We start from the raw sequence: 72,089 nt of genomic DNA, 5'->3' as shown, positions 1-72,089 counted from the left end.
AATACCCAAGTTGTACTTAGTTTTCATATTTGTTTTCCAAAGGAATAATTGTTTGATGATTTTGTTTGGATCAATGTAGGGAAGGAATAGGGGGAGGGAGGGAGGACCTTTCAAAGTTTAGGTTCTCTAGGTATTTGGTAGGAAATGTCTGTGGTACATAACATAAAGATTTGTGCAATTACTTAGTTTTGAGTGTTTATTTCTATTTTAATTTGAAGCATCATGTGAACTGTTTGTAAGATCTCAAGATTCTTTTAGTTTTTTGTCTTGGTCATTGTCCCTTGTGTATCTCTATCTTCTTATCTTTCTTATATTCTACGTACGTACACCTTTCTGTTTATTGTATATGCAATTTTCCATACATTCTTTTATTATTAACCTTTTTTCCTTTTCAAGTTTGAGTAAGATATTCTTCTTCAACACTTTCAACCTCCTTGTTTTTACAAGGTTAAGGGCTACATTGATACATATGGGTAACTTTTTAAAGCTTTAATGCTTTAGAATATTTTTGGTATTGTTTCTTTTTTGATGTGAATGTCAAATAACTTCTATTTAGACGGGTTTAGAAAGGTTGAATATTCACGATTTTACATGTAATAGAATAAATATTATTTCTGATCAAGTTTGAATAGAAAATATGATATGTAACTTAACATATAAAAAAAATTTAATGAAATATTTTACTATACACCATCATAACTCTTGAACAAAATACATTGAATAATTTATTAGATTATATAACATATTCTAAGATTGGCTCTGATGCTACGATAAGAAACCAACTCAACCAAAAAATTAAGCTGATGATTAAGAACTCGGGTGATACCATGATAATGGCCATCATTATGCTAACAACTTATCTGCATGATGTATTGCATGAAATTTATGTTGGAGTATTACTATTTAGTTCCATTATTACTCAATCAATTAACATTTTTCTTGTTCTTCTTTTTTCCTTGTAGGGTTTCAAGAAGGTGGTTGCAGATAGATGGGAATTTGCAAATGAGTATTTTAGAAAAGGTGAGAAACACTTACTATGTGAAATACATAGAAGAAAAACACCACAACACCATCATCAAATTCAGTACCAAGATCAAGTATTACTTCCACCTCAATATCTTCCCTCACCATCAGATGATCACAATCCTTCATGGATAAACATTGATCATCAGCAGTCGCCTCTACCGTCACCGAAACCGAATGTGGGACCCACTAATGACATCTTAACAGCCTTATCAGAAGATAATCAGAGGTTAAGGAAGAGAAATTTCATGCTTTTATCAGAGCTTAACCACATGAAAACCCTTTACAATGACATTATCTATTTCATTCAGAATCATGTTAAACCAGCAACTCCTAATGGTAATAATGATCAAAATCGCCCTCCTAACTTTAATCCAATAGCTGTTACTCCTCCTAAGCTTATTGAATTGGATGATCAAGATCATCCCGAAACCGCCGCCATGAATGGTGGTGATGTGAGCAAGAGAGAGCCTATTAAGCTGTTTGGAGTTCCTCTTCAGAGTAAGAAAAGATTGCACTTAGCTGAAGGAAACCTTTGATGAACAAGTTCATTAATTTTTAATAATAATAATTAACTATGTTAAGTAGTGTTTATTAGTTTAGATGGTTAGATTTTAACTAGTAGAGTTTCATATTTAAATTTTATGAGATGTGAAGTTTTGATTACATAAATAGCACTTGAGTACATTTCATGACTTGGTGCATGAAAATTTGTAATGTACTAGTATTGAATATGAGTTGGGATTATATGACTCAAATTTGCATCTCTTTCGTCTCTATTCAATTCTACTTCATCAATTTCACTTAATTTATCTCTATACTTATCTTTTTGAACATGATTACACTTTTCGTATTTTTATATTAGCTATATTAAGCAAACTGAAGTGAGAACTTATTTGATGTACGTAGTGTAACAAATTCTAACGAACCATAGAGACAATGGACTTAAGGTGAACACAAATGAGCCAATTTTACAATGAAACGCGCTCCGTACATAAATTAAATAGCACATATAATGAATATTATGAGAATATGAGCTCTTTGTTCGAGGTCATTTTACTGAGAGACGGTCTTTCACAATAATGTCTCAAAAATGAAACATAAAATAGCACAAAAAATTTAAATTGATTGTATATCTAGAGTTATAATTATTAGCTATAACATTCTCGTTAATTTTTGTGTTCATATATATAATATTGGGTTCTCATTAAAATTTATTGAATCGATTTATTTCGAGTACTTGATGTATATTTCCAGGCACGTTGTATACTCCACTATCTTTATAAGAATCTATCTTTTTGGGATAAACTGTGTGCGTGTATTTTACCTTGTCCTCTCTTTGGAAGGGACAAGGGTATGATCTCCTCGTCTATCCTCCTCTTCTAAACTGTAACTTATATGGGATATTTAGTTGATGACTTTGACTCTGAATCTATACATAAAATTGGAAGTATAAAGTTGGGTGAATTGAAGTTTGGATAGATTAGGCAAATTTCACTCATTTTTGAACAATAATAATAAGGATTAGTGGCATGCATGTGGGTGAAAAACATAGAAAGTAATTCACTAATAATGTGTAGGAAGAATAATATGTGACAAAGAAGGTACTTTTTGAATGTTCTATGACTTTAATCAATGACAATGGTATGGTATGAGTACAACTATATGAATATGATCTTGTTGTTGGTCCAAAAATATTCGAGTGCATCTTCTTAATTCAATTGGGATTTGAAAAAATGTTGTGCATGGCAATAATGAGAAGTCTCATAACTTTGATATATAGACATAGTGTATATGCCATGATTCCCTCCTCAAAAGCAGGGTCCACTTATAAACATCTTTTTAATGGCCCAGTATCTGCTAAAGTTTATCAATGGGGTGAAAGCTGAAAATACCAAAAGCATCATTATTCTTCTTTGATTTTCAATTTTTGAGTGTCAATATTGTCTTTAAAAAGCTTCCTTTCATTTTACTCTTATTACTTCATCAATGTAGAGCAAATGGTTTGAGTATCGCTGTTATAATTAATAGATATCATATATGTTATATCCGTTATTTGTTTTTCTTTTATTATTATTTAAGGTGAGATTTATGAGTTGATTTAATAGCTGAAGATTTGATATTCCTTTCTATTTTTGTAATTATAGTTCGATTTTCTTTATCTCCAAAATAACAATTCTCCCTCCCCCTCAAGCCTGTAGGGGTTTCACCTTACACTAAACGCAAAAACAATCTTTTTTGATAACCTTGAAAATTGATTATAAATTATCACCTTTGTGAACCTAATTCCTTTTTGATTTCGATATTGGAATTCTTTTGAAATCTGATCATGTTTTTCAATAGAATCTATAGCATATTCTGATACTTTAATTATGATTTTCACTTTTTAGTTAAATTGGTTCCTTGACATGGTATTAGAGCAACTTAACAATAAAGTCACTGATTCGAATCTCATTAACTACTCTCGTGGGAGGGGTTTGATAGAGTATATACGTATATAACATATTCTGATACTTCAACCATAAGCGTAAGGTTTTGTTGAGATAATTTCTTGATATTTTAAAAAATTTTAGTTAATCTTTGATTATGTGTTTCACATACATAATCAAAGTTTTCTCACATAGATAAAGTTTTTACCAAAAGAAAGTGTTATAAAAGCTTCCATTGATTTTACTCATCTTTAAAGTATGGAGTAATCCAAAACAAAGCTCATTGATTATAATCCATATATCATGGCAAAGATAAAGTTGCTTTGCCATAAACTTTAAAAAAAGGGGTTCTTTTATTGCTTTCTTTTGGTATTGATTTGAAGTTTCTTTGTTGTTTGGCTGACTATCAAAAGTGCATCATGAGATGCAAACGTACCCCAAAATCTAATTGTGAATCATTTGCTTTTTGTAAAATTCTATCTGAAACGACTCCATGCAACAACTTTATTATTACCTTTATTGCTATGCAATTCTAATTCTCTACCAATGTATTTAAATATGCAAGTAGAATTAAAGTATATTCTACGCACTTAGTAACCTTTTAGTTCATTATACTTATTATATTTAACTTTTTAAATAATATTAATAATCTTAATTAGCACGTATTGGAGGAAGTATTTAATTATACTTCTTTGTCACCTTGATCAGATTGCTCTTCAAGTGATGATACAAGGATTATGAATAGTGGGTGGGTGAGTATATTAGTGGGGTATTATAGGTGGAGACATGACCTTTAGGGGGCGGGTAATTATAGGTTTAAGTATGAGAAAGAGAAATAAATTATCGATTTTACTGGGTTATAGGTGAGGTCATATACAAAAATATATTAGAAAATTCAGTAAAATAAACTTAAAATAATAAGTGAGGCAAAATCAAAAATCAACAGAAAGAGTAATTCATATTTTAAATGTCCTAATATATTTATTTTTACACTTGCCTTTACTATTAAAAATAAACATTCTTTTTTTTTATGTCATTAGAGTGACAATCAACTCTAATACAACATTCAAAATTTGACTATTTTACTTTGTGAGTTGACGATTTTCTTCTATTGACCCTTAAGTATTTGCTTAGCTTAATACGTGATGGTCACATGTATGTTATTTTTTTTATTTTTCATATTTTATACCGATAAGCAGTATATTCTATGAAAAGTATTGGAAAATAGAGTATAAAATATGGAACAAATGATATAAATTGCTTCCAACCACTACTCATTGTTGTTTCCCTTGAACTAGAAGATCAACATCTACATTCTTCCTTTAAGGATATGGAACAAATGATATAAACTACTCCCCCGATTCATGAACTTCAGATGAGAAAAATCCTATGAATTATGAATGATGTAATTAAAGGATCGCAAAACTTTTTATTTCGATTCATTTTTTGAACTGTGTTACATTGTTATTTTAGGTAATAACACAGTCTCATCATTTTTTTTTTTTATTATCATTCACTCATCTTCTCTTATTTTTCCATACTTTTAATCATATGTACACAATTCAATTACACTCACCATATTCTTTATATGCGTGTAATATTATGTTGTAGCTATCTATTAGGAACAAATAATAATATAAGTACTTAATTAACATTCTAATTCAAAATGATTGCAACAAACAATTGTGTGGAAGGAGCTAGATTAAGATCATATATATACTTTGCAATGAATCAAAAAGGAACTCAAGTATTAAGATCATGGATTTCTTAGGGCTTTCAAACAAGTTATAATAGTTTACCAAAGTTCTTCCACTAGATTGCAATATTTGTGCCTCTAGATAACTTTCAATGATTGAAGTTACACTTTAGGGCACTAGATGGATGGAAAATCATTTCATCTCATATGCCCTTCTTAATTCTTCCTTTATTGCTTGTGGAATCCAATTCTTATATTTATCATTACATTAAATTTTGTGTAAAAAGACTATATATTCTTTTCTTTTAATTCAGAAATAGATTAGAGAATCCTCACATGTTAAAAGAAAAGAAAATATAATTTTATATTCTTTTTTTTAATTATCTGTAGATAATTAATTTTTATGATAATTTTTGGAAAATTTTAAGAAAAAGACGAAAAAAAGTACTCTCTCCTATTCACTTTACTTGTCTTATTTGGTTTTTCAATATTATTCATCAATCACTCTTATTATGTGATTTATTCTTGATCTATAAGTTATAATATAGTCATGTGGGATCTTGTGTAATTCGTATTATTGTAAATTTTATTAATATCAACTTTTTATAATTTTTACTAGAGTACAATTAGAGATATTTAATGTTGAAAACATGCATTGGCAAATGTGCCAAAATCAAATGGACAAGTAAAGAGAATAGAAGGGTGTATATGATAAGGTTTTTTATAACATAACTACTATTTTTTATTACTTCTTTGAAAATGTTTTTATACACATTTTAAAGGAGTATTACTAAATAATTTTGTAAGATATATTAATGTGAAAATTACTACAAAAATATAAGACACTTAATTAATAATAGTATTATTTGTTCACTATTTTAACCTTATAGTTGGCTCTTAAGAAATCAAAACTTTTTCCCTTATTTGATTTGATATGCGTGGAGATGTAGAAATGATTATATTTGGTGAAAAATTTAACAATAAGGTTTCCAATCATGAGTTTGAGATAGCTAGGGTTTCCCATAAACTTGGTGACATTTAAAAAATAAAAAAATTAATGAAAGCAATTATGCAAAGGATGAGCTCAAAAATGTCTTTTTCAAGGAAGAAGCAATAACTTAATCAAGTACTAAAAACATGGGATAAATAAAGCTTCAATGAAGCTATCATTAGCTAGAATAATAAATCTCTTTAACAATAATTTAATTTATAATTAACGATAAGCATATATTTTGCAATGAGTTTAAGCAGTTAAAGAATTGTCATAATTATCACAACATCTACTTTCATAAGTGATTAACTCATCCATCAATTATTTTTGAGTTAGGTTGACCCGTTTTATGTTTGGGTCAATTCAACTAATTACGTTTTTAAAATTAATATCATATTTATAAAGTTTTATTCAATATATATTTTTATAGAAATGAGCTTTTGATGTATTACTCAAAATACAAAAATTAACTAAAAATATAATTTTTAAAACTAAAATGACGAGTGGAAGTCAAAAGAGTTGACAAGATTAAGAAATAAGTTCAAAACAGTCGGATCAAGTTACAATCGTGTTTGACCTAATTTTTTTTCTAGTATTTTAATTGCAAATTATTTTTGGTTAAATTAAAATTACAATTATAACCTACTAATTTTCAATCAGATTTCAAATTAATTTTAAGTTGGATAAAAAAGTTATTAAATTTCGGCAAAAGAGATTTTTTTCATAGCTACAAAGTTTTTTTTTTTCAATATTAATATAAAATAGCCACCAAAATTATTTCACTAAATATAGATTGCAATAATATTTAGGAAAAATTGTTTTTAAAAAGCCAACATTTTTAACCATCTGCAAATAAAGGGTCAACATTTCATTTAATCAATAAAAAGACAACCTTTGTCTCATTTTTTCAATTAAAGAGATAGTTTACTGGTAACCGGTTAGAATTTATTTCGCATACCTACCCATACATATTTGTCTCTGTCATCACCACTTTATTTCAAAATTCACAAACATCTTCCAACTCCCTTGCAAACCCACGAAAATATTGTTGCATCTTTCAACTTAATTTCGCATCTTCAACCCACGAAAAAACCAGTTGCTGCATCTTTAACCCCCGGGCAAACCAGTTGCTACATCTTCAACTCAAAAAATCGGTCCCTTTAATTCTTCTCCAATGGCGACACAAATGCAATTTTAGGGCAAAGTTGATTTCCTCTAATTTATCACAACCTAAGTAAGTTTCTAACTCTAAAATTCTGCAATTGATGTCTTATTATTGATAATTGTTGATTTGCTTAGTAATTGTTGGAATTTGCTTTGTAATTGTTAGAATTTACTCTCTTATGGTGGAATTTGTTTAAACACATTAGAAATTAGGATTTTTGTGTAATTGTGAACATAATAAATGAAAAGGTGTCTATTAGAATTTAGTATGGGGGTAAATTTAAGGAAGCTAAAGGTAGTATTAGTTATGTTGGAGATTTTGGTAGAATAATGGAGGTAGATCCAGATGATTTGTCCATGGATTACTTGATGAGTTTAGCTAATAAGTGCAATGGAGATAGATGTATACAGGGGCTTTTTTTAAGAACTTTATTTCTGTTTTTTTTAAGGAACTCGAGTTAACCGGTCACAGCAGGGTTGCTTTACCTGCTATCTTTTTAATTGTAAAAATGAGACAAAGGTTGTCTTTTTATTGAATAACTGAAACGTTGACCCTTTATTTACAGATGGCCAAAATGTTGGCTTTTTAGAAATAATTTTTCTTAATATTTATCATTATTGTATACTTCGTTTAATGATTGAGCATGCACTTTTGGGCATCAAATACTAGAAGGGATTAATTCCTTCTCGTATCCTGCTCTAAATTCCTTCAAGTTTTATCATGTGAAATAAGATTCGAAATATTAATTTTTCTTTACTATTTTTTTTCTCTCTTTCTTTCCTTTCAATCTTTTTTATTCTTTCAATTTGAACAAAAAAAGAAATCAAGAAAAATAAATAATAATAATAATAATAATAATAATAATAATAATAATAATAATAATAATAATTCCATTAATATACCATTAATTGAAAAAAGTAATGATTGTAAGGTTTAGTGAAAAGAGGAAATATTTATAATAAGGGAAATATACCATTAATATATAACAATCAAAGAAATTTAAGGAGTTCAAAACATAAATAAATAATGCAATCTCCATTTCTTAATGAAATTTTCATAAGGAATATTCACAGGAATTAAAAAAATAGAATCTTTTGATGGTGGAGATGATATTTTATTAACTAATAAATTCGATAGATAAAAAGTAGGAACCATAAATATTTAAAAAATGTTAAAAGAAAATTAGTAGAAAAAATATGAGGACAACAAGTAATAGAAAAATATTTTTATAAAGTCAGTGGAAACATATAGAGACCATAAGGAATATAAAAATGCTGAAATGAAATTAGTGAAAGATATGTGGAGACCAAAAAAACATTATTAAAATGTTGAAATGAGGTTCAACAAGATTATTTTTGTACAAAATTTGTAATATAAATGGAAATATTCTTTATAAAAACAAGAAATAGAACACCTTATGGAAAGTGAGAACTTCTTTAAGAAACGAAAGTCGGAGCAAGTATTTCTTAATAGAAAATATTAAACAAGTTAGGTTATTTTTGTTTAAAAATATATATATCTCAAACTAAACAAATTCCGAAAAACTTTTTAGAATTTAATCTGAAAAAAATGTAAAGAACAAATTAAATAAGGAGTGATTCAGTATTTAACTTTATTTTTTTATATATTTGTTGAATTTTTGATAAGGAAAGATAGGGAGTTGATTAGATGCATGAAAGATGGTGGAGAAAATCGAAAAAGAGAAGTGTAGAAAAGTGGTAATACTTGCCGTCAGGATCATTTCTGTCTTTGGTATGTCGCCTTCTATTATTCTTACTTTTTCCTTTGGCTTTTCTACTCGTAGTCATGGGGCTTTTACTAATACTTCTACAATAAAAGGCAAAATGTTAAAAAACTATCTAACATAAACCCAATTTTACAAATAACTACCTTAAATAAAAAATTTTGCAAAAAACTACCTTAGATAATACAATATTTTGCAAAAGACTACCTTGTAACGGAATTAGGCGTTTGACCGGTACATTTGACGTTGACCAGCACGTGCCAGTCACGTGTTACCTTTATTAACCTAATTCTCCTTCTTTTCAATTCGCAGCACTCAATCAATTCCATTCAATCCTCTTTTCTCCCATTTGCGATAAACCCTAAGTTTTTCTTCTGCTTCTTTCTTTCATTCACCTTGCTTTCGAATTCCTAATTCTCTCAAAGATCATCGTTTTCTTCCAATTAATCAGTTATGTCTGCTTGTTCTTCAAGCGAAAATTCTTCAATTGAAAAATGTGGGTGTGGAGTTCCCTTTGCAAGGAGGGTTTCATGGACCAAGGAAAATCCTGGAAGAAGGTTTAATACTTGCGTTTTTTATGATCCTGATACAAAATCGAGGGGTTGCAAAAAGTTTAAATGGGCTGATGAACCTGAAATGGCTGTTTGGCAAAGAAAACTCACTAACAAACTTGTGGAGGAAAAGCGACAATTGGCAACCGAAATCAAGATTTTGACATCAAGGATTTCTTGCTTGGAACATGAAAAGGAACAAGCATTTTCAGAAATTAAAATGATTAAGAAGAAATGGATGAATGAGAGGGAGCATGTAAATCAGATTAAAAGCTTTGTATTAGGGTTTTTGTTTTGTTTTGTGTTGGTGTTTCTTGTAAAAATCAAGGGTACTAATTGAAGTTTAGGACCTAGTTAAGCCTAATTGTAACATTGATTTGGATATTGTAACATGATGATGATGATGAATGAATGAATTAAATTTTTAGTCAAGGCTGTGCTGTGCTGTGTTTTCTGTTGGTGTGTTATGTTCTGTGCTGTGCCAATTGTTGTTGCTTGTCTTGATTTGGATATTAGCTTAATTGTTGGTGTTTTCTGTGCTCAGCCTGAAATGGATATGGCCAATACACTTTAGTTCAATTACTGATTATGGCCAATACATAATCAGGATGATCTTAGTGCTGTGTTGTGCTTGTTTTGTTTTCATGATATGGGCAATACATTTTGTGCTGTGCTGTGTTTTCTGGATATGGCCAATACATGCTGCACAGCATGAAATGGATGATTTTAGTTCAATTACTGATTAGTCAAGGCTCACTTTTGCTCCACATGATCAGTTCATTACTGCATACTGATTCAATTTGATGATCCAAACACATTGCTGCATACTCAACTTAAATTATTGAACTGATCAGTTCAACTTCAAACACATAATTCAACTGATCAGTTAAATTCTTTTGCTCCACATGATCAGTTCAATTACTGATTCACACACATAGTTCAAGATAGTACATTCTGAGTTCAAGATTCACACACATTCTGATTTTCTGCATACTCATCTTCAAATTGTGAACTGATTCAAAGCACAACAAGTACTGATCATTTCAATTACTGATTCAAATTACTGATTTGATTCAAACACATAGTGCAAATAATTCAAATTACAGCAACATTACATTCTGAAGTAGATAGTTCAACATTACATACTGATCAGTTCAACAGGGTACAGCAACAAAACAATTAATTAAGTTCAATAGTACATACTGATCTGTTCAACAGGGTACAGCAACAAAACAATTAATTAAGTTCAACATTACAGGGTACATCAACTTAATTCAACATAGTACAAGTCTATATTTGACTATTTTGATCCATTATACATGAAGCAGATGCAGCATTTTGCGTTTGTTGTTGACCACTGGAGCTAGGCACGTCATTGGTTGTAGATTGTTGAGTAGAAGAAGATCCCATTTTAGGCCTTCATCCTCATATTCATCTTCATTAACACATGTATAATCATCATCACTACTACTATCCTCAACCTCATCAGCATTACCATCTACATTTGCTAAAACCAACTCAGAACTTTCAATCAACACATCATCTACCCTTACATTACCCACCTCAGTTGACAACTCACACTGCTTCTTTTTCGAATCAGTGGCTTTTTTACGGATTGTCAATTTCTTCATCTTAGCTAATTTTTACGGATTGATATAGCTAATTTTAAGAACCCTAATACAGTATTCAGATACAACAGCAATCAAATTACAAATTAAAAGATATGAAACAACAAATTCCAATACAAAAAACGCTGCAAGAGGGAAGCAAATCTGAAAACGAAAAAATTTAAAATTATAACTAAGATGCAACAAAGAAGTACAAAACCATAATTAATTAGTAGTACATACCAGATTTGCTTAGAAATTCCAATGAAATGAAGTTACGAGGTGGATGGGAGCGAAATGAGAAGGTAGAGCAATGGAAGAATGGCTGGAAGAGAAAGCAGGATTGAGTGCTGCGAATTGAAAAGAAGGAGAATTAGGTTAATAAAGGTAACACGTGACTGACACGTGCTGGTCAACGTCAAATGTACCGGTCAAACGCCTAATTCCGTTACAAGGTAGTCTTTTGCAAAATATTGTATTATGTAAGGTAGTTTTTTGCAAAATTTTTTATTTAAGGTAGTTATTTGCAAAATTGGGTTTATGTTAGGTAGTTTTTTAACATTTTGCCACAACAAAATACTAATTTAGTTTGATTAATACATAATGTTTACAGTTGATCAGGTCAATAGAGATAATTTCAGTCTCGTCGTAAAATCATCTCATTTAAAAATCTATGTATTTCTTTAACTAATTTGAGTAACACTGTAAGTTTGACCTTAGGTGGTTAAAAAAATTTACAATTTTTTAAATTGATATTAATAATCCAAATTTCACCCTTTAGTTGATTATTTTTTAATAATCCAATCTTTGTCCTTAGTTTGCTATCAGCATAATCATTTATTTTATTATAATTCAACCTTAGTTTGCTATCAGCATATCCTATTAGTGTGCTAACAGCAAAGTAAGGATAAAAGTTAATTTATTAAAAATAATTTAAAATTGAAATTATTTACAGCAAATGAGTGAAAGGGTGAATTCTTAATGTCAAATTTTATAATTTTTTTATGATCATCATTTCATCGTGTAATTCATGTTTGTACATTGTTTTATTTAATGAACTTTATGATTTTCAAGAGTTTGATATCTTCATATAGTAGTGTAATTGGGTGGTTTTACTGTTCTTAACTTATCAATTAAGAAGTTTAACGATTATCATAGATTAAGTATGGAGCCTCCTAGTCCAGAAAAGTAGAATTATGATATATCTTTCACACAACATATTTTCATTCTCTTCAAACATATTTCTTGAACGATAAATAAATATAAATTTTTTTTATAAGTATTTTTTCAGTTTAATATGGAAACTATTAATCAAAATTAGAACGGAAACTTTAAAAAGCTTATAACATGACAAAGTTCTCATTTAAGACGATTTTATTGTGAGACAATTTCAAATTAGGCTAAATAACTTAACTAAACTAATCAAATCGTCCACTATTGCACTTTAACAGCTCAATTTTAGTTGTATTAACCGTCTTTCTCAAGTAAGGACATGAAATCGAATCTCACTATCCCTCCTTCCCTCAGCATACCCTGGATTTCAAAAAATTTAATATGTTATTTTGAATGTTAAAATTGACTCTTTGAATATTCAAACTCTTACTTTTTGAATTTGGATTACTTGTATGGATCCATCTCATCATAAGACGGTCTCATATAAAAATCGCTTATGCCGTCGCATGCCGTCTTATAGTGATAAAATTTCATACAAAGAGCCAAAATAGAAAAATAAGTGCTCTAATATTTAAAGTGGATATTTTAACATTCAAATTTGAATATAAAACTATTGGAAGTGATAATTTTAAATGCAAAAATATAAATTTAAATTAATTTAGTTAGACCATTTATCTTAATTTAGAACTATTTCATGATAAAATAGTTTTAAATGAAATTTTGTGTAAAAAGAACACAAATTCTTGAATGAGAATGTTTCCTCTTGAGTCTATCTTTATCGGGTTTTGTCCTTATTTAATTAAAGTAATTATTTATAATTTTAAAATAATAAATTAAAGAAATAAATTAATTATATGGGCCAATTTTATAGTAAGAAGGTCTTATACATGACGAGTTAGTGAAGTGACAAGCCCAAAATAATTACGTCCTGTTTAAGAAAAAAATAAAATTTGAAATCTTTAAGTCAAAAAATTTAAAAAATGAACCAAATAATCCAACTTTCAAACTTATTCCAAAAGTAAGCGTGAAATTCTCAAACCTGAGGTTTGAGGCTGTTCGCAGTTAGTAACTGCGAACAGGTCAAAAAAGACAAAATAGTTGTTCGCAGTTAGTAACTGCGAACAGCTATTTTGACCTGTTTTTGTGGAGCATGCTGTTCGCAGTTACTAACTGCGAACAAGTCAAAACATGTCAAATAGCTGTTCGCAGTTACTAACTGCAAACAGCTATTTTGTCTTTTTTGACCTGTTCGCAGATACTAATTGCGAACATTCCCAAACTTCAGATTTGAGAATTTCATGCTTACTTTTGAATAAGTTTGAAAATTGAATTATTTGATTTATTTTTTTGATATTTTAACTTAAAATTTTCAAATTTTCGAAAAAAAACCCCGATGAGCTCGGTCCGTCAGAGCACGTGAACCAAATTTAACGCAAACATATATTCGGCCCACTCAGATAACGGAAGCCCAACATTTCGTGGCCAATTTATTCACGTTTCTACTGGGTTCAATGGGCGGGTATGTGCCACTACTCACTAGTATATAGATTTTCAACGGCCATGCTTTGTATGAGATTGTCACATCATTGAATATATATAATCAGCTAATTTCTCTAATTGAATCATTTAATATTGTTAGTGATTATTTTAAGATTATAAGTGATCATTTTAAGACATCACTTTTAAAGTTATAATTGGTTATTCTAAGATTATAAGTTATTATTTTAAATTATAAGTGATCACTTTGAGAATATAAATATACATTAGATCAACCTAGTAAAGATAATCTCGTTGTGAAACTGTGCCATTTGAGAATTTATCATTTTCAATAACAATATTCTTAAATGAGACGTCTTATGTTGAAGTCATCTTTATTGAGTTGACTCAATGTACATTTACTATTTTAAAGTGATTACTTAAAGTTAGAATCTTAAAGTGATTATTTATGATTTTAAAGTGATCACTTATAATCTTAAAGTGATCATTTATAATCTTTAAGGGATCAATTTGAAAAATAAACTTATTATATGGGCACATCTCATTATCAGACAGTTTCATACAAGACGAGCTGTTAATTTAATCTCGAACTTATGTACCAATATCTCTCAACATCTTCACCAATCAACCCTAACTGGCCTTTGACACTAGGAATTCATGGATCCACGATTTTGTTAATCCTTAATTTTAAAACTAGTAGATCCTAAGAAATAAGATTAAGATCCATTTAAAAGCTATTTTACACCTTACACTTACTAGACTTGATTCATAACAATTCAAGAGCAAAATTTTCATTATGGAGCTGGATTTACAGATTTGCTTAAAATAATATAAATAGATTATAAATATATTCAAAGTAAACAAATTTGAATTTAATTAGACCTAAATTCTATCCAAAATATCCAAACCATCACCATCCTTAATTTACATAGCATAATAACAAAACAACTTAATAATGGCATATACTATCTTTATATGGCCAAATGCAAATCATGGTCCAAACGTCCAACTCCCAATTTCCCATTGTTTCTTTAGCATTTGACATATTAATTACCAACAATCAACTACTTCTTCTATTTGTTGGTTACGTTTGAAATATTTTATATGAAGAGAAAACAATTTTAAACATGCTTTTTTTTTTATAATAGATATAAAGAAGTTTAAAAATATTTATATGAAATCTTGTTAGATTTGTCTCAAATTAAAGAATTTTAATATATATTTTTTTATTAATTTATATAAAGTGTATCTATATATATTAATTAATAATCAAATTATACTTGATAATTGTGAAAAAGAAATCAAATGTGACCAATGTTATAAAATAACGATTATTTAATTTCTATCTAAAAATACTTCCTCCTTTTCATAATAGATGTAACAACAATTAGAAATATTACATTATTAATATCAAACATTTATAATTTTTTACCGTATATAATTAGAGATATTAAAGATTGAATTATTACATTTAATTGCATGAAAAATGAAACGTTACAAATATCTTGAAAAAAAAAAAAAAAAACTTATGAATATATTTAAAAACATTTAAATTTCAAAGGACATAATGGTGGGCCAAGAATGGGAGATATATAGGGAAATTTTGATGAAGAGTTGATGTTTATGAATTATGATGATAGCAAACAATGCTCAAACTTTAGGGGGCAAGCTTTCAATGGATGTAACACTTTCCATAAGCTTGGTTATCTTTATGATTACATGTAGAATATGCTTAATTGGTTGCTAAGCATCTTTTTAAGCGTCATTAATTATGTAAACATCCATTATACTAAGTTACTTAATTAATCAACAATCACCAGATGAAACTAACCAATTATAATCACTCTTGGGGTGTGATACTTTTTTTTGATGAATTAATATGTCAGAAGACAATCAATATGACCTCTAAAAAGAAGATTTATCGAGAAAATATAGATCAGAAGATAGTAGAAGAATTAAAAAAAATACCAAAACATAATAAAGATAGGGCGAGAAAGTTATAGGGTGAAGTATTTTTGTTATCAGTTGGTCTTAGATGAGACGGCCTTTAATGAGATCGTCAATTTGGCCCGGCTTAATTTGCGCGTGTAACAATTTAGGCATTTTTGTTATTTTCTGGCATTTTTCAATTTTGATCTTTAAGGTATCAATTTTGACCTTAAAGGTATCAATTTTTTAAATTGTGAGACTGTCTCATCCAAATATTCAGTGTTCTACTATTTATTGATTTCCAAAATTCATTACAAACCTAGCTATATTTTATCAATATTAATTTTTTATAATTTTAATAATGTAAATTTTAAAATATTACTGAACTATATATAATAGAAGCACGAAAATGTTACAAGTACTTTGACTAAGAAAATGTACGTACATCATTAAAAAAAAAAAAAAAAAACCACTCTTAATTTTCAACCTAATTATCTTCATTGGTTACTATATATGGATGATAATAGATCTAATTAGATAAGTTTTTGCAAGTAATACTCATCCCACTAAGTAAGAGATCTAATAATTAAGTGAGAATCAACAAAGAACTTTTCTTTTTATCGATACATAAATGGTATTATACCAAGATAAGCTTAATTTTGGGAGTCATAATGAAATGAATACCAAGCCTGTGACATTTGTCCATTGACTAATATAGATTAGGTTTTCTTTTTAAAATTATTTTAACATGTATAAATATAGCATATTTTTTTAGCACCTCCTCCACTAACAAAGTTCAAGTAGATAAAATTAATTAAATTATAGTCTTTTTGTATTCATAAATTTGTCGATATTTTATTTTGGTTTATTTTTATATTTTGTAATATTTTTATTTTTAGTAATGTCTACTGATCATTTTCTTTTGTTCTTATCCATAAATTTTCACTTTTAATTATATTTATACAATTTGATTATCTCTTATTATTTTCTTAATGATCGTATAATAGCATACCGTTGCAAACTCAAGAATATATATATATTTTTTGATACTTTGACATTTCTAAGTTTGGTGATGATAATAAAAAAAAGTGTGAAAAGTATTTAAGAATATGTAATTGTTCCTTTTTATGATAACAAATGCCACCTCTTTCGTTTTGCCGACTTATTATTTAATTAATTTAGTAGATATTGTCAAATGTCAATGTGTAGGAACAAAGATAAAGGCCTATAATTGCATTTTGCTAACTTTTTAAATTTATATTTCTTCATTAAGAAAAATGTGATTTTGTGCTTTAATTAACATGAAACCTAAAATGTTTGTAGGGAATATTAAGATTTCTTGGATTAAAAAATGTGGCTAGTGGGTAGAACAAGCTAAGTAGAACATCATACAAGATGCTCAGCTTGGAGCATCTTGATTGGAGATGTTGTTCATTGATGTGTCAATATATTTGTTTAATATGAAATTGATTTTTTTTGGGTACAAATGGTAATAATCAAATTTAAATATTGCTTGCAAAATTTTTACGGTCTATTAATTAATTTTTGGTGTGTAATGTTGAGAACGATAATAAAAACGTATTGAAATTCGGCTAAAAAATTATTAACCAAGTTAGATCAAGTTATGCTTGTCCAACTCTAACAATTATTTGCTTTACAAAATTCTTCACGTTCGCTATACTTGCAAATGAGAGCCTCAACACCATGGAAATGACATAAAAATTTTAACATTAATGTTCATTCTCATCGTCCTCGGTGGATCTTATACAATTTTGTAAGATGGTTTATTGCCAAAAAATTTTAAAAATTTGGCGAACAAAAAAGTATTTTACAAATTAAATCAATCAAGTTCTTTCACTGAAAATACAAATATACAGGTTATGATAAATTCAATAAGACGGAGAAGTAGCTTATTATTCTATTATTACTAGTGGTACTTTTGTTTATCAACCATATTGCAACCACACCTTATTGAACATTAATGCTAAAGTGTAAGTAAATTTATGGCAAAGCCATTACACATGCGTCTAATGGTTCATGGTGGATTGTCATTTATTGTGGAAGTAGTGTCAACCCTACACTCTAAAGTTGACATCAAATGTTGCCACTAGTCACCCTAATTAATTATGTTAAGAAAAAAAATCATGGTTTGTTCTTTTTAAATCAAATGAAATACACTTGTAAACTCTTGATTTAAATAATCATTTTGAGTAAAAATGAAGAGTTGAATTTAATATAATGTACTAAAATCGAAAAAATAACGGAGAAAGATGTTTATTATAATTCACCTTATCATGTAAAGGATATTAATTTTATTACACTATTATTGTTTTGAAGAAAATAAATCAAAAATTAGTGATGTTTGAACTCAAATTTAATCCATGATGACTAAGATCCGAAAAGATGAAAAATGATTTTTTTTATATTGTAGATGTAGATCTAATTTTGACATATATACACTAAGAATGTCTTGTGTGTAGAATACTGAATTATTGATAATTGTGTTACGCGTAATATTGAGTTTTTATTGTCTTATCGATAGTTAGGTAAATAACGCAACTTTTTGAAAGGTTAGTGGTGCATTACTAGTGTCTTAATCAAACTAATTTTGATTACATGATCCTAGAAGATCAGGCCTCATTTTCAAGACATGAAGCATGGTCCTTGTGTATGAGTATTGTATTTGTACTATTGTGGGGCCAACATGACTCTCTTATTTCATTTTAGGTAGCCAATTTATGTGACCAACACTTAGTAGTATACGGTATACCACTATACTTGACAGTTAATTAAGATGAAATTCTTCACTATTTAAATTAATACTCCATTAGATATTGTAAAAAAAAAAAAAAAAAAAAATCTATGAGATGATCTTACATGTAACAGTGATAAAAAGATCATTTTATAAAAGAAAAAAAAGTAAATTCCTTGTTTGATTTACTTACAAATAAATTTTTATAATCTATAAATTATTCTTTGGGTTTATTTCTTGTGATAAACTCCTATATATTATATATATTCACATCAATTTTTCTAATGTTAAAATAAACAATTTAAAGAATCGAATTTTGTTCCAGCAATTCCAAGCAAACATCACTTTTTTCTAGGTGAATTTTTATTAACCTTTTTATATCCCTCAATCTACATAGTAATAAAAAATAATAATTTAAAATTAGATATTAAAATCATTTTGAATTGTGTAATCTACTTCATGTCTTCAAGGTCATGTTATACATAATTGCTTACAGTACGTGTATAGATTACGATAGTTAGTCAATTTATAAAAAATAATTAATTTCTTAATTTGATACAAAATGCTGCCACGCTACTAACTGAATATCATAGCATATCAGCTTTAGAAAGATTTGATTCATATATTATTTTGCTCTATTGTTACATTATTTATTGACTATTTTAATTTGTATTTAAATTTTTATCATTAAGTTAAATATAATTAAGTGAGATGTTAATTATATGAGTTGTCGTCTTTCTTTCCTCCTTAAATCCTGACCATAATTTTCTATGAGCGGGATACACTGAATATGATGATGATGGTGAAGAAGTTAAATATAATTAAGTATAATGTTATTTAATTCATTTCAATATAAATTTTAATGATTTTGAATTTTTTAAATTTTTAATCATGCACCATTAAAAATATTTGTAATTAAATTGGTGTATTGACAATCACACAGAAACAAATCAAACAATATTGAATTAGAGGAATAATTATATTAATTTTTGTTTCAATAATTAACACCTTTAATATCATGAAATACCCGAAGCCATGCATCAAATATTAAGTTTACGAAGATGATGGAACATTCTTAATACTCCCATTTTATATTGTTAATTACGTGTGCTTTTTACATTATTCGAGTCGAATCATATGTTTGATTAAAAATTAATTTATGAAAAGCAGTATATATTAAAACGAATTTAACAAAATTTTACATGAATATATTTTAATACATTTTACTCATATACATTCATAAAAAATATATTTAAATTTCTTTTATGTATTTAATATTTCAAACATAATCAAGAAAATGATAACAGAGTATATTCCAATAGATTTGTTTTAATTGGTGATCATAAGAAAAGCAAAGAGTAATCTTGTACACTTTTGATCCTTAGATTAAAAGAATTAGGTGTCTTAATATAAAGCACTAATATGTTAGGTATGATTTTATCCTAATCATATAAGAAGTTGCTTATGGCAACTAATATTATCTTTTGTCTTAATCCCTCTCATCTCATCTCATCTTCTAGAGTAGAATAATTTGATATAAGTTTTTTGGATTACGTGTTAATTAAACATTTCAATTTTATTTTTTGTTTAAATTTTAAAGGTAACTGTATTTAAATATTTTATTATAACGATAATCCCCTATTAGTAATAGCGCAAAAGAAAAATTAATATTTTATATTTTATAGTAGATATCGAATTTCTACCAAAAATGATAAAAAAAAAAATTATAATTATTAGTGAAATCTTAATTTTGATCGGATTATGTCATATTTAATAATCAGTCAGACACACTCTATAATTTTGCTATTGGGTCATGTTTATTTATACCAAGTTAGATATAAATTAATGTCGATCAAGTTGCAATATTATGTAAATTTAATGTGAGAGTTGTTGAGAGAAAATGTTAACTAATCTAAAAGTGAGTATTTCAAGTAAGAGAGAGCATCTCTAATATATTTTGTTGGACTATGTATTTTTAGCAGTGTCAAAGGTAAAATCAACAAAAACCGTATTAAATGAGAATTTGTTGAACTAGCCAACGACCAATAACAACTTAGTTATGGCTGTTAATCTGCTTCAAATGGTTTGTTGGCAATTAGTAACGTTCATCCGCATTTTTCGCTGATTGTTCTTTCACTTGAAAATGAAACGAAGTACTAGATTTATTTCAAAGGTAAATTCTACTCCTAATTGTATTACTAATAGTATTTCTCGTAAGTCGTAATAGTTTTAGTTTTTCTTATTTTGTGTTTGCTCACCAACTGTTTGTGGAATTGCCACAATGAAAAAACACAATAAATGATATGTTTTTTTAATGAATTTGCTTTTGTTAGCTTAGGAGATGTTGGTCAGAAGATAATAAGGTGATGGAATCATAATCTTAAATTTTGGTTAAGTTGGTCGTTTGACTTAGTATTAAAGTTGAATCGATACAAGATGTCGGATTCAATTCTCACCTATTTGGCTACGCTTTATTTTAAGTGAGAAGTTTTCAATTGAGTTGATTTATTGATGAGTTTAACTTGATCGTGAAAATAGACTTTTGGATTAATGTTATGCTGAAAAATATGATGAAAGGGACCTACTTTATTTTTCCCTTCATCAGAATATTGGATTTTAAATATATGTTTTACTCAAGTTGGGTGCACCTAATTCTGCTACACAAGCACTTTCAAATTTCTACAACCCTAATCTTGGTTTTTTGTTTTTGCCACTTTATTATTCTTCTTCCAAAGATCCGTTTCTTGTTGCATAAAAATTCATGCTTATTTTTCATAGATGAGGGCCCCTGTATCTGGACCTGTAATCTTCATATTTTCATTCACGTTTGGTACTTCTATGTGTCAGATAAAATATACCCTTATTCAATTTGGTATACAGTATATAGTTTCCACTTTAGTTTGGCTTGTTTTGAAAATAACCTTTTTTTTTCTTCTCCTTTATCTAACTCATTATCTATTAAGTTTTTTTAGGTAAAGGTGATTGCTTTTATTACTCATTCTTCCTCCTTCACAATCAAATAGTTACATTTTATTTCCAAAAAATACTTGTATCAAAATGAAAGTATAGAAATTTGAATGAGGCAAAAATTTATAGAATGACCATAACTCTTGGAAGCTTAAGCAATCAGCTTTTATGTTGAAATATGAAGCTTATACTAGATTAGGATTTTTAGATTATTTAGAATCTTATTCCGGTTTTTGGATTAGCACATCTAAGATAGCAATTCATTGGACTAAAACATTAGAATGTTGGACTTTTCAAAGACTTATCTTTCTTGAACTACTCCTAATTGTTTTGTGTTAATTATTAACTATATCTGTGTTTTTGCATTTTTGTTAAATATTGGTCAAAATATGTGAAAATGAGATTTTATTTTCAATTTAAAAATATAAAATTTAGCAAAATAATCAAGGTAATATTGGTATATCAAATTTAGTGTCTTTCTTAGTTATTACATTGAAGAGACATTATTAAACAAACCATTTATTCTGATTGGATAGATTGTTGGGAAGGTCCACTTTTGGGTTTTTGGTGGGCATTATCAACAAACCAATGAAAACCCATATCTTGAAAGGGTGAGGTTTGAAGATTCTCTTCCCATTTACCCCATATATATACTTCTAAATTTTTAAAGAAAGTGGGGAAGTTTTGTAAGAAGAAAGAGTAAGACCTTTGATCAACTTCTTTCTTTGCTTATAATTGGGTTTCCACAATTGTGTTCATACCTTGAATTAGATTAAATAGATTAACCCATCATTAGTAAGTCTCCTCCCCGCTTTCTTAATTTCCTAAATGCTTTTTTTCTTGGTAACAAGCCTCTCCTTCTTGTTCTTTTTAAACTCCCTATCTTTAAAACCACTTCCTCTTTGGGCTAGTGATGTGAAACTCTTACCTCTTTGCTTCTTTAAAGAATTGTCTTTCTCTTTTAAAGCACTAAAAAAAGGGATCTTTGGTTTATTTTGTGCATTCCCTTCTATGAGTTCTATCATGTCAATAAAACAGGGGATTTCTACCTTAAAATTTGAGAATGCCCAAGAAAATGAGCCATTATCAGTCTTAGATTTGCCTGAATTGGCATTGGATTGTATTCTAGAAAAGCTTTCTCCTTCTGGGTTGTGTAGTTTGGCAGCTGTATGTAGTTCATTAAGAGAAAGATGCATAAGTGATTATCTTTGGGAAAGACATATGAAACAAAAATGGGGTAAAATTTTGAGTCCTGCAGCTTATAGAGAGTGGCAATGGTTTATTGCTTCTAGGCACAATTCTAGTACTTTGAAAGTGGATGAATCAAAAGGGTTCATCAAATTTATTTGTTCTGTATGGCCTTTTACTTGGTTTGAATCAAATAAAAGAGTAAATAATAAGGATTCAATTACCCCTTTAGTTGATTCTGTTATGTCTTTGTATTTGGCTCTTGAAAGTGGCAAATTTTCCTTCCCTGCTCAGGTTTACAACCGTGAGGTATTGATTTTAATCAATTGTCATTCTGGTTGATTATTCATTTCATTGGGTGGAATTCAGTTATGTTATTGGGTTGTTTATTGATACTATTTTCTTGCAGAATGGTCATGTTGGCTTTAAGTTGTCTTGTTATGATGCTGAAATTAGCTATGATCCCCAAACTGACACCTTCCGGGCAAGGTAAAATACACACGTCAAGATTTGAACTTTAAGAGCTTTTCTCAACCTTTCTCTCATTTTCACTTGAGTCTGTTTGGCAATGGCTATTAGCTAAAGCAGTACCAGTTGGTTTAGTTGTTGATTGTTGTTATTTGACTGTTTATTGAAGAAAAAGTAGATCAAAAGTCAAAAATCAATTTAGCCTTTTGGTTTTAGCGTCAAAGTCGGCATTTTAGATGACTTATCATTTAGAAATATTTTTTTGCTTGTTTAACAACAAACTCAAAAGTTAAAAGCCAAAAGACAAGAAAAAACCAATCAAAAATCATTTGCCAAATACACCTCTTAGGTAAGCATGCCCCATCGTTTATACTTTGACTCGGTGCATACACTTAACTATATTCATTTCGAACAAATAAAAAGAGTCGAAAATTTTCCTTCAATAGCCGAGTCTGACACTGAAATCGCTTCTAATAAAACTGTTACTTTTGTTACATATATTCATTTAAGTTCATTTTCTTATGAAGTATGAACATGTAAAATAAAGGAATATCATGCATTACATAAATGGTTTATAGGTATCCTCCTCATGGGAGAAGGGCAGTTGCAATGGAGACTGGTATTCAATGGGAAAGGCTAAGGGCAGCTCCAATAGATACTCCCCCACATGATCTTCATACATCTGATTGCTTAAATGATCTCCACCCTGGAGATCACATAGAGATTCAGTGGAGAAGAAATAAAGAATTTCCTTATGGTATGTTTCACAATTCATATTTTTGTATTCTTATTTTATTGTAGCCGTGTGATCAATATTTGTTAAAATTTGTGCAGCTGTATACTAGATAAAATAGGTATTATATATCTAGATCTTTTCTTGGTTGGTTGAGAATTGGTTTGCATTGGTAAATAAACCTTGTACAGTTATATAAATGGTAGTTGAATAGTAGAAACCTTTACGAGCACATAAGGATGAATCCATAATATTAAACCTTGTACAGTTATATAAATGGTAGTTGACTAGTAGAAACCTTTACTAGCACTTAAGGATGAATCCATAATATTAGTATAGTGTGGATGAACACTTATCTTAACTAGAATGAAAAGCTACATAAAAATAGGTCAATACCCTTGCAAAACTAATTATTTTGCATATACACTTATTTTATAATTTTCAATAATATTTTTATTTTTTTTGACGTTCTTAAAAATGTGATAGTTTTTATATTTTGGATCAATTATGACAAAACCGTATTCGTAATAATATGAAGTTAGATATATAAATTAAGACAAATCAACGTGAAAGATTATTTGAATCTTACTAGCATTATACACTTCCAAATCATCCAAATAGTAATAGAGTTGTTCTTTGTTACTCATGGGTATGGTGTCATGATTGGCATTAGTGAGTAATTGTATGTGGCTGGAATATTGGGTACTTGCATTTCTATTGGTAATTGATTTTATCATTTGGGGAAAAAGCTAATTAACTTTCTTTTAATAAACAATGAAAAGAATATGCCTTTTCTTACTAGATAGTGGATACTAATAGCAGAATATAATTTAGGTCCAATTGTTATTTTCAAATTCATATATTGGAGTATATTAATTGGTTAATTATAAATATTCCTACATATCTCTGTCTTGAGAAAAGAGGCTTATTTAGACCTTTTTGCTATGTTCAATGTGATTCCAATAGTATATAATTATAATACTTTTAAATAACCGTTACCCTAATGATTTTTTTCATGATAATTCTTGTTTAAGTTTTAATTATAATGCAAATTCAAAAAAAATGTAAGTAACTTTGTCCTTGTAAGAAAGACACTATTTTTATAATACTGAAATAAGAATCATATATAAATGTTCAAAATAGACTCGATGACACAATATTTATCCGATTTTGTAATTAAATTCGATTTCACCCAACTTAAAATAGATATACAAGTATGTAAAAATCAATGTAGACATAAGACTTATTTTGAACCAATCCACCACATCTAATCTAAAATCAACCAATAACCTGAATAAACACCCCTAATCACATACAATTTGACGACCCATATTACATTACAAAGCGTGCAATCACATACACCAACATGGAATAGATTTATCTTTGACATCTTATATCAGAACAAATGGTATAATTTTAATTTTTTTTTGAATTCAGTACTATATTTTAATTTGTACTTCCTATTTAGCTTAACAAAATATTCGGCATATTAATTGGCAGGATGGTGGTATGGTGTAGTTGGCCACCTGGAGTCATGTGATGGGAATGAGAATTACTGCCGATGTCATAGCAATGGTGAGTGAATCAATGCCTTTAGTCACTGATCATCTACTTTAAGCATACTTCAAGAAACGTGAACTATAATATTTGCATACTATTATATCCCTTTTGCCCCTTCCCTTACCTCAACAATTGTATGGACTTTTGGTTGCTAACAACCATTTCATGAAGTATCCTACTTTTTAGTCTATTATGATGAAGGGTGATTCTTTGATGGGCTACTCTCTAACAAAACTATGTTGTGACTCGAACTCTTGGATTAGAGAATTATGAGTTAATTTAGTTTTTGATGCAGTCTTTTGTCTTTTATAATAAAGGTTAAATTTTCATCAGCTACGTAATGGTCAACCACCCCTTCTTCTGCCCTCAACTTACCTTGGATTTTAAAAATTTAAAGAAAAACCTCAAGTGACCTACAATACAAGGGTAATGTGAGGATTTCATTAGAGGAGAGTGATAGGAAAATAAAAAATGCATCAATTTATAATCAATGTATAGTTGAAAATCTCTAAAGCAGTTGCAATTTCTCAAACGTTTTTGAAAACTATTTTATGATCAAAGTGAATAGTTTTGTAGTTATTATTAGATCAGATCAATTTTGATTTCTTGTGTGTACATAAATAGCTTGACAACTTGATTTTTGACTTTTAATGATCTTGATTAATTAGGTCAAATTTGAAAACCTTTAATTATTACGGCCTCTGATGCAATAGTAGTATAAAAAACCAAGCGGATCAGTGATGCGGGTGATATTCTATATCATCATCATCAACCCAATATCCTGCTAAAAATAGATTTCAGATGATATTCTACAGATAAATTAAAAGATGCTCTTAGTGGGGAGTATATGGGTGTCAAATGCAATGAGTTGCACCATCAAAACTTTTGCTTAATTTTGTAATGATGATCATCAAAGTAAATGGGTCATCTTTATTTGTTTCCGAGTCATTTTGGTACCCTTGACATATCCTTGTCTATGTGTCCCAATTTTCTCCAACACTGGTCTCACATCTTGTTTCAAGAGAATATTTAATGCCAGGCAGACTGAAAAGAACTTGTGTCCTCTACCTTAAGGTTCTGTTTGTTTGAGCATCAGATCCCCACTTTGGGGTAGATTTTTAGATATCCCATTTCCTTTAACTTTGACAACAATGCTTGTCTAATGATTTCTTATCAAGTTGTAATGTCACCCATTTGTCTCCTTTTGTTTTTATCTCCTTTGCACTCCTTTCAACTACCATATTTTTCATGATTAGAATTTTTCCCTCTTATTACAGGATAGACTGAGCGAAAAAAAAAACTAAATTTAACACATTTCCTGAAAAGTGATACTTGCTCTCTAACTGAGACAGTACCTGATTCTCATGTTTGAACCATTTTTATCACACCTCAATTTCAAAGCTTAGCCTGATTTTTTCTCTTGATTGACATAAGAAATTTTACGCCTTTATTATGTGAATTAACATTAATTCGATTAATTTGAAAACCTTTACAACTTAGCTATATGAATACAATATGATATGCAATCTTAGATTTGTCTTTACTATACTTGATTCGGAGGGCTATAACTAGACTATATGTATAAAAATTTGCTAACAAGTGCCTTAGCGATAGCAAAGAAGTTTGGTTTTGATTGATTCTTAATAACAAACATCATTTGCAACTTCACATAAAAAAAATGCACATATTAAAGACTTTTTTCATTGATATCAGACACAGTTGTACTCGAGTTTAATCAGTATACTCCTGGATCGCGGTGGAGAAGAACAATCATCAGTAGAAAGGATCACAGAGAAGAAGGAAACGAGAGTGACGGGTTCTATGGAGGTATTAGAAAGCTACACAAAAGTGAGGAGATTGCAACTTGGAAGAGTTTATGGCCTAGAGATATTTTGGAGTAGAGATAAACACCATTGAACCAGATACTGTACTATATTTTGTATAAGCAGTGAGAATGAGCAGAAAAAAAGGCTTTTTTTTAGCCTCTTCTGCTTTTTTTCACCAAATTTAATGTACAATAGTGAAAATTAGAAATCTTTTGTAGTGATTTGAACCTTATAATTACAATAGTGATTCAATCACAAATCTTACTTCTTTTTTACCGACTTGCTCTATCAAAATCTAATGTGTCAGACCCTTCAGATCATGTCTAGGTGAAAGCGCAAATGAAGTCTATATAATAGTGTTGAGATGGTCTATACTACTCAAATTTTGCATTTTCTGGACACAAGTAGAGATTTACATTTGATTTATTATACGTTCAAAGATTATATTTCTCAAACTCTTATACATCGTTTTAGTGTTGTATTGTGCAAAGGATCTATACAATTAGACATATGACACATAGAATGAGTAGAAACATCAAAATAAACGATGAATCATTACTAAGCAAAACTATCTTTTTTTTGCCAATTCATAACAAAAAGATGTAAGAACATACATGTGTTTTTCAAGCAAAAAACCTAAAGGGTTATTTGCAAGACTCTTGCTCATTTTTTTGAGCTTTTGATACCAAAGCGCTTGGCCAAGCAATAGAAAAACCTAGCTCTATGTTTCATCAAACTCTTCATTTCTCTAGAAATCCTAATAATCGAACAAGATCTTTGTGAAGTGTACAATTTCCTTAGCAACAATGGAGTTTTATGTTCTCTCTTTTCTCTATTTACTTCTTTCCCAAAGGATGAGTTCTTCAATAAGAATTTCTTGATCCTTTGCTTCCTAGACTCCAAGGATTCAAAATTTCCCATTTCCTCTTTAGTCTCCTTAATGGGCCTAAAAACAATAGGATTTAATGGGCCTAAAACATCTTTTCTTGGACTCAAGCCCATTTTGTTATGTATGTGAGTACTCTTCCATGTCGTTGACCCATTGGGCCTTCTAAATGGTGATAGGGATTTGGACCGTCTTAGTTGGGCCTTCTTTCTATGTTGACTTACCATATCATTACCTTCCTTAACCTTGTTTAATGCATCTAAGAAGGGATCATACCCATCATTCCACAAGCTCCTTTGCCTCAAGAATGGCACCTTGAGTTTCGACCCTCGACCCCCAGAGGATGATGCAGTCGAATTGTTCCCTTTATTGGGCCTCGTGCATTGGGCCCGTGGTGGGGGTCTTAAGGGAAGCATTTTTCCATCACAAAACAACTCATCAGCATACGCTATAGAAAGATCCCGACTCGTTCCAAACCGATTTTCATAGGGATCAAACCTCTTGCTCCCTTCGAATTCAAAGTTATCGACATAAGGAGAGAAGCTATCGGACATCTCGGGTGTAATTGACCCGGATTCAAATCCGACCCGATTCCTTGTAGGGCTAGTTGGCATACTAAGAAATAAGAAGCCATCTAGATAATTATATTTCCTAGGACTAGTTGGTGCACTTGTGTAGTATGAATAGAAATCATCTATACTTGGAGATACATTTTCCATTTCCTAGGCAAAGTGAATTCTTCTAGGAAATCCAATTTGTCAAAAAATGTGCAATCCTATATATAGTATATATGCATCAAATTTTGAAATTTAAATGAAACATAAGTTCCTCAATTAGAGGGAGGATAATAGTTATTTAATAAAAGTTTAAGCCATTTGCATATAAAATATAGACTAATTATAGTCATTGACACAAATAAATACTCCCTCCGTTCTTTTTTGATCTTTCACATTACTATAATGGGTAGTTTCAAAAGTTCTTCCACTTTAGAATACTTTCTATTTTTAGAAAGTTTTTATCCCACTTTTACCCTTTAAAACCTCCCATTTTCTTTTAATTTACCCATTTTCTTTTATTTATAATTATTTTCTCTCTCATACTTTCAATACAATCATTACTTCACAGTACTATTTAATTAAAATAATACCCACTACAACCTCATACTTCCAATACAATCATTACTTCACACTACTATTTAATTAAAATAATACCCACTACAACTCAAAGATTCTATCTTTTTTAATATGTGTGAAAAACCCAAAGTGGAAGATAAAAAAGAACGGGCGAGTAATATTTATTTGATATATTGGTGAATTATATGTACATGGATGATATCATGCATGAATTTAATTTAGTGGAGAGTGAACTGTGAATTTTCTAATTTAGTTTCCTGGTATTACGGCTTCTATGCTGTAAAACATACAAGACAAAAAAATAATTGAGGTCAATCCTTTGACATACCCACTTTTCAAGAGTTTTTTTTATCATACATTCCCACTTTTATGCCCTTAATTACTACCATGTTGTTGAATAAGTGCTACTACAATACTTATTGAAAATTACTATTTAATATCTTTTTTTTTTACACTATTTATAATAAATTATGTTAATTTGTATTTTATTCTTATTATATAAGCTAAAATTAAGTTGCTCTTCCTTAATGTAAATTATTGTAACATTAACTTTTTATAATTTTTAACCAAGTACAAAAAAAGATATTTATGATTAAAATATTATATTTATAAGTGTGTAAAATTAAATGAGACATTTTGATTACAATAGAAGGAAATTTCTTATTATTTATAATTTCCTTCATGAATGACAATTTTTTATTCTAGCATTCCCATGTGTTATATGTAATGAAGTATAAAATATCTGTTAAAAAATTAAGGCCCTTTAATTTAAAATAGAATTAATAGGTGTTAAAATGTGAATTAAACCAGCAACATCAAGAATATTGTGAATGAATCAATTTGGACAGAGGCTAAGCAAGAATCTGTGCATACTTTTTATTCATACATGAGCAAGAATAAGTCATGGTGTTTTCTTGAAGAGAGAGAATGAGGGACAAAAATCTATGCTATCCAATTAATAATATCAATTAACTACATTTACCTCGAAATACTAATATAAATATTAATTAAGCTGATATGAGTTTTGATATGTGATAATATTGACTTAAGCTCAACCATTATTAAACATAATTTTTATATTATCGGCATCATTTGATTTTGTTCTAAATCCGCCATTATATATATATATGCGCTAATTGAGTCGGTCAAAATTCAGTTTATGTAAAAAAATAGTGGATAATAATGAGATTGCTAAATCTTTGAAATAAGAGCTATATAGTATAAAAGGAAAAAAGGAAGTTTACAGGATTTTAGTCTTAATATATATATATATATATATATATATATATATATATATATATATATATATATATATATATATATATATATATATATATATATATATATATATATATATATATATATATATATATATATATTTGACATACAATTTTGACAAAAATTGAATTATTTGCAATTTTGAATTTCACATATATACCAAAAGAAAAAGAAAGGTAGTAAAAGAACAAATTCAAATTCAAGAGCGAATGATTATAAGTAAAGTGTTAATTAAGCAGCATCTAAGAAAGGAAAATTTGACTTGTAGGGAATTTTTGATGTCCTTAATAATTGTCATAAACTCACCCCATAGTATTTAAACATTCTTATTTCTAACACATTCCCATTATGACTTTTTCTTTGAGCTATAAAAGGAGAAATATAAAACATTGAGGATATTAATAGATTAATTTTTATTTGGAGACGACTAGAGAATCAATATAGATAATGAGGGAGATGAAATTAGTTTTTCCTTTAGGTGGTAAGGAACAAATCACTCTCACAATTCATAAATGTTGAAAAACCTCAACCACTAAGCTAGAGGTATTTATTCGAATGATCGGGTTCATTTTAGGGCAGGTGTTTTGGACAGGTTTAAAATTAGGTCTTGTCCATATTGATTTGTATATAATTATAAATTCATCGTGGACTAGCATCTTTTGTTTAACGCCCTCACGGAATTATGGTTTGTTTTTATTTTGATTTTTTCAAGATTTTCTTCTGAATTTTTGTTATTGGATTTGTTTTTGGTTTGTTCCTATTTTTTGTTTTTTGTTTAGTTTGCTCTCGCTCTCAGAGAGTAATTGCAACGTTTTTCTTCTTATTTTTTGCTTATATTGTTATTGGATTATTGATTGATTTGTTTTGTGATCTGTCTGTTCGTTGCTCTGAAATTTGATATGGTAGATTTATGCGTATTTTGTAGGTTTTTGGAGTTTAAATTCTATTATTCGATCGTTTGTTCTAGTTAAGTGGAATTATTGAGTTGAAAGATTCTATTTTAGTTTGATTGTTTGCATTTTGATCTTATATTATTATTTTGTTTGTGTTGATCGTTAACGTAATTTGTTTTTACCTAACGTATTCTCAATCTAAACGGAGTGTGTTTTTTTTTCCTACCTATACCTTTATTTATAGTTAATTATCTTTTTAGTGTGTCTCTCTGTTCTAACCTTTGTTGGGTCATGGCTTGTTTGTGTTTGAGTAACGGTGTCACCGTCCTTTACCATCTGGTTTGGTCCAAGGGTAGTTGAGTATAGAGTTAAGGCAGACTAATGATAACCTAAGGTCAGGTCCAAGGAGGGGGGCATAGGGGGCAACGTAAGCAGGATGTGGAACTAAGAGTGAGGACTTGGAACATAGGCACATTACAAGCCAAGTCGTTGGAGTTGGCGATTGAACTTTCTAAATACAAGATTCAAGTGGCTTGCGTTCAGGAAACTAGGTGGAAGAGACAAAAAGCAAGCGTTTTAAAAGGTTATAAGCTATGGTATGCAGGTTTGGATAGAAAGCGAAGTGGAGTCAGTATTCTTGTAGCTAATGATATCCTAAAGCAAGTGGTAGAAGTTAGGAGGTGGAATGATAGGATTATGCTAGTTAGAATAGTAGTGAGAGAAGAGGTCATATCGATTATTAGTGCGTATCGGCTGCAAGTTGGGCTAGATGAGGAAGTCAAACGTGAGTTTTGGGATAACCTAGGTGACCTTATAGATCCCATCCCTGCCGATGAAAAAGTTTTTATAGGTGGAGACTTCAATAGACACATAGGTAAGGAGGCAGTTAACTATAACTCAGTTCATGGAGGGTTTGGTTATGGTGTAAGGAACGAGAGTGGAGAGATCTTGCTTGAGTTTGCGTTAGAAAAGGAGTTGGTTATAGAAAACTCGATCTTTAGAAAGAAAGATGAGCACTTGATTATGTACAAAAGTGGGCATGCAACCCAAATTGACTACTGTTTAGTACGGAAGTTTGATCGGTGCTCGTGTCTGGACTGTAAGGTCGTGCTAGGTACAAAGATGCCCACCCAACATAGGTTATTAGTACTAATGTTTTGTATGAGGAGAAAGATTGCCGAAAAGAAGATAAAGGTCAGGCAAACGATCATGTGGGGAAGACTTAAAGGGGATATGGTCGCAACCGTGTCAAACAAGATCAAGAAGTCGAGCTACCCAAGTATATTAGACGATGCAAATCAAATGTAGGTGACCATGGCGGAAACCATTCGAAAGGTGGCAAAAGAGACATTAAGGGTGTCGACGGGGAAAACAAAGGTGTACAAAGAGTCGTGGTGGTGGAACGAAGAAGTGAAAAAGAAGATAAAGGACAAAAACATGAGATTCAAGGAGCTCATGACTTGCACGGAGGAGGAGGATAGGACACATAAGAAAGAGAGGTATAAAGAAGCAAAATGGGCGGCAAAGAAAGCAGTAGCGGAGGCAAAAGATTGCGCGTTTAAAGCCTTTTATCAAAACCTTGAGACCAAAGAGGTGAAGAAGTATATTTGTAAGTTGGCAAAAGCAAGATCTAGGCATAAGAAGAACTTAAGGACAGTGAAGTTCATTACGGATGAAGGTGGACGAGTACTCCTTAGACAAGAGGACATTAAGATGAGATGGCATCAATATTTTTCCCAACTGCTCAATGAGACTAGGGGTCTAAAGGAGAATATTCAAAAAACTTCAGACTTCCAAAGAACACAAGATCATGGGTCGATTATTGATATTACCACGGCGAAAGTAGGAGAAGCTCTCAAATAAATAGGGAGATCAAAGGCAGTTGGACTTGATAACATTCCGATTGAGGTGTGGAGGGGTTCAGGAGAAGAGGGAATTCAGTGGCTTACTAACCTCTTTAATGTCATCTTGAGGTCCAGTAAGATGCCAAAAGAATGGAGGGTTAGCACACTTATCCCACTGTTTAAAAACAAGGGTGTTGCACAAGTATGCGGGAACTATAGAGGGATCAAGCTTCTAAGTGCCACACTATAAAATTGTGGGAAAGAGTGATCGAGAAAAGAATTAGACGAGAGACGGTAATTAGAGAGAACCAATTTGGATTCATGCCGGGAAGATCAACTACCGAGGCAATCCATCTTTTGAGGAGACTGATGGAAAAGTATAGGGAGCGAAAGAAGGGTTTGCATCTGGTGTTCATTGATTTGGAGAAAGCGTACGATGGCATACCGCAAGCATTATTTGGGATAGCCTCAAAAAAAGAGGTATTTCACGAAGGTATATTGGGGTAATGCAGGACATGTATGACAGTGTGGTGATTAACATACATACACCGGTTATTATGACAGCGTCTTTCCCAATTAAAGTGGGACTACATCAGGGATCAATAATATGTCCTTTTATTTTTACAGTCATTATGGAAGAAATCCTTAAATCCATCTCGAAAACCGTACCGTGGTGCATGCTTTTCTCCGATGATATAGTTTTGGTCGCAGTAATAATTTAATATTACTCCAAATTAATCATGAAATATGTTAGATGCCTAGATCTATGTGTTTGTTCTATGTGTTTTCCTTTTGGGAAGGTTTGCACATTGATTCATAGACAACTACAACTAGATAAGGAAAATTTTCTCAAAACCATCTATTTTAATATTTCCTCTGTTCTGAAATACTCTCTACATAATGATTTTTGACACTATTCATCGTTCAAGCTTATTTTATATATTACGCCTAATGTGTAAGAAAAAATATAGTCAAGTGGATCTTATTTGAATCGTCTAATCGCATACTTTCATAATATTAATAACTTTTTATAATTTTGAAATGTGTATAGCTCAATATATAAATAATCAAAATAACACATTAGATTGCGTAAAAAGTCAAATGTAGCAACTATAGTGAAATGGAGAAAGTATATGGTAAATTGAAAGAGTGAAGAGAAGCCTTGAAGGGTAAAGGGTTGCACATAAGTCGTACGAAGACAGAATACTTGCTATGCAATTTCAGCGGGATAGAATTAAAAGGGGAACCAAGGGTGACCATAGGGGGAGAAGTTGTTGCATGTACGTCCAAGTTCAAATATTTGTGATCGGTGATTCAGAGTAATGGGGAGATTGATGGAAATGTTACTAATCGTATACAAGCAGGTTGGCTTAAGTGGCGAACAACAACGGGTGTTCTTTGATAAAAAGTTCCCGAGGAGATTAAAAGGTAAATTTTACCGCGTTGCAATTAGGCCGGCATTGTTATATGGGATAGAATGTTGTCCCGTAAAGAAGGTTTTTGAACAGAGGATGGAAGTAACAGAGATGCGTATGCTGAGGTGGATGTGTGGTAATACTATGATGGATAGGATAAGAAACCAGGAGTTCAGGGAGAAGTTAGGGGTTGCACCTATCTCCGCAAAGATGCGGGAGAATAGGTTGAGATGAATTGGGCATATGCAGAGAAAGACACATGACGCCCCAGTAAGAAGGATCGAATGCATCATAGTGGAGGGCAAGAGAAGTCGAGGAAGACCTAGGAGAATGTGTCAGGAATAAATTAAAAGTGACATGCATGAACTTCACATCTCCAAGGACCTGACCAGTGATAGGGGCAGTTGGCGGCGCCTTATCCACGTCCTAGATTACTAAGCCCATCCCGTTTACCCTTCGTTTGTTATTGTTCATTATCTTTAATTATCGCTCTTACCTTCTTCTTTACTTTTATTTTTAATATTAGTTATTTGAACATATTCTATTTATTCTATTTGTAAGTTGCAGGTTTCTCTATGTTTGAAAACCTTACTCGAGCCGAGAGACTCTTTGACTGCACTCTCTTCTATGGGTATGATCTGTCGTCGTTCTTTCCTTCCCAAACCCTGATCATAGTTTTCTATAAGCGGGATACACTAGGTATGATAATGAGGATGGTGATGGTTACAAGCTCGGGTAATATTAGATCATCGAATCTGTTTTAAACACTTATATAGTAAGCTAACTCATACTCTTCGTATATGAATATATTATAGTTACCAAAAAAGGGAAAGAAAAATAGGAGGGTTTTTTTATTAGTAGAAATAATTTCAATTAGTTGTCCTATATAGAAATTTTAATTTTTTTATTATATTACTTTTCAATATGTTTCATAAATAATATTTCACTATACTAATCAATTAGTTTTTGACAATTTTTTACATTAAAAGAAAAGAGATAAATGCTTGAGATAAATGCTTGGAAGAGAGTTAGAAGACTGATGTCTAATAGATCATAATGAAAAATGCTTGACATAAATTAATATATATTAAATATAGCAAACTAAGTACAAAAAAGATAATATTTTTTTTTAGTCTTAGTTAACTATTGTTGAAAGAAAAAACAAAAGAAAAGGAAATTATTAGACATATATTTGGCGCTGTTAGCTTTGAAATTGTTGGGTCATAATAATTAATAACCTTGTCAATAATAAGTAGGTTAATATAACGTCATTAAAGCAAGGAGTTAAAGTAAAATAGTATATAATTAATTTACTTCAATAAATTAAATGTACGTAGCTAATGATGAATTATGTGCCTTTGACCAACATGTTTCTTGGCTGACCATTGACCATTTTAAACTCTTACTTCTATTTCAATCATTTAATAATTTTTTCTAAATTGTTGTTGCGTGCTCATTTTCAGACATGTCAACTGTAAAAACTGCAATGGAGTTGTATTAGGTCTAATTTTGCATCTACTAATGAAATAATGAACTCAATTAGAAATTTAAGCCGATAAGTTGATTAAAAGTTTTAACTAATTAATATTTAGTAAGTAGTAACCCTGTGATATAATATATTTATATTTTATCACGCCTTTTTATTTGATAGCCCTTTGAGTTAAAAATATAGATTAGATATGGTACCTTATCATACAATATCAATAGACTAACTCAAATAAAAACTAAGTATCTGAAAAATTGATATGAAAAGAGAATTATGAGTTGGTCTAATGATTGAAAATAAGATTTTTCTTTTCGTCATTGTGACAGAAATTTGATTCTCAGCACTTACAAGTAGGGTGAAATAAATTCCTCTTCTCCCCTACATGTAAGGAATCAAATCTCCAACTTTACTCCCAATAAAAATATAATATTAAAAATTTAAACTTATATGTTGAGATGGTAATAAAAAATCAAAATAAATAGATAAATTAAAAAGTTTGAATATATTATTCAATTTGGACTAAGTAAGATCATGATTGGGTAAACCATGTTTGAATAAGTGATTAAAATATTAATACCCAGCTTTGAATATAGCGCCAGATAGCTTTTTTTAAAAAATAATATCATAAGGAATATTTTAGCCCTATATATAAAGCCCTATACTTCACTTTGCATTCCAAGACCTAAACGTACGTACCTTCCTCTCTTTACCCTTTGGCTGCATCTTATTCATCAACCTCACCCAAAAAAATTCGGATCTGGATCCAAATATCAAATATGGATTTTCCATCACCCGAAACAGCCACTGCCCTACAACTCATCGAAGAATATCTTTTCGATGATCAGATCGAAACCCCGACCCATAAATTAACCACTTCTAATAACTTGAGATCATCACCATCATCATCATCATTATCGTATGGCCAACATTTTGAAACTAACTCAAAGGGTACAACGTTCAACATTTCTTTTAGTAAACAGGGTCAGTGTCAGACTGACACTAACACTTTTATAGAATATATTTACTCGTCGTTTCAAAATAGAACTAATAACGATGATGGAACATCCTTTTTATTTTGTAGTCAACCAAGAAAAGTTGGTAGTACTACACATGAGATAAATAAAAAGGAAAATAATTCACATTGGAATTATATCGGAGTAAGAAGACGACCATGGGGTAGATTTGCAGCGGAAATTAGAGATCCTAAACGTAAAGGGTATAGACTTTGGCTTGGTACGTACACTACTGCTATCGAAGCTGCTCGAGCATATGATCGAGCAGCTTTCAATATACGAGGTCATAAGGCTAGGCTTAACTTTCCTCATGAGGTTGAGTGTTGGTCAACATCATCATCTATTAAAAGAGATGTTCAAGAACAAAAGTGTATGGGTGAGAAACGACGTCGGATAGATGATGGTGAAATTGATTGTGTTGAAAGTTTTTCCTCTTTAGATGATAATGATAATGATGATGATGATTTTTTTTGATGATGATTAATTGATATATTGACCATCAAATTAAATACCAAATTTGTTTGAATATATAGAATAAGATGTATTTGATTTTGAACATTTCCATTATTTGACTTTTTTTTTTGTTAATAATTTTAGTTTATGATTTTTAGGTATTAGGTCAAAATTACTAAAAACCTTTATGTTTTTGTTGATGAAATTCTATAGGTAGCTTTGTATTTATGAATTTTTGCAAATATATTGGTTATGTTAATAATGTATTTCTAAAAATCACAATATTTGGAAATGTAAACATATCCTGTTTAGAGCATATATATATATATATATATATATATATATATATATATATATATATATATATATATATATATATATATATATATATATATATATATATATATATATATATATATATATATATATATATATATATGTGTGCATATACTATTTATTTCTGTGTATTATTTCTATTCTTGCTAGGGTAAATTTAAGATGCTAATATGGGGTATATTGAATAGTCACCTATAAATATATACAGGATCTATATATTCATTAGTCATTTTACTAAATTAATTATAAGTTTCACAACATAATACTAATAGGTTTTTATTAAATAATTTAAATCATAATTTATGCAGATTTGGGCCTAAATTTTCTCTTTATTCTGCTTGTTGACTTTTATCTTTTGATTTAGTCAATTTTTTTTTTTTGCTTATTGTCAAGATAGCAAAAAATATAGAAGGGGTGATAGTAAAGGGAGTACGCTTCTACTTCTTCATATTCTAATAAAATGTTTTGTAGAAGTTTGCATAGTTGCTGATACACTATTTTAATCTTTAATATTTTTAAATATGATTGGTTAACGTTTTTTAAAAGTTGATCAATATTAATAATATTTACATTAAGACCAAAAACAAGATACTTGACTATGTTTTGACTTATAATTAAGAATGAAAAAAACTAAAATTGTTTAATAAATAGCATAAAAAACAAATAAGACATTTAATTTGAATAATAAGGAATATATCACAGTGAGTTGTTTAATTCAGTGACATGAATATATGATGTACAATTTGAATATAGCCTTAATTTAGCAATTTATGTAAAGTATCATATCATTATTAGCGGTTCGTTTGGTAGGTGGTAATAGGAATGAAAATTAGTTTAATTTTAGTTGAAAAATCTCTTGGCTACCTTAATGGTCATGCTAGTCCAACTTTAATCATCTCATTTTCTTCATAAAATTCATTACAATGCATTACCATTGGGAGAGGTGATATTAGGTGGTAATGAAAATTTGTAAACAAAATGATTTTTTTATAATCAAAGTTTGATTACCTTGGAAATGCCATGTAACTTTTGATGAAATTTTATATTATAAATCATTCTTATTACTATCATTCAGTACCATTAACCAAACGAACCGTATAAGTATTTACTTAATATTCATTATTTTTACATCCAATTTCTTATTTTACCTTGGCTATGGCCAATATTTGGCCTTTTTGAAAAATCAATTCTTTCTTCCCTCTTGTAGGTGTATGAAAATTATTTTTATCATAATTCAATTTAAAATAATAATTCAATTTTTTATGTAGGATACTGGATTAATAGCCATAACAATTACCAGTAAATCTCCCCTTGTTTGTTCTTCTCAAACACTTTTGGATTAAAAAAAATATAGAAATGGAATATTACTGCTGTTAGTGTCCCTTCTAAAACTAACATGGACTGATGGACTATTTACATTTGGATTCCAATGATAAGAAATGATTCCTTGACTAATGAAAATATTGCTATCCATCGAAACGACGTCGTTACAGGGAAGCACCTCAATATTAAATATTTTCGCATATTCTAATAAAATCTCATATATATGGACGTATTATTCTAATATTAAATATTTTTAATTGTTTTTTGTTTAGAAATTATAAGAAGTTAATATTAGAAATTATCCGAGTTATCTGGTTGATTTCACGTTAAATATTTCAAGTTGAAAATAAAATTGAATTTTTTATCTATATTCGTTCAACATAATAGTAAATCAATTTTAAGCAAAACAACAAAGTTAAAGAATAGAATATCTCAACTTGTCATAAACTATTAATTATTGGTAATAAAATAGAATTAATTATTAATTGTTAATCATTAATTGTGCACATAAAATATCTCAACTTGTCATAAACTATTAATTATTGGTAATAAAATAGAATTAATTATTAATTGTTAATCATTAATTGTGCACATATAAGCTTCTCTGGTCCCCATCTGGATGCAATAGATTGAACCTTAAACTAAATCAAAAAGGTTTCCTTATTTATTTAATTAATTAATTAATTAGCCATTAGGGTCTACAGTACTCTCTAAGCGTATTTTAATTTTAGTAAACTCCCATTTAAGTCCGCAATTGTAGTCAATTTTGTCTTAACATCCAACTGATTCTGGAAGCCTAATTAGTAACCTATCCGTTTCATGTAATATATTCTATTTTTGGAAAATTTAATGTGATAGTTTTAAAGTTTTGAGTTTTCTATATGTTAGATAATTTTTTTTTAATTCACATGGTAATTTTGATTTTTTTAATTTTTCATGTGGTAGAAAAAAAAAAGTTTTCTTTGTTAACTTTACATTAGCTATATTTACCCAATGTAATGATATTTTTTTAAAAAATAAGTGTTGTGATCACCCTAATTGACTACATGAATTTCAGTCAAAATAAGTACCTAATTTAAGCAAAAACTTAAAATTTTTTCTATAACATGGGAAAATTGAAGGGCATTATTATTTGTCCCCACCCTTTTCATTTTATCGCCACCCCTCCTAATGAAATTACGAATTTGCCCCTGATCTTTAAAAAATTACAAATTTGCCATTGAGTTAATAACTTTTCATTTTCATTTTTTTTTAATTTTTTTTAGTTATTTTTATTTATATTATTATTGTTATTATTATTATCATAGTTATTATTATTATTATTATTATTATTATTATTATTATTATTATTATTATTATTATTATTATTATTATTATTATTATTACGGTTATTATTATTATTATAACGGTTATTATTATTACGGTTAATAATAATAATAATAATAATAATAATAATAATAATAATAATAATAATAAAATTAATAATAAAAATAATAATAATAAAAAAAAAATTAAAAAAAAAAATACCAGTCGCACAAAACGTGTGACTGACAGTCGCACAAAGCAGTCGCACGTTTTGTGCGGCTGGTATTTTTTTTATTTTATTTTTTTTTTATTATTATTAATTTTATTATTACTATTATTATTACGGTTATTATTATCAATTTTATTATTATTATTATTATTATTATTATTATTAATATTAATATTGTTGTTGTTATTATTATTATTATTATTAAATTATTATTTTTGTTTTAATTATTATTATTATAACTAATGTAAGAAAGAAAGCATAAAAATTGACAAACACAAAACACATAGAATTTACGTGATTCACCAACAATGTGTCGACTAGGTCCACAGGCAGAAGAGAGAAAAATTTTATTACTAGAGGAAACCCAAGATACAAATATTGGCTAAATTATAGAAAATAAGAGTTTATAAATTACTCCAATACATAAAACCTTAGCCAAAACAGATTTTTTTGGGATGATGCAAAAGTAATGCCCAAGACTCCTTTTATAAGGAGAAGAATAACAAGCCTTTGTTATTCTTCCGATGTGGGATAATGATAAACATTAATCTTCCAATGTGGGATAATGAAAAACATTAATCTTCCAATGTGGGATAATGACAAACATCAATCTTCCAATGTAAGGTTATGTCTTGAATCCCACATTGGAAGATTGATGTTTGTCATTATCCCACATTGAAAGATTAATGTTTTTCATTATCCCACATTGGAAGATTAATGTTTATCATTATCCCACATCGGAAGAATAACAAAGGCTTGTTATTCTTCTCCTTATAAAAGGAGTCTTGGGCATTACTTTTGCATCATCCCAAAAAAATTTGTTTTGGCTAAGGTTTTCTGTATTGGAGTAATTTATAAACTCCTAATTTCTATAATCTAGCCAATATTTGTATTCTGGGTTTCCTCTAGTAATAAAATTCTATGCTTTCTTTCTTACATCAGTTATAACAATAATAATTAGAACAAAAATAATAATTTAATAATAATAATAACAACCACAATATTAATAATAATAATAATAATAAAATTAATAATAATAAAAAAAAAATTTAAAAAAAATACAAGTCGCACAAAACGTGCGACTGTTTTGTGCGACTGGTAATTTTTTTTTAATTTTTTTTTTTTTTTATTATTATTATTATTATTATTATTATTATTAACCGTAATAATAATAACCGTTATAATAATAATAATAACCGTAATAATAATAACCATTATAATAATAATAATAACCGTAATAATAATAACCGTAATAATAATAATAATAATAATAATAATTATTATTATTATTATTATTATTATTATTATTATTATTATAATAAAATTAATAATAATAATAATAAAAAAAAATTAAAAAAAAAATACCAGTCGCACAAAACGTGCGACTGCTTTGTGCGACTGTCAGTCGCACGTTTTGTGCGACTAGTATTTTTTTTTAATTTTTTTTTATTATTATTTTTATTATTATGATTATTATTATTATTATTATTATTATTATTATTAGTATTATTATTATTATTATTATTAATAACCGTAATAATAATAACCGTAATAATAATAATAATAATAATAATAATAATAATAATAATAACTATGATAATAATAATAACAATAATAATATAAATAAAAAAAATAAAAAAAAATGAAAATGAAAAGTTATTAACTCAATGGCAAATTTGTAAATTTTTAAAGATCAGGGGCAAATTCGTAATTTCATTAGGAGGAGGGGTGGCGATAAAATGAAAAGGGTGGCGACAAATAAGAATCGGGAAATTGAAAACTCAATGTCACCACGTGGATTTAAAAAGCATTTGTGGAAAAGACAAAAACTCTAGGTAACCACGTGGAATTTCCTAATGTTTTTCACCATTATCATCTTACTCAGTGTCTCCCGCTCATAGAAAACTAAGGACAAGATCTGGGGAAGGAAAGACGGCGGCAACTCATACCCATAAAGGAGAGCGCGACCAAAGGAGTCCCCCGGCTCGAAGAAGATAAAGAGACATAGACACACGTGAAAGCTAAATTAAAGGCGTATAGGTCACCATGTGGAATCTCCCAATAGTTTTCATTTATAGAAATTTCAAAATTATTGTAATGTTTCTACCTCCTATTTAACCTTTTAGTCCCATTTAATTTTCACAAATTCTTGTGAGAGACGGTCTCTTTTAGACACCGTCTCTAATTGGGTTGGTTCATCATATATTTTTTAAATATTGTAAGTAGGTATTAAGAATAATGTAAGTAGACATTTAAGATATTGAAAGTAGGCATTAAGGATATGGTAAGTAAACATTAAGATAATGAAAGTAGGCATTAAGAATACGGTAAGTAGACATTAATCTTTAATGGGTTGGGCTTGTGATACATCTTTCAAAGAGACTGTCTCTCAAAAGACTAGCTGTTTAATTTTTCACGCTTTCTGAAATGACATTTTAACCTTAAATATCTCTAATTGTTCTTAATTAAATATTATAAAAAAATAATATTAATAATCTTTATATTGAGACGAATCAAACAATTATCCGACATGATTATATTTTAACTTATAAATTAAAAATAAATACAAATTAAAAGTGATAAGTAAATAGTGACATAAAATAATTGGGAGTAATGGGTAGAATAGGAGGAAGTATAATATAAAAACATCTTATAAGTTATATCATTTAAATTTATAAATATGACAAAAAAATACTACATAGATAATATTCATTTAAGTGAAAAAAAAAACAAATAGAATATATTTTATCGAATGCGGACGATTTTGAGGTCTTTATTATTATCCCTTAATCTTATGTATATAACCCTTGAGAAATGATTTCTTGAATACTTGACCAACCTTTAGTAAGTAATCAAAAGCCATTAATTTCTTGTAACCCTTCAACATAGTCGTCTCAAAAATTATCTAAATTAAAGAATTATTTATTTATTAATCTATCTATCTACAAGCCACAAGGCAAGCCGAAAGAAACAGATAATTAGATGATAATCGTATCTAAAATCTTTACTGAATAGTACTAAAGTGAAGGAAATTTGAAAGCTTGCAATACTTATTTTATCAAGTGGCGGACCCAAGATTTAAAATGTAGGGTTATGGAGGTTTGGCAATTTACTGTTGGCTGTTGGATTTTGACATTTTTTAATTGGTTTGTTTGACCAACTGGATATACTAGCTGTTTTGTTGGCTTTTAAGCTAGCTGAAAAAATCAACTGTTTGTAGAGATGTTTCATGTTTGGTAAATTTAGCCATTGGATGTTGACTGTTTATTAAAAAAAAAGTGAATCAACAAGCCAAAAATTAACAAAAAATTAACTGGAATAGCTTTTTATTTTGGCTAAAAAGCCAACTATTCAAGCTAGCTTAAAAACACACTAAAAGTCAACTAAAAAATCAATGTAAAAGTCAATATTCAAATACTCCTATCAAACATGTATCATAGTAATCCAAAAAAAGTCAATTATAACTTTTGGGAATGCAGTACCCAATTATATTACACAATAAATCATAGAGCAATAATTATTAAATCAAAATACATAAAACAAGTTTAATTAACACAATTATCTCTAAATATCAAATATACAAAAAAAAATAAATAAAACAATTTTATTGATTAAATATATAGTCAACATTAGTTTTCAATTTTTTGATTAAAATTATTATCAAAGTTCAATTCTATCAAGGTATGCGCCCGAGTAAAATCATATTTAAATTCCATAAGCAAAACTTATTTAAATTTTATTTAAATTTTAATAATTTTACCCCATTATATTGATGAGCATAAGTCGAGTCAAGAGAAACTAACCTTTAAAGTTTGCAAATTAGATAATGTATACAAATTTTAAAATATATTTTTATATCTTTTTTATAAAATATATTGATAAAGCTCTGAAAAGTATTAACAAAATGTAATCTAACGCAAATGAAACAGATGGAGTACATTTGTTATATGACTAACTATAACACTCATATTGTTATATGACTAAAGCAAAATGTAATCCATCGAATGTTGGTCTGTAAAGAAAATTTTTTAACATAAGATGAAAATTACAGTAATACGTATGCTAAGGTGGATGTGTGGGCATACATTAATGGATCGAATTAGAAACTAAGAGTTTAGGGACAAACTAGGGGTAGCCCCTATTTCTGGAAAAATACGCGAAAATAGATTGAGGTGGTTTAGACATGTGCAGAGAAAGACTTTCGCCGCCCCTGCGAAGAGGGTAGAAAGCATTATAGTAGAGGGTAAGAGGAGTCGAGGAAGACCCAGGAGAACTTGGGATGAGCAAATTAAATAAAAGTTGACTTACATGAGTTAAACATCTCCTAGGCTCTGACTGGGGATAGGGGTAGTTGGAGGCGCTATATCAATGTTTTGGACTACTAATGTCCTCTTAGATTCTCCTTTGGTGTTTTTGTCATCTTGTTCCTCTCATTTCTTTTATTATTACTTTTTTGTTTTCTTTTAATTTGTAGTTGGTTCTACTTATTTATTTTATTTCTATGTATTTAATTTATCTTTCTCGTGTAGCTACGTCTCCTTATCTTTCTCGAGCCGGAGGACTCCTTTTGCTGCGCTCTTCTTTATGGGTATGAGTTGCCGCTGTCCTTTCCTCCCCAAACCCTATCCATAATTTTTCTATAAGCGAAATATACCGGATAGGATAATGATCACGATGACTAACTATAACACTGTAACACGGCTCAAATTACGAAATATGATGGATCATTAATTGTGCATTAACGTAGTAGGCACAGTGCAAATAAATGAGTAATTAATGATGTGTTTTTATAAGTTTATAAATGTAATTGACTTTTGAACATATAATTATTCTAGTTGACTTGGTTTTAATTAATCATTATATTTCCATGGTTTTTAAATTGATTCTAGAAGTCTAAATAGTACACAGTACACTTAATAATCAATCATGAAATATGCTAGCTCTATTTGTATGTTTTATAGGGAGAATTTAGTCGATGAGTAAATACCACTTTTTAATATAGAATTTTAATATTGATTTTCACATAGTCCTTCTTTATCCTTGACATACCTTATAAAATAATAATAAAAATAAAAATAAAAATAAAAATAATAATAATAATTTTAATGATCTGAATCATGACCTAAATAATTTAAACCTAATATTATACTTGATAAAATACTCAAATCATGTGACATAATACTTTTTGGGAAGGATCTAGTGATGAAAATACAACTATACAATTAGTACATTTTTTCAATATAAAAAACATTATTAAAGACAGAAATAGGTATAGGTTGGTCTACAAGTTATTCCTAAGAATATACTATTTGAAACATAACTTGATCACTAAACAACACTTTCCAACTAATTCAATCAATTACTTAATATCCCATAAAGTATCGAAATCTAGAGTGCATATATATATATATATATATATCCAGGAAATTTTGTGCTATGTGCTATTTATATACATCATAATTTGCCGCTCAAATTTTTACAATTTTCATTTTTACATGTCTTTTTTGCACTGAAACTCTTAAATATCAATTAAATTTAATTATATTAAAACTCTTATTCTTCATCAATTTAATTTTTCTTTCTTTGTATCATATGCTAGAAAATAAAATTCTTTGTCTTCTAAATTTAATTAAACTGAAGATGAAAAGAAAAAATTTTAATACTTTTTATTAGTGTCACATACATAGCTTGCCTTATTTATATGATCGAATTTTAAAGTCTTCATTTAGTGCATCCCACATACTTAAGAAAGAGTAGATACTATTTTAAGACTTGAGTTTATTGATTATTTCAATTAGTATGAAAATTGAGATAAAATCGGAGAAATATATGGGTTTTTGTTTCGTTGCTATGTGAATATGCAATTTTATCTCAGAAATTTTATGGGTCTAGATATGGGATAAAAATAAGGTTTATAAATTGAGATTAAATTTTGAAGAGTTGAGTGGAGATGAAATGGAAGCAAAGAGAAAGAAGATATTGATGAAGATGATGTTTAATTTGTTTTCATATTGTTGACATGTTGTGTAGTTATGGATGTCATAATAATCGAATATATGTTGTTATGATGATATCAAGTTTAGTAAGCATATGAGTAGCTTTTGTTTTAAATATCACTTCTTTTCAAGGGTTAATAAATATTTTTGATAAGAAGTACTAATATTATTATGTTATTTGATAAACTTAACTCAAATTGAAGATATTTTGTATTATAGTTAGTTGATATTTTTTTGGTTATGTTAAAATTTTATAGATATAATTACTCAAAATAACATTTGTATTAATTTAACAACATGTCTAAATTAATATTACTTTTTTTTTTATAAAATAGTTCTATAATCATGTGCATAACACGGGTAAATACCTAGTAGTATATAATACTCCATGTCCTAATATTATTATCTACATTTGGAATATTTCATATATGGTTATGGTGGTGGTGATATGAGGAAAGAGATAGCGGGCAAATCACAATCGATGATAGCTCCAAGATATCGTAGGAAAAATAACCAGCAAAACACACAAAACAAGATGACTAGGATAGGCCGTTAGAAAAGAGAAAAAAAAGTAGGTAGATAGAAATTTTAAACCTTACTTTTTGTGGATATTAAAAAAGTTAAATATCCATATTAAATATTGTTATATTTTTTTGATGGATATAACTTAATTAATACTATATAGTTAATACATGAATTATACTTGAAAAATGTAAAAAGTCAAATATAACTAATACAGTAAAACGGATAGATTAGTCAAAATATTGGAATCCATGTGGATAGATGAATAACAAACCCTCAAATTGATGTTTAAATAACGTCATAGAGTCTTGTCTACTTTAATCTTAACAAAAACTGTTTAGTTGTAAAAATATATGTTATCTTATATTGAGTTTTGTAATAGCTTCTGGAAGGACTCCTTAAATGGTGTTCGTTAGCATACAAATATAAACAATTATTCACGAAACATGCTTGATCTAAGTGTATGTCCAATGTTTTTTTCTGTTGGATTTGGACTTTAGAAGTTAATTTAGACAAATACAACTTGATATATAGTACTCCTAAATATACTAATGATTTAAAAGAAAATATATACAGTAAGGAAAAGAAGGGAAGAAAAAAAAAGGAAAGGGACATAAAGGGAGGAAAGATAAGAAAATTTTGATAAAAAAAATAATGGCTCATTTACATTTTTAATTTGAAAGTTATATTTAATTGTAAAATTAAAAATGACACATGGATTAGAAAATATTATAAATTTTAAAAAATTTACTTTAAATCTATCATATTTGATACAAATATGCCAAATTTTTTGAATCAAAAGGAATTAAATATGCTAAGAAAAATAATGTCGCCTAAAAAATGACTTTATATAATTAAGTAATAATTATATGTATGAATATATTGCATGAATGAAAGGCGACCAATCAATTATTTCTTGAAAAGAAATAATTATTGGATTATTATTAGGGACGTTGTCTCATCTATTATTTCGAATTTAAACAATTCATTATTAATATAATATTAATAAATAATAGAATCTAACTCACAATAATAAATATATCTTATTCTATTTATTTATTAGTAGTGGATAATTTACTCAATCAGTCAACTAACCCTAAATTTAAGGTCATATCAAATGTATGAGATGGCCATTTTAAGTTAACGTCAGTTAGTTATGGGTAGACTTAATTAATGAGTTTTAATGATGTCTTTGAGCTTGAAATGCTTGATTTGAAGTAGGAAGTCAATAGTCAATACGAGCAAGAACAAAAATAATCCTAATAATTGTTCCATACTTTTTTTGATATGAAATTATTGTTCCATATTTTTTTTTATATGAAATTATCATTTCCTTTATCCTAATAATCGTTCCATACTTTTTTTGATATGAAATTATTGTTCCATACTTTTTTTTATATGAAATTGTCGTTCCCTTGCTTGTTCTATACTTCATTTTTTTCACATTTGCATGGAGCCATGGACACATAGTTAGATTAAAATGATTTTGTAAAAGAATAAAATATATTTTGTGTTAGACGGTCTTATTATAAGACGTTCTCTACTTTTTCATACATGGATTGAATAGTCAATCTAATACAATTACGCAAATGAGCTCCTTGTATGTTGAGGTCGTTTATCAAGAGACGATCTTTCAAATAATAGCTAAATAAATTAAGAAATGATAAAAGTTGATGTAAGTTAAAAGGTGTTTATAATTATGAGAGGATTTGAATGATAAAATGAGTCGTATTACATCATAAATCATTCTTGAGTTTGAAATTGCTAAGTTTATGTGTTTTATTTTTTTCGAAGTGCAAATATAAATTTGTAATAGGTATGTGTGGTTAAGAAGTCAATGGATTTATAAATGAGTAAAATAATCCGTGTGAAAATAAAAAAAATTGTGAAAATCATTGCCAAAAGAGAAAATATTGTAAAATAAGTATAACATTTTAAAATAAAATTTAGTTGCAAATTAAATGAGACAGATAAAGTAAATAAATGTTTTTTTTTATTTTTATCTAGCCATTTTATTTTGATGGACCTTGCGGATAACGACATTATCAAAGGTTTTATCTAAAGAAGTGAAATCTGTAACACTCTGAGATTTTTCTGACGTCATTAATTAATATTTTATTAACTTTTGGGAATTTTATAATTATGTTAAATTAATTTAGAAGTAGTTTTAATAAAATCCTTTCATATACGAATTTAGATATTAACATATATTTATATTAAAAATACAATTACGATTTCTAAATAAAGACGTTCGAATCAAAATAATTATTTTATTAAAATGAGTGAGCACATGAAAGTGAGCCTCTTAGTTGGGTCTCACAAGAAAATGAATCTAGATAAATAAGTAAATAAATAAAATAAAAAGGAATGAATTAGGGTTTATGTGAGATACCTTACTCCCTCATTTAAAACCCACGGCTCCCAATCCCTCTCTTCCCTCTTCTCTCACGTTCCATTCCCTTCACCCACAGCTGGCGGCACAACCAAGCCCAACCACGAGTTCCACCACAAACAGCAACCACTTCTCCTTCCCCCACGAGCAACCGCAGTGGGCTAGCCTTCCCACGTGCTGCCACCTGTAGCAAGACTGCAGACCACTCCAGCCACCAGCATCAGAGGCTAGGACAGCCAGTTTTGGCCCCTTCTTCCAGCTAGTTTTGGTCCTTTGCACCACCACGACAACCTTCATCCACCTCTTCACCATTTTTTTTGCTAATTTTAAACCTTGTAAGCCATCTCCTCTTCTTCTATTTGATTCTTCTTGTTTCAATTAAAATTTTCTTATAAAGTTTATGTGTATGATGTTGATTTTTGTGTTGTATTCATTGAATCTTTTTGTGGGTAAGAGTTTAATTGATGAATTGAACATATTTATGATTAGGGGTTCGAAGTGCGATTAGAAATGATGGGTTATGTTGATTGTGTGTTAGTTTCTTTGAATTTTATTATGAGTAACAACTAAAGGTGTTATCTTTGAAATCAGTAATAGTGTGGGCTTTCATATACATTTTGGTGGTGTATTAGTTTATTGATTCTTGCTATAGACAATGGTTAAAAAAGTATTATCTTTGAACATGAAATGACTAGGGTTTGGATTTAGAAATGAAATTACTAATGATGTGTGTGTTATGCTATATTTTGGTGATAATTGATTAAATAACCTTAAAAGTTGTTTTAAGACTTAGTCGATTGGTTATTTTTGTGATAATTAGTAATGGTGATGATTTTAGATGACTATGGAAGTGATTTTTTGGTTGTTAAATTGGGAATAATAGTTACTAATTGTAGTGGTTTGATTGTTGTGAATTACAAATACCCTTATTAGGTTGTTATTGAAGTTATAGATACATGATATTAGTAAGCCAAGAGCATAATGTCAACTTATCGTCGATGGTTGCTAAAGTAATTTGTCGTGTTGTTTTCACTATATTTCTTAATAGCTTTGGAGAATGTAACAAATGATATCCTGATACGATAACTCTAAGATTTGCCTTATCGTTATATTAAATTGTAAGGCTTAGTTGTGATTAGTTATTTATGGGTAACGCGAACCGATATACTCAAAATTAGTTGATGAAAAGGAACGATTCACATATGCTTTTACTTTTAAATTGGTGAAAAGACTTATGTTGTGTTGAGTTAATGAGTTTGATTTGTATTGAATGAGCTGTGTACGTGCTAGAGTAATCGAAAAACTCATGTTGAATGGTTGATAGTGGTTACTTAGGCATTTAGTTTGGTATGGCAAAGTAGTTAAGGGAACTTATTAGTTCTACTCATAACTTATATAGGTGCCCATTTTGTAAGAGGAAAGTAGAGCCTTAGTCGGGTGATTTTGTGACTTTTGATCGTGTAGTGACGCTTACAGGTACGTATACGCAGTAACTAACCCTTATATGCAATGTGCTTTAAGACATTATTGTTTATTGTGATAATATACATTGCATTGAAACTATTGAGATACTAGTGAGTATACTTTATATGAAGAGCTATCGATTATGAAATCCTACGCTTAGAATAGCTATAGAGAATGAGAGTGTTAGTAGGAGGCGGGGACCACTCCCTTATTTATCTAAGAATTGGATTATGTCTTACTTGGAGTTAGAATGACTCCTTTAGAGGTGAATTTCATATTTTGATAAGTGGCTTAGTGGGTTTTGGCGTGTTGTTATCCCAGGGCGCTCATTATTAGTCGAAAGTGGAAGTTCTTCCCATCTGATAAAGTATTAGATTATGATTAGCTGGCGTGACTCAACTGGATTATGTCCGGTTGATTTAGTAGTTCCCTTGGTGAGGTTCGACGGGACCACCGTAAGGGGGGTATGAGTATGCTTGGGTCACAAGGCGCCGGATGGCCGATACCGCCCCTTGACCGAGGTGTTACCATGCGGGCCTTGCAAACCCCAATATGGTGGCCTCTTCACTGGTTTAGAACCCCAGTGTGTTAGTTTTTACCGAAGGTAGGACCCGAGAGGGCCAGTTGGAGAGGGCATGAGCTCATACTTTGCCATGGGCGCCGGATGGCCGATAATGCCCTTGGCCGTGTCACTATGCCAGGAAATAGAGAAAGATCCACTGATAAAAAGTTATTCAGTGATAGAATATTTATTCATTGATCGAAAGGTTATTTAATGATAAAAGGTTCATTCATTGATAGAAAGTTTACTTTTTGATAGAATATTTACTCATTGATAGAACATCTACTTATTAATAGAATAGTTTATGCTAGTGAGAAGTGTGCCTAAGTTAAGTTACCTCAAGGGTATTACAAACTATGATCACACTTACCTTAAGATAGACAAGCTCTATAAAGTCATGTGTTAGGTATTCTGTTAATGCCTTGGTCGAGTTGATACTATAGGTGTTTTGCAAGAGTTTATGTTTGAAAAGAGGAGCGTGAAGACCTGCATTCTACCAAGAACACATGGTTCGGGTTGGAAGGCACGTAATGAAATTAAGAAGTATAAGTGGCCGATAAACGGTTACTATCTATGCTTGCGTTTTATGAAATCATCTTATGTTGTTTTATGATATAATGCTATCTAGTAGTTGGCCTTATTATATTTGATGCTAGTTACTGACGTGTACGTGTTTGTGTTTATGTTTGATTGTTGATGATTTTCTGTGATTATCCTGTTATGACACATTGGCCTTTAGTCTAATGTCGAGCAGCTAGAGGATCATAGATAGGCGTAGCAGGTATTGGAGCTTCTTTTGCATTGCATTGCATTGGGGGAGAGTGATAAGGGCGAAGCATAACCTGTGTCATACCGCTATCTTTCGATTTTGTAGCTCTTGTTATCTTTTGCAAACTTTGGTTGTATGTGTTTTGTTATGAGGCCTAGTGTCCTCCCTTGTATATTTGTATTTCCGCTGCGTAGTTTATAACTCTGTATGGTTTTAAGAAGTTAAGTCTTTTTAAAACGTAAACGTCGACACTGGAACCACGATCCATGCTTGGCATGTTAATTTGAGAAGCCGGCGACGAATCATTCCGCCGTGGTGTGAGATTTTAAAGGCAATGATGCCTTAGATTAGTTTAATGTTTTTATATTGCTAAATGCTCTACCACATGTTCGATTTTTAGAAGAGATGCTGCCAAAATTTCCACGCATCTTTTTAAAGTTAATATTTAACGTTTATCCAAATTCTTTTCCTTTTTTTTATATAACACCCGAATTTCCTCCCGTCTTTTACGATTTTGGTTTCATTAAGGGGTCGGAAATTCAGGGGTGATATAAAATCAAATCCATTTTACTAAACAAACAACACTTATTTTCTTTTGTAGATTATTGTATAAAGCATGTAAATAGAGAAGTCAATAAGGGCAAGAGAGAATGAAATAGTATATAGACTTTGATATTAAAAATGAATTTACTAAGATACCTTTAGATTCTCAAAATGAGTGAAAAATAGTTATGAGCTCATATTGACAAGCTTACAACCACTAGTATTCTCGTGTACACAAGTTAATATAAGATGAATAAACTATAAAACTTATATACTAGTCAACATCTTACTAAATAATCAATGTGAGATCAGGTGTAGGCATTTTCTAAACGATTGATTGGATAGCTAATTGTAACAATCTTGTATTAGAATCATTTTATTTAATTTTATCATATTACCTATTTTATATTAGGTAATATTCTTATAATTATAAATTAGATATCACACTTTCAAACTCTAATGGAGAGATGTCAGTGAGGCATAAATATATACGGAAATTGTGCTTGTTGGGCTGTCACAAGTCGTGCTAAGTCAAGGTCAAACGTGCTTAAACGGGTTATCAACATGTTATGTTATGTCGTGTCGTGCCGTGGACTAACCTTATGCTAAAGCTTGTGAAATAACATGACCACACGGTTTATACCAGATGTAACATGTTGTAATGCAAGCTACAAGTTAAATTTATTTTTTAAAATTTTCTGATAAACTAGCAATAATAAGACAAGCTTGGTGAGTTGGTGTCTGTGTATAAATCCCTTGTCAAAACAACAAACTTTGTTTTGGCATGCCTCTAACCTGTTAGAGTATATAATATATCCTGAAGTATTAACCATCAGCTTAAGTATTTGGTTGAGTTGGTTCTTTAACTTGATATTAGAAGCCAACGTGATAAGAGGTCACGGGTTCGAATCTCAACCACCCCTCATTTAAAGTGGAATATTCATCGCTTATTCGCATCCACACTTCTAGCCCAATGGGCTATCATGTGAGGGGGCGTGTTAGAGTATATAACATATTTCTGGGCCTCAACCATCAATTTAAGTGTAACACCCGAACTTCCTCCCGTCCTTTGCGGTTTTGATTCCGTATAAAGGGTTACATTAAGCTTTTGGGCGTGTTAGAATATATAACAGTTATGTTGGGTCGGGCCACAAGCAAACGGTGTCCATGCCGGTCCAACCCATGGCAATATCTAGTGGCTCGCTTTACCATTTACCCTACAAAAGGGTTAAAAGTCCATGAGGAGTTTCTAAATCAAAATTTTTATTTTTTTTACAATTAATCATAAGATAAAAAATATCTATGGACGCCAATTTAGAATTCAACTCGACCAACTCAAGCCAAATTAAGCAAGCTCAGCATATACAATTAAGGAACTACCCTAAAAGATGCCTTAGCTTGTTATGATTAAATAAGTCTACTCATTTAGAAGCAATATAAGCAATTTTGTCCTCAACTGAGTCATTCAAACAATTCATCCTGAAGAATTTCATTTTAATTTTAATTAATTGTAATCTTAGTAGTTAGTCCGTTCATCTTTTCATTTTGCATTATTTTTTATTTTAATCTGTCTCACTGATTTTAAACAATTTACATGTTTACAATGGTCACGCTCACTTTCTTTTAATTTTATCAACAAATTTATTGTCTTTTATATATTCTTAATCACTTAATTTTATTTTTTGTCTTATTTTTCAACCCAATTACGTTTTCCTAATAAAGGAAGTATTTGTAACATGATTAACTAACGCATCTAAGATTAAAGAAATAATATTATCATCAAATACTAATTATGTATTAGAATATAAGTATTGTACACAGCTGTAACCCTCATCATATCACCTGAATGGGATTATAAAATAATTAATTACTTCGTAATGATATTTTGATATATAATTATTATAGTTGACTTGGTTCTTAACTATGCATCATGTTTCAACGGTTTTCAAAGTCATCATACTTAGCTTGAAACCTAAATAGACTAATGAACTATTTGGTTGTTAACTAATACTTCTACCTAAATTGTGCTAATAGTCGCAATAATTTATAGCGTAAATTTTTATGATATTTATTACGCATATAATCTAATAGTAATGAAATTTTGATTATGATTAAAAATATTTTTCATTTACCATTTTTATTATCATTCAATATCATATTTTCAAATGGTAAAAAAAAAGATAATCAAAAGCAAAGTAAACATGACGATTAAATTTATGATCTCAAGAGATATTTCCAGTTAAATTATTCTAAATTATTTTTTTATCATTCTTATCTTACCGACTACAAAACAAGCAGTAATAATTTAATAATACTCCAAATTAATCATGAAATATGTTAGATGCCTAGATCTATGTGTTTGTTCTATGTGTTTTCCTTTTGGGAAGGTTTGCACGTTGATTGATAGACAACTACAACTAGATAAGGAAAATTTTCTCAAAACCATATATTTTAATATTTCCTCCATTCAAAAATACTCTCAACATAACGATTTTTGACACTATTCATCGTTCAAGCTTATTTTATATATTACGTCTAATGTGTAAGAAAAAATATAGTCAAGTGGATCTTGTTTGAAACGTCTAATCGCATAGTTTCATAATATTAATTTTTTATAATTTTAAAATGTGTATAGCTCAATATATAAATGATTAAAATAACATATTAAATTGCATAAAAAGTCAAATATAGCAAGTATAGTGGAACGGAGAAAGTATATCGTAAATGCCATTCATAAACTTAATTATCTACTAAAAATAACTTACACAAAAATGATTACTCTATTATTAAATCAAGTCTTGTAGTACCTTGTGGAACAACACCCTAAACAGTCCAAACATGCTAGATCTAAGTGTATGTTTTACGTTTTTTCTTGTTGGGTTTGGTCACTTTGGAATATTGCAATTTTCTAGACAAATACAACTATATACTGTATCCTGCGACGAGAAAATAATAACATATATTTTTATGTCTCATTGATTTAGCATTAAATAAAAACTGAGTTATTTATTTAAGAAAATGTGGATATTTAGTAATAATAAATGAAAAGAAAAATTGTATTATGAGGATAAAATGAATAAAAGTCAAAATATATAGATAAAATTAAAAGAAAATGTAATTTTTTTCAAAAATAAAAATGACATAAAATGAAAAGAACATCACAAAATAAAATTAAAATGATGCTAAGAGGAACGGATAAATTAATTACTTTTACTAGAGAATTGAGTCTTGTCTTAACTATAACAAATACTGCAATTCTTCTCTTGGCCTATGTTTTAATTAAAAAAAATATACTCTTAATTCTAGATTACATCAAGCTTGGTTGTAATATTGCACTTATCATGTGGCATATGCTACATGCATGCTATCATTTAGCTTCAAAGATAAAGTCATATAAATGTGGTATTACATGTCAATGAATAAATAAATTTTTTTACATCCAAAAATTAATTACATAATATTATTTTATTGAAAACCCGAGTGATTAGTGTCATATTATCTTGTGTATTTTTTTCGACTTCCTCAAACAATACGATTTGGCTAATTTATTTTTGTTATCACTATTCCCTCAATACATAATTTACACTAATGGATTATAATTTACAACACTAATGAGTAAAATGGGCTAGTTAACTTATATGTTGGCTTAGTACACTACAATTAAAATTTTTTAATTAAGTAGGGAAAATTCCACAAATATCTTACTTGGACTTGGCTTTACATGTAACACATTGAATAAATTAAAATAAGTATTCCGTTATTGAACAAAATAAATAAGACAAAATCAAATAATTAATTAATAACACCTACGTGCATTATTCTTCAAATACTATTTGACCACACAGGCACACACACATACCATATAATTATTTCTCATCTCTATATATACATCTCACTTATAAACTTAAGGCTTTCAAACCCTCTTTCTCTCACACTTTTTACTAATCATAATCATAATCGTAATCATACTCATAACACGATTAACTTACATACAGAATGGAGTCGTTAACTCAAAACACACTTACGGTGTTAAAATCCATTGAAGAACATCTTTTGAACGATGAGGATAGTGACCATCATCATCATCATCACAATCTACTTACCTCGATATCTTCTTCATCAACATCATTTACGAGCCAATCCTACCCTCAAAATGATAATTGTAATATCGAAAAAGGTTCCACTTTCAATCTTTCTTTCGATAATTCAAACAAAGATGATCCTTTCTTAGACTATATATACTCATCACTTGCAGCACTAGAAGGTATTGACTATGATGAAACTTTTCGTATTTATTATAGTAAGCCAAGGGTGGCTAATATAAAAGATGTTAGGAGTCATGCTAAGAGTAATACTCCTCATGCAAACTATATAGGTGTGAGGAGAAGACCGTGGGGTAGATTCGCAGCTGAAATTAGAGATCCTAATCGTAAAGGGTATAGACTTTGGCTTGGTACATATAACACGGCTATTGATGCTGCTCGAGCTTATGATCGTGCTGCTTTTGAGTTTCGAGGGAGTAAAGCTAGGCTTAACTTCCCTCTTGAAGTTGGGCACTGGTCATCTATATCTTTGTCATCGTTATCATCATCATCTTCAAATTCCAATTCAAACTCAAATCCGACACCTAAAATAGGTGAAGAGCAATATTCTAGCTCTAAGAGACAAAGGAATGATAATCATGTTGACATTGAACATGATGATGATGATTGTTTAATTATTGATGACCAACCAATCATCAAAATGCCTAGAATCTTCTAACATATTTAATTACTTGTATTTCAAGTAATTTTTTAAGATTCTTTTTATGATGCATATCCATCATAGTATGGACAATTGTTACACTTTTTGCTCCAATGCAGGATATTGGAGTTTTGGTAATTGTTTTAGGATGTTTAATGGACTACATTTTTTAAATGTATATTTGCTCTCTTAATAATATTAGTTTCTCTTGTTTTAATAGTTACACTTAGTTTTTTTTCCTCTTAAATAAATGGAGGATAAAACTATGAGAGTTAGGCCTTGTTCTTTTTGGATCTAAAAAATGATATTTAATAAAAATAAGTTTAATTTAATAAAAATTACGTTTATTTTGATTCGATTGAATTTGTTTTTTGTTATTGTGAATGTAATTTGGTAGCTCAAACACTATCCCCATTAGGGTATCATGTCTTTGTAATGAGATTAATTAGTTGGCTAGATGCTAGGCACCTCTAAGTTGCCGATTTTAGCTAGAAATAAAACAAAATGTATTTGATATCAAAATAAGGAAAATAATGGGAACGTGTACAAAAGTTAAAGAGACGGAAAGTGGCATATTCATACAGACAATTGAGGGAGTAATGAAGACAAGGCTTTAGTTGATGTACATTTGTTTGATACTTCCTTTGTTTTGTTTTGTTTTTTCCATTTATTTTTACCATTTTTTTAACCATTTTTCGAGTCTCGATATCATGCATCATAAAAAATTATAGAGCTTAAATAGTATAAATTATACGTCAAAAAAAAATCTAACAGAATTTAATATTTAATTTTTATATATTTCTCAAAAACATTATTTATATATATTTAACATCGTAAAATGAAATATTATAAATCAAAGAAAAAGAGATGATTGAGTGACACTAATGTTAAAGCTCAAATTAGGAGAGTAAAACAATTTTAATAATGCAACATTGTTAAAGTTTGAGGGTTGTGGGCCTTGTGGCACAAACTTCAAAAGAACCTTGAGAGAGCCATATAAAAGACCTAATTCTCATCCTTTAAAGAATTTTAAGGAACTTTAACAAAAATAATTTGTCTGTCTAAAAATTATTATAAAATGTATCACGTTGTTTTTATAATGGTGAAACTTTAATAGAAAAAGCTTTTTGCTCATAAGTTTTTATTATCATCTAATACCAATTTTTTAAATGATTATTTATTAAAATAAATTTTTTAAAGAGAATAAAATAATTGACACAAAAAATATGACCAGTAAACTTATAAATAGATTTTCCTGTCGAAATTAAACGAAATTTTCATTACTGACAACCAAACGGACCGTTAATAGTATACGATATAAGAGTCTTGTCACGAAGGATGGTAATTAGTTGCATGCTCACAAATTCACAGCCAAAATGCTCAACTAAATGAATGTATTACAAAAGTTAAGAGCAATCTTGCTCATGAATGAATATACAGACTAACAAAGTCTTTCATCTTCGATGTCACGCAGAGCGTTCTATGTGATGATCCATCGGTTCCTTTCATCAAACATCGATCTGAATTATAATTCATAACTCGTCCAGAACTTCCCAAGTTTCATCAGACATGCAGCATTCCTTTTCCTTCGTTTTAAGACCTTTACCATAAGCTGCAATGAGCAGTGCCTCAGCTCGACCTGCAGACATCAAACTATACTTTTAATTCTCCTCATACCATATGGATTTGGGAAAGGGTGAACCTGATCAAGTGTGGTATGCAAGTCAATAGTCATTACCCGTGGGTTTGTGGGCCCAAGCCCACGGGTTCCCCAATGGTGTGTCTACATGAATGGGTCCATGGGGTGATCATGTGACGAATTGTCACGGCCTAACATCCCCACCGGAGAAACTAAGAAAGAATGCAACCAATTCTTCAAGGCACAAGTAAATTGCCACAAATAATTGGTTAAGCAGTATGCATACCGTGATCCTTCTTTCTTTTTAGCATAGAACTCAAATCGGGGAAAAGACGTGCTGCTAGCTCCCTACTGTCATCCTGCAAAGTTTATATGCTTAATAGAATGCATTGGATCGTAAAAAAATGATCGTCGTGTAGTGAGAATTTGCAAGTTTGCAGAGTCGTTTCGTTATTAAAAGCATTCAGAAAAACCTTAGTTGAGGTGCTTCGAGCGAGGTCAAACTCCTTTTTCCACAAGCTTGATGGCACTGGAACAACAGAGAACCCGGAAGCAACCAAGACCCCGATCCATAATCCATACCCGAATCCTCCCGACCACCAACCCTAAATCTTACAACAACCACAGCCCACCGGGATTAGATTCGAGCTATTAAAACACAATGAAGAAACTGATTAGAATCAATGATTCCTTTATTCTATTTATTACGAATACACTGTCACCAAACGTTATCACAAACACTATAAACACGTATTAGTTACCGAAATTTGGCAGCATATAGCGTAGTACACAAGTACGTAAATGGGTATAACAAACAAAAGGCAGAAACAAAGAACTAAATGAACAATCACCAGCTTTCCATCCCGCGGAAAAGGTGTAGATTGCTCTAAATAAGCAGTGGTACCTGCAAGAAAAGAGATAGAATTCAGAATATTCCGGCACAAGAAGATTTTCGAAACCCAAGATGCCAAAGAGAGGATAGGGTGCCTACGGAAAGGAAAGAAGTACAAGCAAATTCTAGGAAACGGAGAAACACACACATGTAAATACAAAGGAATATAAAAGAGATACTTTGAACTTTGAAGAGTATGAACCAAATTCATAAACCTTATCCGGCCCATTGAACACGCCTAATCACAACCATCAACAAATGTACAAGCATGTAGTTGCAGCTATAGAACTATATTACAAATTCAAAGTCACTAACAGCTTGTTTGGTTAGTAGTACTAAATGGTGGTAATGAGAATGATTTATAGTGTAAAACTTCATCAAATGTTTCCTGTCATTCCCATGATGATGAAATTTTAATCATAAAAAAGTTCTTTTATTTACAATACAAATTTAAAATGAAATTTATGAAGAAAATAAGATGATTGAAGTTGGACAAGCATAGCCATCAAGGTAGCCAAGAGATTTTTCAATCAAAATTACACTAGTTTACATTCTCATTACCACCGTTTAATACCACCTATCAAACGGGAGAGAAATTGATCCTGTGATTTTGTGAAGTCAAACCACACAAGTAGCAATGTAGCTTTAGAAGGACTTCTATCTTATATTGCCACACTATGCATACCGCTAATATAAATCTAGAAAGACTTGGTTGAGTATTAAAGGGATAGTGGTTTGATTTTGAGAAAGAAATACCACCCACCTCAATTGTATATCATTTAATCCAAAAGAGATGATGGCATATGTTAGTCTGATAGTATGTTCCAAGTCATCAGAGGTTCAAGAATGATCTCATACCTACAGGAGCATCAAAACTCTGCAGCAATTGAACAATGGACCTCGCATCCAATCGTTTCCGACATGTTTTCCCAACAGATACTTTCACATATGGAGAATCAAACACCTGGAAAGGTAGAATAGATCAATAACAAAACTAGTAAAAAAAATCTAATGTAGAGCATCCACAAACCAAGCAGAATAACCAAATGGAACAATTCCACCCAAATTTTGGCACTCAAGGAAGTGTATATTGCAATTAATTAGTGTACAGAATACATATAAAGCATATAAAGCATCAAAATCAAACTTTTACAATAAACAAAAGTTCCCCAGATGATAATTCAATCAAACCCACCAAAATTAAACCAATTTGCAATATAAAAAAAAAAAAAAAAAAAAAAAAAAAAAAAAAAAACTGAAAAAATCAAACCAAAAACACCCAATTGAAAAAAAAATCAATTTATGCTAAAAGTTACTTACTTGAGCAGAAATAATACCATTACAATCAAATTTCAACAGAGATAAAGCACCAGAAACATCTGGGTCAACACCAATAACCCATTCCAATCCACCATTTACTTCAACTCCTTCATTTCTGTTGCTGTTTATTCCATTAATTGAGAGTGAAGACAACCAATTTTCTTTAAGTATTTGGGAATTAATTTTTGAAATAGTACTAGTTTTAGTACTGGGTTTTCCATTGGGAGCTTGAATTACTTCAATGGTGTTTTCTACATGGTGTGAAGTAGTGCAAAAGAAGCGGAATTTAAGAGATTTTGAGAAGAGGGAAGTTGGTTTAAGGTAAAATTTTGAAGAGGAAGAAAGTGGGTTCATGAAATTTGGTGGTAGAATTAGCCGTTGGAGTTTATGAGGTTGAGAAAGTGTACTGTCCATGGAGATTTGAGAGGGAAGAGTGGAAAAAGAGAAATGGGGTGTTCGACATTCATAAGGTTTTAGGTTTGGTCGCAAGACTCGACTCATGATTAAACACAAAATCAAGCGGATCTTGAGTTTGATTCTCACTGAATCTAAATGATATCAACTTATTTAAATAAATTACAGCTACTGTTTTTATATGCTTTTATAGGACAATTAATTACTTCTATAAATTTAATTTTCTAATTTGTGATTAATTAAAGATTAAGTGCTGGTGGAAGTCTGTCTTTGTTATTTTGCCAAGCTGTGCAGTAAGATCGTTTGAGAACATGGTTGTTTCTGTAAAATGCAACAAGGGGTTAGTAGAGACCGGAATGTTTTTTCGGGGACCCACTCCGACGCCCAAGTCAGTATCAGTTTAAGACAAGTTGCCTAATAGGTCCTTACAGGAGCACTATGGTTACAAGGTGGATTACTACTTAGGACTTATTTTGACGTGAGATCTAATGTGATTAATATCTGGCGAAATTTACTTATGACAATAGTAATTACTCTCTTAGACTTTATGATTTGAGAAATTATAATAAATTTTCTGAAAATCAATATGGGTCCTTGAAAATCAGATGTAATAATTCGTTCGCAATAAATTACTTAAAGCTTTTTGTCTCTTTCTCAATAGTAGTTATTAGTTCCCCATTAATTACCTCATTTATGTGCTCCTAATAATTGGTTCGCAATAAATTACTTAAAGCTTTTTGTCTCTTTCTCAATAGTAGTTATTAGTTCCCCATTAATTACCTTATTTATGTGCTTCTTGATGAGTATTTATAACCTATGATTGTGCATATAAAACATTCTTCTGTTATTTCATCAATCTTCAAAATTCCCTTGCATGCTATTGTAGTTGTCTTGGGCGTGTCAAATTCCTCTTTGCTTTGGTGATTTTTTCTTTATTTTTCATGGCATTATTTGCTTCTTCTATTATCATATGTTACTAGCCTATAATGTTTTTCTATGGTTGACAAGTGTCTTCCAACCGCACGTGACCTTCCCATGCACTAATATTACAACATACGTTCAATGCCTTTTCAATTCTCCCAGATGAATGTTGTCAGATTACTAACTAATCTCAATAATTCCTCCTAGATTAACACTAATTTAATCTTCCCAGACAGTTTTGTACTAGAATTACTTGTGATAAATATTTTACCTACTCTTGTGAGAGACCGCCTCTTAAAGGAATGATTTCAAAACAAGAAACCCGTGTTCTTATTTTCTCTTTAATTTGTATTAATTAGGCTATTTAGCCCATATATTAAATACACCTCTTGGAGAGACCGTCTCTCATAATAATTTGTGAACAAATTAAAATAAATTGTACTAGTCTAAATAAATGAGGTACTCTTATGAAAGACTGTCTATCGATGATTAATGAGACGATTTCAAAATAAAAGAATTTATATACTAATAATTCGTGTATGACGCATCTCACCATCTCATATAACAATTTTTGAAATAAAATTTAGCTAAATTGATCAATAACTCTATAGAACATTCCTCTAAAGCCATATATTGATGGTACACTAATTAACTTGATTAATTATGTAATCAAATTCCATTCTGCATTAGTTACTTTGGTAACTTTATAGAAGTACGTACAAAAATATACTAATTTATGTCAACTAATTTATAGAAGTATGCTTTTATAATTATTTATGTTAATTAATTTAGTTGGTAAAATTATAAGGATATGACATCTATATTTTTGTTACAAAGCAATATTTTCACCAAAAAATCTCGTATAAAAGAGACAATAAAACAAAAATAAAAAAGTAAATTTAAACATTATCTAAACCAATTATTTTTAAATAATTTATATCTTTAGATGGTATATGATGACCGGTTTTATATTTTTATATAAAATTTCTACATAAAATACATAATATGAATTATATATGATTGATGATGTGTATTACATGTTCCTTTCTTTTAAAAATACAATTATCTATATATTTTTATGCATCTAAAAAATTCTCATTTAACATAGAAATAAAAATTTATTTATAAGTAATTTAATTTCTAATTGGTGATTGTATAATGTGCTCTTTTGATATATAAAGAGAGCCACAAAATTAAACTAATATAGATGAGATTTGATCTTAAAATAGGGATATAATACACTTTGACGAGGCATAATTGTAGGTCTTAGCAAATAAAAAAACTAGACATCCTATTTGACATTTATGGTAATCTAAGGAAATACTCTTAGATTTGCTATCATAGTCAATACAAAACTCCAAATGACGGTATACAACTACAATTACATACATTGGAACATGACCCAAATGATTGATCCAACTCAAACCATAAGTTAATTACATCTTTTTAATATAATATTATTGTATTATTTAAGCCCAACTTAATATTATTCCAAGAAATAATATTTTATTTTATTTTTTAATCTTATGTTCGATTTAAATTTTTATTAGAATTTCGTCTATCATTTTGATGGGGTGAAAGATGTAGAATTTTTTGGTTTAAGATTATAATGAACTGAAGCAAAATGTCCAATTATACTATGTGCACGTCTTATTTGTAAGAAGCTGCACATGACATTTGCTACCAAAGGTCAATCGGGAAACAACATCTTTGTCAGTTTTATCTTTAATAATGATAAGAATGCGTACATCCGAACATATTAAATTTCAGTCTAAGTGAAACTTAGAAACCATTTAATGGCATTAAAATAATAGAACAAAATCTATTCACATGTCATCCTTTTACAAAAGTTGTAGACAAGGCACACAAGAAGTAACTTCAATTGATTGCTATGACATGAGCTAAAGAACAATTGCTTAAATCATCAAATTGTGTTATATGGTATATAAAGGCATATAGGCGAACTCAAGCTAATGATTAACCAAATGAATTACAAGTACTCCTAATAAAAAAGTATATTAGTCTTCATATATACAATATCTTCCTATTTTTTTCTTTTCCAGGAAAATTATGTGTTCATCAAAGAAAAAAGACACATTAAGTGTCAAATTTTCGAAGAAAATTATACTAGAAAAATAATGGACTTTGATCAACTCAATTTTGACATGATCATCTGTTTTTTTTTTCTTCTTTACTGTGGCAATGAAGACCAAATTTTCACAATAAATAAACCTGAAAACCCTTAGTAAATCGAAAAATGACCAAAACCATTATTACTAAAAGACCTCTCTATATCCTCAAGCTCAGCAGTGAAAGAAATTGGTCGTTCAGGGATACAAGGAACTGGTAAATCTGTCTCTAAAATCTTTACAACTTGATCCATCGTAGGCCTAGCATACAACTGAGGATGCGAACATAAAACCGCTGTCAATACATATTTCTCAATTATTTGATCAGATCCTAACTCTGGCATTTCTTCCTCTATGACATCTAATATATGCCCTTTTCGTACTAATGACCACGCCCAATCAGTCACTAATAATGGTTGTCCTTGTTCGTCATTCCCCGATAAGATGGCCTTTTTACCACTCAATAGTTCTAGCAACACAACACCAAAGCTGAAAACATCGCTTCTCTCAGTTAACTGCCCATAAAGGGCATATTCAGGAGCAACATAACCCAATGTCCCAGCTACCCTTGTACTCAAATGTGTGAACCCTTCAGGGTTAAACTTAGCTAACCCAAAATCCGCTACTATGGCCTCGAAATTTTCATCCAAAAGTATATTGCTAGCTTTAATGTCGCGATGAATAACAGCAGGTTGAGCTCCGTAATGTAAATAAGCCAATCCTCTAGCCATTCCTAATGCGATTTTTTGTCTTATCGGCCAACTTAGCTTCTTTTCCGACGCAAATTCCCCAAAGAGATGATCATGTAAACTCCCATTTGGCATCAAATCACACACAATCAACCTTTGATGACCTTCTAAATTAGTAGTAGCAACACAATATCCTCTCAATTCCACAAGATTTACATGCCTAATACTAGCAACAACCTCAACTTCATGTGTAAAACCAGCATCTCCTGCAGCTGAACAATTCTTAAACCTCTTAACAGCAATATCAGCACCATTAGGCAACACACCCTTATACACATTCCCATACCCCCCTTTACCAATCAAATTATCTCTATGAAACTTATTAGTTGCTTGTTTAATCTCATCTAAACTATATTTTATCAAATGGGTACTTCCATTTATTGATTGAAGATTAGACCCAGACCCAGACCCAACCCGGCCCATCCTCCTCTTTCTCCTAGCTTTTCTCTCTTTTTCCTTCTTCAACCTCAAATAATAGAAAAACCCACCAATAAAACAACACAACCCAACAAAACTCACAACTGAAATAAGAGAAATCAACAATCTTTTCTTCAAACTATTACCATTTTCATCAGAGGACAGATCAAGTGACAGTAAACACTTAGCAGTTCCAGGATCAGACGGTCCATACTGATTAATCACGCCAGAAACATAAATAAATGGCATATTCGTACAATCAGAAATATTACCATTATTAGCACCTGTCAAATAAGAAATCCTCATTGTAGCAATACTTGTAAGACAAGTAGCACAAAAACTGTCATACAGAGACTGATTACAGTTCGAAACGACATCGTTTAAGTCAGGTTGAACAAGCTTTTCGAACTCAGATTTCGTCGAGATGTTCATACACCCTTCAGAAATCCATTGAGTTCGAAACCCACAAGAAGATCGAATCTTGAAACCCGGGATAAACGAGTCAACAGCCGAGTCATACGAGTTCCAGCATGACTCAGCCAAGTTAAGAGGTGGGTAAAATGACCCAGTTAAGTTAAGATACTCAGAAAGAATTATCCTTAAAACCCCAAGAATACTTGCACAATTTGAATCAAGATCATTTGAGGGATTCACATTTGATAATTGTAGCAGAGGTTTTACATCTTTGAAGTTCAGAGGACATGATGATGATGAAGATGAAGAGGAAGATTTTAGAATTCTGTAAGAATTTTGGCGCGAAGTAACTGAAAAAAGCAGGAGAAAAAAGATTAGAGAGAAAAGAGGGAAGAACAGATGATGAGACATGGTTTGTGTATGAGAAAGTTCATTATTTTTGGTGGGGGATTTTGAACATTAATGATGGATAATAGTGAGATTAGTTAGTTTGGTGGGGTTAGATTTTGAGGGCATAAAAGTGAATTATAATGTTCTTTAGTCTGTACTAATTATTGGGCATGTGTAAATTAAGGAGTAGTAATAGTAATTAAGCATGTAGCAGGCAGCCATTGCATGAATGGAGACAAAAAATGGTGGCTGAATATGATTCTAGGAAAGTACGGTAGAATATAAATATTTTCCATTCTTTTTCTAAAGAATCCCATCCTTATCAGGAGTTTTGACTGGTCTTTTTTGTGACACTACCTAAACTTAGACTTTCTCGAAAAGTGTTGTTCTTTTAGCTATAAAAATACGAAAACTATTATATGAGACGGTATTACTGAGCAACTTGTCTTATACTTCTAATTTCTCATACTTCCTAATACATGTTATGAGAATATGAGCTCTTTTTTTCTCACCGAAAAACGATCTCATAAGAGTATCTCGTTTAACAAGATACTAGTTTGTCCTTTTAAAATTTCTACTGGTAGAGATATTTTCCCTCACAACATGTCATTATCAGTAGCAATCTCAAAGGAACAAAACCCGTAAATATGTATTATTGTGCAAATGAGTTTTTTAAAGATAAAGGTAGAAATAAATTTAATATATCATGTCTCTTTGATTTTGCTATGCAATACACAAAAAATTCCCATTTTGATTCCACTGTGTAGAAAAATCAAATAGATAGAGGGGTATTTTACAAAAAGAGGTTTTGAATTGTATGGTATTAAAAAGAAATGAAAATATATAGATAAGATTAAAAGAAAGTATTAAGATATATTTTCAAATAACAAGATAAATGGAAAGTTCTAAAATAGAAAATGAGAAAATTTGAGAACGGAGGAATTTACAAGGAGCAGAGAGTAGAATTATAACTTGAAAGATTTGATTAAACAAAGTTGAGGGGTGGTTTGTGGAGTTATGGAGTAAGCTCCGGTTGGTGGAGGTATAGGTGGTCAAAGAGGCTTGTGGGGTGGGTGACTAGGAGGGAATATGTATAGTTAAGGATGGAAATCCACAATTGAGCTTGCTCAAAGTACAGCTGCCTAAATAGAACAAGCCCAATTGAGTTCAAGATTTGTTTAAAACATGATCCAAACGGGTCAACGTTTCATCCGGGCCTGATTTCTTCTCATTTGGGATTAAGGCTCTAACATTGCTGTTATTATATAGAAAAATATATAAAAAAAACGACTAAGATGGCCTGCGTTTGGGCAAAGATTGTCAGGCGAGCAAGATTCAGCTTGTTAGTAGACTAAAGGCACGTTTGAGATCATCAACTTGTTCTAATCTGTTGTGTGCTGCACTCGGTTCTTGAAATAGACTGCAAAATCAATGTACCGTATGCTTTCACACAGTCATTACATCGTCAAACAGATCTATTCCATATTATTTCAAGGTGACAATGAGGTATTAGCAAGATAAATCAGCAATACGAGACACAAAATCGACTTCACAGAAGATTAATGAACTCACTCGTCTCATAAAATGCAATAGATGATAATAATTTAAATCATGTATAATTTCGCGGGAGGTTCAAGCAAAAAGTAGTATGCAGCTAATTCACCGAGTTTAAGTTACTTTGTATGCCCGACAGAAAATTGTCCACCTACCGAATGGTGACCTGAATTACATGTACCATTAAGGAATTACCTCAAACTGCACCTTTCTGTTCATTATCTGAGATCTGTATGTGTATCGGGAACAGATGCTACAGAACCACAATTGATAAGTAAAATTCTTTTGACACTTTTGATCTTTTGTGTCTTTTCTGAGGCTCCAAGACCGAAGTACAGTTGCATGATCTACTAAAGACTAATCTCGTAAATAACTCCTAGATTTCCAACCACAGAACGTGTTCCAGGAACTTCTTTTGTCAATAAGCCATGTCCCAAAGCCTCATTGATAACCATTTCATCCATCCTGTGTAAAGGTGAAAAGCATGTTTATATACTAAACAAAGGACCACTGTCACATGATTCACTGATCTCCTTGCGCGAGATATCAGTTGAGATTTGCATCGTGTAATTAAATCTTTATAAAAACACAAGTAAAACAAAATAGTATAGGCGTCTATAAGATATTCAGGGTAATTTATACACTCACATTTTTGCACGAGAGACATAAGCAAGAATAAATTTGCATTTTCCTTCCCCTCTAATTTGAAGAAGCTTCTTTACTGTATTGAAAAGTAAGGGAATGCTTGATTGTTGAAAGCTTATGAATTGTCAAGGTGATCAACCGTATGCCCAATAATAGAAATCAAGCGTGAACGTCGACATAATTCTCAAATCAAGTGCAAGGCTTGACAGAGTCTATGTCGAGCCTAGGGGCGGAGCAAAAATTGACAAATTCTTTAAATATGATATTTTTCTAACAGTTTTGTATCTTTAAACATTTAACATAAAGTACTATGTAATTTAATATTGAGGCCCCTAATTTTTAGGGGCCCAATGCGGTCGAACATGTTAAATATGTTCGAAAACTCCCCTGGTCGAGCCATAGGCTGATTAAAACATAGCACATCAGAAGATATTAGTTGTCTTGCTCCAAGGTTTTTTTGGCCTCACGGCCGAGTCGAAGAAACATACGAGATTATTCATAACCATCGTATGTTTTCAGTTCAAAAAATACGCAACAATAAACGAGGAAGAAAAGGATATAAATATCAGCTCCAAGAACCAGATCAAATCCTTCGGGATATCTTTGCATGATTGCATTTATTTGCTCAGAATTCCCCCATTCAAGTTTCTCGGCCACCAAATCTAAGAGAAAGAAACTATCACATATCAGCTCAATAATAAAGCACCAAATGCTGCTTCAGGTTCCTTTCACATACCAGAGCAAGGCAAATCCTCAAACGATGAATGTAGATCTATATTTTTCTTCAGAATCTGCATAATACGAAGAGACAAAAACCGTTATTCCACCAAGATCAAACCCAAAGCTTCAATACGATTATCTAAAATTATCAATTCCATGACCTTGCCTTTAGAACTTCATCATTGTGATCCGTCATCACAACTTTATTGCAAAATCTACCACAAAGTACTCCGGTGACACCTGTGATTAAGAAGTCGAATATTGGTTCTCAATATGCACGAGAAAATGCAAAACATGCAACAAGTAAAATGTTTCTCACTATCCAAAACCTATCTCCGCGCATGAAGATAGCACATCCGCATAGCCATACCGGCACCTTGATCCCATATCACACCAATAGCACAAAAAACTCCATTTTCAATTACAAATTTCAAAGTTTTACATCAAAGAGATGAACATACCAACACCAGAGCCTAACTCAATGACAGAAAGTCCTCGAAGCATCTCAGCGTTTTTGGAGAGATATTCATTCAAAATCACTGCCCCAGGCCATACCAACTGCCCAGTGAGATCAAAATCAGCTGCCCCAAAAATACCAACATCACTATATCAGCATACTTCTCTATTATAAGCTTAAGAATTTGTAATATACTTTATCTTCATCAATCTCTAATCGTTATATAACATTGTGCATAATGACAACTCATTGCAGCATAAAAGAGCAATTAACGAACATCAAAACATTAAACAGCTATTGTGGGAAATTACTTCCCTTGCCACTAATTATAGTGTAAAATGCAATAACGGAACGCTAATGCGGTAACAAGAGTGATGCGGTTATCATAGCGCTTAAATATCGAAACCATAAAATATCCCTTGACACAGCCCAAAACGCAAGTTTTTTACGCCTTCACAGCACTAGAAAATATCAGTTCATTTATTTTAAAAACCTTTCACAAAGCGGCCGATGTGATGCGATGCCACCTTTGTTTTTACAATATGCTTGCCGATAGACTAGGAATTGGATTATAATGTTTTGTTTGCCATGAGAATTTATAATTGCCAGGGGAATTTGTAATGAGCAAGAGGACATTGTTACTATTACTAAATTCATACACCATAGGAATTTCAATTTCTTTGGAATTTGTTTAAACTCTTTTTAACCAAACGCAAGTTTATTAGTCTATTCCCTGAGAATTGTAATCCAATGAAAATAACTTTCAACCAAACCCCTTCAATCTTCATCCCTCATCAAGCTCCAATCTATTACATCACAAAAGTGGCATCCACCAACATAAAAATGGTAAAGACAGAAGCTTTAATACATTCAGTTGCATATTCCTGAAAACCCATTTCATCAAACCAACTAATGAAACTAAATTTACTTACTTGAAGCAGAATGAAGGCAAAATAACTCAAGAACTTGAGACCCAAATGTAAAAGTGGTTAATTGGTAACTGCAAAAAATGAATTGAGTATGAATGATTATTTTATTCAGCAATTTAGATTGATCTATAAATAGTAATTAAGATAGAGAAGGACTTACTTATCATTGAGGAAAAATGACTCCAAGCAAACAATTTCATCTTCTTGATCTTTATCCATTATTGGGTCTTTGAATTTCACTCCTTGAAAGTTGAAACCCTATGCTTGCGGAAGTTATGACTAAAGGCTAAAGAGCAGTTCCCTTGATTGAAGTTTACGGCCGTGCCCGATGCGATGAATGATAGAATCATGTATGTGCATCCTAATTTCTACCATAATTTAATTTAGGTCAAAATCGCATAAAAATAGGTTTAATTATAAAATTTTGTTTGTAAAAGTTTTAACGTTTTAGAATATTATAGAAAAAATAAATAAAGAAAATTCTAATTAGTTTGTCACTAGTTCCACTCATCTGGCTCGAAAGAGGAATAATATATATTTATGAATTAGTTATTGGCGATTAGCAGATGAGTTGAGTTATACGTCAGATTATGTATGTACACCATCACCCGATCT

General features: G+C 30.0%; 10 protein-coding genes across 13 annotated transcripts in view; 6 read left to right on the top strand and 4 right to left on the bottom strand.

Moving 5' to 3' along the window:
- The window catches only part of LOC130796895 (heat stress transcription factor B-4-like), a 13,239-nt gene extending 11,440 nt beyond the window's left edge, over window positions 1–1,799 (top strand). For 3 of the 4 annotated variants that reach the window (XM_057659323.1, XM_057659320.1, XM_057659322.1), the window contains one exon: window positions 963–1,792. In XM_057659323.1, the coding sequence (XP_057515306.1) occupies window positions 963–1,562 (600 nt within the window). In that variant the 3' untranslated portion in view covers window positions 1,563–1,792. Of the gene's footprint in view, window positions 1–962 lie in introns of all 4 variants that reach the window. The other variant, XM_057659319.1, reaches the window with a different exon arrangement.
- Window positions 1,800–22,147: 20,348 nt separating this feature from the next.
- On the top strand, window positions 22,148–27,684 carry LOC130797087 (F-box protein At2g32560-like). Its single transcript, XM_057659577.1, has 5 exons — window positions 22,148–23,021; window positions 23,122–23,201; window positions 23,759–23,937; window positions 25,414–25,488; window positions 27,187–27,684. The coding sequence occupies exons 1-5, from the start codon at window positions 22,353–22,355 to the stop codon at window positions 27,372–27,374; spliced, it is 1,191 nt and encodes a 396-aa protein (XP_057515560.1). The 5' UTR covers window positions 22,148–22,352; the 3' UTR covers window positions 27,375–27,684.
- Window positions 27,685–27,962: 278 nt separating this feature from the next.
- Window positions 27,963–28,904, bottom strand: LOC130797148 (uncharacterized). The gene has a single exon (XM_057659628.1). The coding sequence runs from the start codon at window positions 28,902–28,904 to the stop codon at window positions 27,963–27,965; it is 942 nt and encodes a 313-aa protein (XP_057515611.1).
- A 2,139-nt stretch (window positions 28,905–31,043) lies between these two features.
- Window positions 31,044–32,797, top strand: LOC130797147 (uncharacterized). The gene is made up of 3 exons (XM_057659627.1): window positions 31,044–31,077; window positions 31,376–31,473; window positions 31,889–32,797. Exons 1-3 carry the CDS (start codon window positions 31,044–31,046, stop codon window positions 32,795–32,797), a joined length of 1,041 nt encoding a protein of 346 aa, XP_057515610.1.
- A 6-nt stretch (window positions 32,798–32,803) lies between these two features.
- LOC130797145 (uncharacterized) lies at window positions 32,804–33,352 on the top strand. Its single transcript, XM_057659626.1, has one exon. The coding sequence runs from the start codon at window positions 32,804–32,806 to the stop codon at window positions 33,350–33,352; it is 549 nt and encodes a 182-aa protein (XP_057515609.1).
- A 3,575-nt stretch (window positions 33,353–36,927) lies between these two features.
- On the top strand, window positions 36,928–37,783 carry LOC130797086 (ethylene-responsive transcription factor 5-like). The gene has a single exon (XM_057659576.1). The coding sequence runs from the start codon at window positions 37,011–37,013 to the stop codon at window positions 37,719–37,721; it is 711 nt and encodes a 236-aa protein (XP_057515559.1). The 5' UTR covers window positions 36,928–37,010; the 3' UTR covers window positions 37,722–37,783.
- Window positions 37,784–57,137: 19,354 nt separating this feature from the next.
- On the top strand, window positions 57,138–57,902 carry LOC130797144 (ethylene-responsive transcription factor 5-like). The gene has a single exon (XM_057659625.1). The coding sequence runs from the start codon at window positions 57,138–57,140 to the stop codon at window positions 57,900–57,902; it is 765 nt and encodes a 254-aa protein (XP_057515608.1).
- Window positions 57,903–59,181: 1,279 nt separating this feature from the next.
- Window positions 59,182–62,289, bottom strand: LOC130797085 (Holliday junction resolvase MOC1, chloroplastic). The gene is made up of 6 exons (XM_057659574.1): window positions 61,736–62,289; window positions 61,274–61,379; window positions 60,375–60,427; window positions 59,997–60,128; window positions 59,810–59,882; window positions 59,182–59,523 (listed from the first exon to the last, which is right to left on the bottom strand). Exons 1-6 carry the CDS (start codon window positions 62,234–62,236, stop codon window positions 59,417–59,419), a joined length of 972 nt encoding a protein of 323 aa, XP_057515557.1. The 5' UTR covers window positions 62,237–62,289; the 3' UTR covers window positions 59,182–59,416.
- Window positions 62,290–64,986: 2,697 nt separating this feature from the next.
- LOC130797083 (probable LRR receptor-like serine/threonine-protein kinase RKF3) lies at window positions 64,987–68,088 on the bottom strand. The gene has a single exon (XM_057659572.1). It carries the CDS (start codon window positions 67,188–67,190, stop codon window positions 65,313–65,315), a length of 1,878 nt encoding a protein of 625 aa, XP_057515555.1. The 5' UTR covers window positions 67,191–68,088; the 3' UTR covers window positions 64,987–65,312.
- A 190-nt stretch (window positions 68,089–68,278) lies between these two features.
- LOC130797084 (uncharacterized) lies at window positions 68,279–71,851 on the bottom strand. The gene is made up of 8 exons (XM_057659573.1): window positions 71,635–71,851; window positions 71,478–71,545; window positions 70,550–70,669; window positions 70,255–70,328; window positions 70,105–70,159; window positions 69,929–70,030; window positions 69,372–69,483; window positions 68,279–69,188 (listed from the first exon to the last, which is right to left on the bottom strand). Exons 1-8 carry the CDS (start codon window positions 71,691–71,693, stop codon window positions 69,074–69,076), a joined length of 705 nt encoding a protein of 234 aa, XP_057515556.1. The 5' UTR covers window positions 71,694–71,851; the 3' UTR covers window positions 68,279–69,073.
- Between the last annotated feature and the right edge of the window lie 238 nt (window positions 71,852–72,089).

The sequence above is a fragment of the Amaranthus tricolor genome, chromosome 12 (assembly GCF_026212465.1).
Source record: "Amaranthus tricolor cultivar Red isolate AtriRed21 chromosome 12, ASM2621246v1, whole genome shotgun sequence".
NCBI classification, from domain to species: Eukaryota; Viridiplantae; Streptophyta; class Magnoliopsida; order Caryophyllales; family Amaranthaceae; genus Amaranthus; species Amaranthus tricolor.
Note: the sequence above shows the minus strand (reverse complement) of the source record. Positions and strands in the feature narration are given on the sequence as shown.

Bases quoted from the DNA above. Each gene is read 5' to 3' on its own strand.
- LOC130797148 (XM_057659628.1), bottom strand. From the start codon at position 28,904: ATGGAAAATGTATCTCCAAGTATAGATGATTTCTATTCATACTACACA.
- LOC130797085 (XM_057659574.1), bottom strand. From the start codon at position 62,236: ATGAGTCGAGTCTTGCGACCAAACCTAAAACCTTATGAATGTCGAACA. The intron at 60,428-61,273 runs GTATGAGATCAT...CTTTTCTTGCAG, and splicing joins GAGTTTTGATGCTCCTGTAG to GTACCACTGCTTATTTAGAG. The intron at 60,129-60,374 runs GTGATTGTTCAT...TGTAAGATTTAG, and splicing joins TTCCGCGGGATGGAAAGCTG to GGTTGGTGGTCGGGAGGATT.
- LOC130797145 (XM_057659626.1), top strand. From the start codon at position 32,804: ATGGCGGAAACCATTCGAAAGGTGGCAAAAGAGACATTAAGGGTGTCG.
- LOC130797147 (XM_057659627.1), top strand. From the start codon at position 31,044: ATGAGGGAGATGAAATTAGTTTTTCCTTTAGGTG. The intron at 31,078-31,375 runs GTAAGGAACAAA...TTTTTTGTTTAG, and splicing joins ATTAGTTTTTCCTTTAGGTG to TTTGCTCTCGCTCTCAGAGA. The intron at 31,474-31,888 runs GTTCGTTGCTCT...ACCTAAGGTCAG, and splicing joins ATTTGTTTTGTGATCTGTCT to GTCCAAGGAGGGGGGCATAG.
- LOC130797087 (XM_057659577.1), top strand. From the start codon at position 22,353: ATGCTTTTTTTCTTGGTAACAAGCCTCTCCTTCTTGTTCTTTTTAAAC. The intron at 23,202-23,758 runs GTAAAATACACA...AATGGTTTATAG, and splicing joins ACTGACACCTTCCGGGCAAG to GTATCCTCCTCATGGGAGAA. The intron at 25,489-27,186 runs GTGAGTGAATCA...CATTGATATCAG, and splicing joins CTGCCGATGTCATAGCAATG to ACACAGTTGTACTCGAGTTT.
- LOC130797086 (XM_057659576.1), top strand. From the start codon at position 37,011: ATGGATTTTCCATCACCCGAAACAGCCACTGCCCTACAACTCATCGAA.
- LOC130797083 (XM_057659572.1), bottom strand. From the start codon at position 67,190: ATGTCTCATCATCTGTTCTTCCCTCTTTTCTCTCTAATCTTTTTTCTC.
- LOC130797084 (XM_057659573.1), bottom strand. From the start codon at position 71,693: ATGGATAAAGATCAAGAAGATGAAATTGTTTGCTTGGAGTCATTTTTC. The intron at 70,329-70,549 runs GTATGTTCATCT...TCTTAATCACAG, and splicing joins TGAGTTAGGCTCTGGTGTTG to GTGTCACCGGAGTACTTTGT. The intron at 70,031-70,104 runs GTATGTGAAAGG...TCTTTCTCTTAG, and splicing joins TGAGGATTTGCCTTGCTCTG to ATTTGGTGGCCGAGAAACTT.
- LOC130797144 (XM_057659625.1), top strand. From the start codon at position 57,138: ATGGAGTCGTTAACTCAAAACACACTTACGGTGTTAAAATCCATTGAA.